The sequence below is a fragment of the Arachis ipaensis genome, chromosome B3, assembly GCF_059453495.1.
Source record: "Arachis ipaensis isolate K30076 ecotype BB chromosome B3, ASM5945349v1, whole genome shotgun sequence".
NCBI lineage: Eukaryota > Viridiplantae > Streptophyta > Magnoliopsida > Fabales > Fabaceae > Arachis > Arachis ipaensis.
The window spans coordinates 9,207,716-9,268,663 of NC_142438.1; the positions used below are offsets into that span (position 1 = coordinate 9,207,716).

General features: G+C 34.4%; 3 protein-coding genes across 3 annotated transcripts; all 3 read right to left on the bottom strand.

Moving 5' to 3' along the window:
- Nucleotides 1-21,434: 21,434 nt before the first annotated feature.
- On the bottom strand, nucleotides 21,435-22,085 carry LOC107632241 (uncharacterized). The gene has a single exon (XM_016335947.2). It carries the CDS (start codon nucleotides 22,083-22,085, stop codon nucleotides 21,435-21,437), a length of 651 nt encoding a protein of 216 aa, XP_016191433.2.
- Nucleotides 22,086-23,123: 1,038 nt separating this feature from the next.
- Nucleotides 23,124-24,206, bottom strand: LOC148569782 (uncharacterized). The gene has a single exon (XM_088506635.1). The coding sequence runs from the start codon at nucleotides 24,204-24,206 to the stop codon at nucleotides 23,124-23,126; it is 1,083 nt and encodes a 360-aa protein (XP_088362761.1).
- Nucleotides 24,207-24,472: 266 nt separating this feature from the next.
- Nucleotides 24,473-60,732, bottom strand: LOC148569783 (alkane hydroxylase MAH1-like). Its single transcript, XM_088506636.1, has 8 exons — nucleotides 60,238-60,732; nucleotides 59,920-60,165; nucleotides 59,356-59,505; nucleotides 59,038-59,256; nucleotides 32,745-32,815; nucleotides 32,210-32,345; nucleotides 30,635-30,638; nucleotides 24,473-25,830 (listed from the first exon to the last, which is right to left on the bottom strand). The coding sequence occupies exons 1-8, from the start codon at nucleotides 60,730-60,732 to the stop codon at nucleotides 24,473-24,475; spliced, it is 2,679 nt and encodes an 892-aa protein (XP_088362762.1).
- Nucleotides 60,733-60,948: the final 216 nt, after the last annotated feature.

Consider the following 60,948-nt stretch of genomic DNA (forward strand, 5'->3'; position numbering starts at 1 on the left):
TTCTTCTTGGGCTCCCTTTCTCTCTCTTTTATCGAGGGAAGGTGCCCAGGTCGCCAGCTCGACTCTCTCAGCCTGGCATTTTTCTCCATGTTGATGTACTTTTCAGCTCTTTCTTGTACATCACTCAGGGAGGTGGGGTGCCTTTTTGATATGGACTGTGAGAAGGAACCTTCCCTAAGTCTATTTACTAGCCCCATAATGACTGCCTCGGTGGGCAGGTCTTGAATCTCTAAGCATGCTTTATTGAACCTTTCCATATAATCTCGTAGAGGTTATCCAACCTCCTGCTTTATTCCCAGGAGGCTCGGTGCATGCTTTACTTTATCTTTCTGAATGGAGAACCTCATCAGAAACTTCCTTGAGAGGTCCTCGGAGCTGGTGACCGACCTTGGAGGGAGACTATCGAACCACTTCATCGCTGCTTTTGATAAGGTGGTCGAGAAAGCTTTGCAGCGCGTTGCATCAAAAGCATCAGCCAGATACATCCGACTTTTAAAGTTGCTTAGATGATGCTTTGGATCGGTGGTTCCGTCATAGAGGTCCATATCGGGGCTTTTAAAGTTTTTTGGAACTTTTGCCCTCATTATGTCCTCGCTGAAAGGGTCCTCCCCTCCCGAGGGCGACTCTTCTCGATTTTCACGGGAGTTCCGACCTCTGAGGGAGGATTCTAACTTTAAGAGTTTTTTCTCTAACTCTTTTCGTCGATCCATCTCCTCTCTTAGGTGCCTTTCTATCTCCCTTTGTCGCTCCCGTTCCTGTTCCAGCTATTCCAAGCGACTTTGGTGGACATGGACTAGCCCCATTAGTTCAGTTGCATGGGGTGGTCCATCCTTTTCTGACTCACGCCCCTCCGAGGAATTTGTCTTCGGATTTTTAAATCCGAAGGTTCCTTCCCTGTGTTGGTCGTTGGTTTCCTGGTGAAGGGTCAGGTCTGCGTCGTGGTTTCCGGTATCCAGATTCTCTTGTTCGGAATCTGATGCCACATGACCGTCTTCCTGTGACATGTCCGCCTTTACTGGTTGATCTCTCGGGTCCCCGGCAATGGCGCCAATGTTACGATGGGTAACCGGAGATTATTGGGTTGGATTCGTTTGGCTGGCCCAATCGTTGGAATGAGGGAGTATCCAAGCGGATTGATGCTCTAAGGCCCCCGTCCGACTTCGGTATGAGAGAATGGGGGGTGGTACCTGCAAAGACACTCCGATGCCAAAGTCAGCAAAGGGAGCAAGACAGGTCTAGAGAGTATTGGGCTTAGTGATACCTGAGAGGTGTCAGTGTATTATTTATAGTGGTGAACTCATAACCACCGTTGGTGTAGTTCCGTTATTCATGGGGAATAATCGTCCCTTTATCTTAGGGAGGTTGAGATATGGCTCCAGGAAGTGGGTAGAGAGATTTTAGGGGCAGTTACTCATTTAAATGGGTGTTTATCTGCCAGTTAATCTTCGTCCCGACTTCTTTAGAGCAAGTCGTGGTAGGAACCGACTTCGTGGGGTGAAGGTCGGTATAGAGCGAAACTTAATCCTTTGGATTGGGCCTTTCGTTTGGATCTGAGCTTTATCATTGGGTCAGGGTATGAACAGAAGTATTAGCAATAGCAATAGCATTGTTGCATTAATTTAAACAGAACAACATGCGATGAATACGTATACGTATGTTACCGGTGTGTATAAAATTATACATAAAAGAGTTTAAGATTAGATAAAAGTATATATGTAAAATTCGTAAATATTAAAATACACTTTAGAGATGGTTTTAGATGAACAAAAAAATATAATACTTGTGTGAATTTTTTTTTTTAAAAAGTATTAATTTAGCCTCTAAAATAAGTGCTAACTGTTAATTTTATTCTCAATATTTAAAATATTTTATTTTTTTTCAAAACATCTTATTTCATCTTATTTTGTAAAAAAAATATTCTTATAAAAATACACTTTTCTATTATGATTTTCTTTTAGATAATATTAAACTTGTAATTGTAGTGATTATTGTGGATATTGTAATGATCTAAGAGTGAAAATTACAAAAAATATGGAAAAAATAATGATAGAAAAAAAATATTTAAAAAAAAAATTAATTTTAACTGGAGGATAAAAATAAAATGAAATAAAATATTTTATACAGAAATAAAATATTTTAAATGTTAAAGATAAAATTAGAATTTAATCAAAGCATTAAGGACTAAAATAAATTTTTTTTTTAATATTGTAACTCATTCTTCTTAATTTTTGTTTTAGTTAATCATTCCCCCCAAATAATAAAAAGTTTATATCTTGGGTTGACAGCATTATCCAAATCTACAGATATCCAACTCGATCCAATCTAGTTGGAATAATTTAGAGTACGGATAGGATTTGAGTTGAAGAGTTTAAAGCTCCGAATACGGTTAGGGCCAACTTTAAACCGTATTTCCTATTCTATATATTACCACTAGGAACGACAATGGATCTCCATAGGAGCGGGACTCTTCTCCCACCCTTCATACCCATTTTGTAAAATGTCCTCTGTCTTTGTTCCATCCCGCCATTGATCCTCGTTTATTTCTCTCTGCACAAGAGGCAGGTATCTGCGAATATTCATAGATATTAAGTTTTATTTAAAAAAATTAATACAACTATTAAAATTTTTTATACAATTTAACCAAATATATCAAGCATAATTCAAACATAAATTTAACATAATAACATAACATAAAACTTTTAAAATATGAATTAAAATAAAATAAATTAAAATTACTTACGCAAGTTATATATATAAAAATATTTAAATAAATTTTTTTTCGTAGAAATTTTGTGAGTCTCTATAAAATGAATACCTTAATCCTCCATCTCCATTTATTCACAGAGATGAATTCTCATCCCCGTAAAAATTTTACGAGTCGTTAATTTTTTGGTCACAAATAATCTCTGCAGATATTTGCAGATGTGGGTTTTTTGCCATCTCTTTACAACCCTTAATTATCTATAGCATTCTCCTCCAAACACTTTGTCGTGCGAAAATGATTTGCAGGAAATGTTTACCGAATCCCTCTCCTAAGGTGTATCCCTAATACTCTTTCTTGTGAAATCCCGTTGAATAGTACATTGTTGTGACCCTCTACTCCTAAAGTGTATTCTTATTACTCTTTCTTGTGAAATCCTGTTGAACAGTGAATTGTTGTGATCCTTTAGGTGCCGTCTATGATACCCATAAATTTTGATGGTTATACCGGCTATAAATAAACAAATTTCATTGTTTGACTTACGTACTTATCACTTTTAAAGTAGTTTTTTGTTATCGTAATTTCTTTAGTTTGAACAATGGTAAATTATTTTTCCCTTTTTGACTAGAATCTTTTTTTTTTTTCAACAAATGGTATCCCACATTAAAAAAAAATTAATAGAGAAAACAAAAAAAGTTACAACAAAAGAATCAATAAGGTCAAGCTAACAACTCAGGGAGACAACAATTCAGTTTCGTACTGTCACTCAATCAAGAAACGGAGATGTGCGAGATGGGGAATACAGAAGTGGTGGGTATTGTTAACAACCTCTCCATGATGGTGGGGTAGTTAGGGATACTGATCGAAAATTGCAGTTCAAAGGCTCAAGGATGAGTATGCGACGCGCGCTTAGGTTGTTGAAGCCAATGTTTTTGCGACCTATGATTGAAGGCGGACTGACATGGCAGCCATGGAGATCGGTTCAAAAGATGCTGCGAAGAAGAATAGGACAGCGTCGCTATTTTAGAGGATACGATGACATTGAAGAGTAAGCCATGTAATTTGAGACAATAACAGCGTTGTCAAGTCAAATGGCCGGAGGCTGCACCAACGGCGAAACCTCAGGCTTCATAAGATTCATTAGCCACCATCCATGGAGCAGCACATAGCATCCTCCGAAGAAGATGGTGGACCGCACCACAGTGCGTGGTGCTCCGGGTCAGGTCTATTTGTTGACCTGGTCCATAACTCCCCCCCCCCCCCAAAAAAAAAAGTCATCTTCAACCTCAAGTATTTTTTTATCAAAGCTAAAAAATAGAATATTTATAAGGGGAGTGCTAGGTAAAACAATGACTATTTTGAACAACATGAACAACTACCAATTACATTAAAATATACTACATCATAATTTAATACTACTAATTAAATTTAAGATTAATTTACTCTTTTAACTCTATTAATATCACATTATTCACACATTATTCAAAAATATTGTTAATTATATTTACTTTTCCTATTTACAAATGTTAGTTCAAAAATCTCCACACTATTATTGAAAAAATCGTTCCCTCTCTCACTAGAAATGGAGTCACCAAGGCCCAAAATTTAAGAAATGGCAGCCTCTAAAAATACTTACGTTGCATTATTCTTTTTCTTCATATTAGTAAATAATCATTTATTCCTTTTATTTTTAATTAGAATGACTATTTTATCCTGTAGTAAAAGTCTAAAATCTAAAGTTACTATCATTAATTAAGCTCTAATACTAGTTAAGTGAAATTCAAAATTGCTAATTATAAAAAGTATCATGTCATGTGTCACTATTGGATTGATCGGTCAATGTATAGGCATCTATAGCCACCACATTAAAGCCACCATAGTCGTAGCCACCATATTTAGAGTTTGCTATTAGCTCCATATATAATATCTTAGATTGCATTCATTTCTGAAAACATGTTGATAGATAAAAAACTGAAAATAAGATATAAAAAATAAAGACACAAAATTTTATATTTTTTTATTTTATTTAGTGATAAATTAAAATAAATTATGAAAATTTAAATTTTTTTTATTTTTTTATTCAAAAAATTTGAAAAAAAAATATGATAATAAAAAATATAATTATAAAAAATTAACGTAAATAATAAAAGAAAAATTGAAAAAGTTGTGTTCATTGTTAGTACATTTATATTCTTTCTGTTAGGATAAATACAAAATACATTAATTTAGTGTCTTTGGACATAATATCTCTATCCATATTTCATGTGTCAATTATAATTTTGTATCTTTGTCCCACCCTATAAACAAACGAAGCCATAAATTATGTTTTGATCATTAATAAATCTAAATATAATTTAATAATTTTATTATGTGGTCACTAATTTTTATTCAATGTATGAAATGTACTATTAAATTTTATCACTTTTGATACTTCAAAAAATGAATTGATTTAGAATTAAAATCTGCATTAGAGTTAATTTATGAAATAAAATTGGTATCATTTTAATAGAAAATCAATAAAATTTTATTATTAGTATAATTATGTTGATGACATAATTTAAAATAATATAAAATTTTAATTAAACTAATACTACGTATTGAAAGAGTAAATTTTATTTTTAATTTTAAATTACTATTTATGATATATAGTTTCACAAATATCTTTGTAAGATTCAAAATGAAATAAAATTAAAACTGATATTGGAGATGTTTAAACTAAGTATTTCTTAAACATAAAAATATTTATACAACCTTGTAAGTTAAGCCTGAATAAACAAACAACATTAGAAGTAGTCAAATTATCTCAAAAACAACAAGCACACCTCAAAAACACGATTTATTTCCGCTTGTGAAACTACTAAAAGTGCGAACTTATTTATCTAAAAAAGGAGTCCACATAAAATGCACGTTTTGACTCTAATGTTTAAATTTAGACTTGTTCAACAAAATAAAATTTAAAAAAACTTCCATCTGTAATAAATACATTAGAAAATTTTAATATATGACAAAAAATACTAGAAATTATTTTTCTTATGAAAAATTTGTTAGTATTTTGGCTGAATATTGGGGAGTAGGATCTTTTGTCGATTAGTGGAGGTCACAGTCAACACACAAAGGACGTAGTAATCCTGTTCGTCAGAAGTGTGTCAACATCCTAGCAACACGTCGGGGTGTGGTGACGCGGCGTGCATGCAACTTCCTGGCAGCACGCAGAAAGTGTGGTGAAACTGACTTTGCAGATTCTCAATATGGTCTGCAACACGAAGTGAGCGTGTTAAAAGTTGCCTGCATGTAGGGGACAACTCTTCCACCCTGATAAATAGCAAGTATTGGTCATGGCTCTATATAAAGAGCCTCCCCACCCCAGTTATATATAATAGTGATAGTGTGTTAGTGAGAGAAGAGTTGCGTTGGTTTTTATTAGAAAGGAGAGGAGGGATTGCAGGAAACAAAGAAGAAGGGTGGAAAAAAATAGAAAAAAAATATTACTTTGTATTTATTTTAAAAAATGGTTTGTAATTATATCGTTTCGAAAAAATATATTATAAATTATTTAGATCATTTAATTTATGTAAATGGATAAATTATATTTTTACTATGTATTTAAATTTCTGTTATTTTTTGTTATTTAACATGTTAGAATATATTTTTTTTGTTATTTTTAGATTTATTTTATGTTATAAAAATACTATAATAAAATATATATTCTATAATTTTTGTTATAAATATACTAATGAATAAATAAATATTCGAAGTTTTTGCAAATAAATATGCATGTTGAACATATTCAAAATTTTAATATATAAATATTAAAATAATAAATAAATAAATAAATATTAAAAAAATATATTGTTATTAAATATTAAAAAAAATATTTTTTGACCTTCGAGAAAAAAAATCGGCTCGGTCATTTATATTTATTTAAAAATAAGTGTATATAATATTTGAAGAAAAAATTGTTAATATATAATTTTTTTATTATTTTTCTTAGAGTAAGGTATTTCTCCGTGAGTTTAATGAATAAACAGTTTGTATATTAATAAATAAATAAATATACTTTTTAAATAATAAATATGCTAACATACGTTAATTATTTTAACAAATAAAATATTAAAATAAATATATAAATATTAATAAATAAATACATACATTTTATAAATAAATATGCTAATACTTGTATATTAATAAATGAATATTTATTGTTTATCTAATCTAATAAATATATTTTTGTTGATGCAGTCTAATAGGAATTTGTTGGTGTGTAAACTGGATCCACCACAGACGTGGAATCCAATGGTCGAAAACTACTTACGCGCCACGGGATTCTACCGCGTATCTAGGATTGGGGTGATTAGAAAATTTCACCCCTTATTAGCTGCTCTAGTTGAAAGGTGGAGGCCGGAGACTCACACTTTTGTATTGCCGGTGGGTAAGGTTACAGTGATATTGGAAGATGTTGCTCATATATTTGGCCTACCCATTAATGGAGAGCATGTGAGTAGATGGACTGATAGTAGTAGCGACTTCCTTCAGAGTCAGAGCATCGCATTATTCGGTCGTGAACCAGTAGTCAGTCAATCTTCGAAATTCTATATAAAGCTGGGTTGGGTTCGACGTATCAGAGACGCGGAGCCGTTGGACACTGAAGAGTCCATAAGGAGATATGTCAGATGTCAGATTTTCTGTATATTAGGGTCGATCCTATTCGCGGATAAATCGACTGCATACGCCGACGCGAAGTATCTACCATTGCTTCGCGATTTCGAGCGGATCCATACTTATAGTTGGGGTCAGCATGTCTCGCATATCTTTACAGAGCACTATGCCGTGCATCACGATATGATACAAAGGAGATGGATGACCCTCTTAATCTGTTGTTTATTTGGGCATGGGAGCGAATGCCGTGTATTGCGCCCGTACCGAGACATACCCTTCCACCTGCTGAGATACCAGTTGCCATGAGGTAATAATTCTTAGTTTAGTCATGAGTTATATTCACTATGCATGTTTCATTTACGGTTACTTATGTAAATTTTTTCAATGTATCATGTTTCAGGTGGAGTCATTTGGAATGGACCATAGCGTGGTTATCAAAGACCGTAGCAATATTTAGGCATGATATAGATTACAGAGACCGTTCTGAAGCTCCATTAACGTCATGGTGCATGGAACCACAAACGAAAATGGATTCTAACACACAAACCTCACTCGCTCATGAGTATTACGTATTATCTCACCGTTGTAATACACCACCAAATTTTCGGTACCCTTCATTACACTACCAACACACTCAAAGAACACTCACACACTCTTACTCAAAATGAAAATGGTACCGAACTCTACCTTATATAGAGGGGAGCATTCACCATGCCCCCCACGTGCTGACTACCTCAGCCAACCACGCTTTGCCACGTGTCAACACGCCCCCACGTGCTGTTTGAGTGAGCCAATCACGCTTTGCCACGTCATCACGCTCCCGACGTGCTGACTCAGCACGCCCCCCACGTGATTCCTGCTCCGATCAACTAGATCGTGCCACGTCTCTTCACGCCCCCTACATGTAGCAGGTAACACGCTCCCTGCGTGTTGACCTTGCATTTGACACGTCCATCTAGAGATAATACACAATATTCTCCCATTTTCAGCCAAAACACCACCATCTATTCCATATTCAAATTCTTGAGCCAAAAAATACTGACACAAACAAAAAAAAATACATCGTTCTTCACTCATCTTTAAAAAACTAAAAGGCAAGTCACCAAAAAAAGAAAAAAGGCAATAACTAAAAAGGCTTTTCAATGACTATCAATCACTTCAATACTATTTAAACAAAAAAAAAAAAAAAAAACAAGGCCTTGCCATTTAATAATCTCACCTATGTCATGAAGTTCAAACTGTTACCTAATCATATCTATGAATCTATATATCTAACTAATCAATAACAACGCCATCTAAATAACAATTAGTATAAGGTCAATTATAGAGTACAGATGCCCTTATACAGATATTCTCATTTGATGAAGGTTATGCAGACATTTGGCAATTTACTGTTTGGTAGACAGTAGCTTATCAGAGCCTGTCGCAACATGTGTTATCCAGCCGAGCTACATCCGAACTGATGTGAGCAGCTGCAACCCTGTAAGAGTTTACTGTTGGGCTTCGTTTCATATATAGCCCAATGGCTATGTTTTGAAGACACCAAGAAAGAACTTCTTTTTTTATTTTATGGGACAACAAAAATAAAAAGGACTAATATAATCCTAAACTAATTACTTTAAAAAAATTATATTTGTGCAAAAAATCACATTACCTTTTACATATTAAAAAAATTATTATTTAAACATCAACTCTTATTCTCTCTTATTTTAATCAAATTAAATTATGAATCTCATTAATTTTGTTCACATTACATTTGTCACCTCTAAAATTATATTCAAAAGGTATAAAAAAAACTAATTTTATGCAGATTTTTTTTTGTAATTTTAATTTAGATGACATTATATGATATTTGCCTCCCAAAATATTTTTTCAAGATTTTCGCTAGAAATTAGTAGTTACATGGAACATAGGTTTAAGATTAGCAAATAAGAACAAGTCTTGAAGCAGAATATGTTTAATATAAGTTTTATAAATATTGATAAATAATAATCATCAGTTTTTACCTTTTATAATTAAATTTTATCAACAATAATATATAGTTATAGATAAATTTAGATTAATATTGTGGCTAAGTTATTACTAATATATCTATTTCACTTATTAATGATAGAAGATTGTTTTTAACAAAGACTCATAATTAAATTTTATCAATGATAATATATAGTTATAGATAAATTTAGATTAATATTGTGGCTAATTTATTACCAATATATCTATTTCATTTATTAATGGTAGAAGATTGTTTTTAACAAAGACTCATTTTTTACAAAAACACTATACGTTCATGGTCAAGTTGACATAAAATTAGAGTTCTTTAGGTTAAAACATTTAATGCTAATTGAATGTGCAAGAGTATTAGAGTTTGTTTAGAATATTTGGAATTATAATTCACTCAAGAGTTGAATTCTTTTTTTTTTTAGAATAACTAAAAATGAATGATTTGAATTCTTTTGAGATTTCTAATTCTATTTTTTCTTCCTTTGTAAATCAGACAAAAAATGATTTAATTTTCAAATACATTCTTCCACTCTTCAAATTTAATTCTATTTTATTAATATATCATAGTAATTTTAAATCATGAAATTAAGTTTTAAATAGAAATAATTTTTTTAAAAAAAATAAAATTCTTTTTTCATGTTAAATAATTTTTAAATAAGCTCTTAGAATTTGATTGATAGTTAAAATACTAATCAATTATCTATAAATAATACAATATGTCTTTGAGTGGAGGAATTGTTGACTTTGGTAGAGAGTTGCAGGAAGATTCGAATCCTCATTAAAATTAGAAAATGGACAATATGTGTGAGTGTGAGTGTGTGTATGTATATAGCCTCTAAAATATATCATTATAATAAATTATATATATATTGTCAGAAATTAAACTAGATTTATCCACATTACACAACTCAAAATACATAATGTTTGCTATTCAATTATGCATTTATGCATGAAAAATAATCATGCAATTTTTTAGTGTTATTTAATTTAACAAAAATATTATTTGTACATTAAAATTAGATATCAAAATTAGTTATTATATATTTTTATATAAATATATGTATAGATTAATTTATTTTTAATATGTATTTTATATTTTAATATATATTTTGTACTAATAATTAATTTTAATGATTAATTTTAGTATACAGCTAAAATAGTTATTTAATTAGTTATGTAATGCTTGGTTTTGTTATGTAATTTATTAAAGATATTTAATTAGTTTATGCAATTTAATTAACCAATAATTTTGAATTATCTTCATTTTAGTTGTTTATATAAATATAGGTGAGTTAGCTTGTCTTATTTCAATATAAATTAAAAATAATATAGAATAATAAAAATTATAATGGTTTAATCTCTAGTAATGTTATATTCTTATTTATTTGATATAATTATTTACGTACCTTTATTTATTAAACTTATTTAAATTTTCATTTTCTAATACAATTAAATAACTTTATCCTAAAAAGAGTTTTATAGTCATTTGAAATAAACTATAATGTTATTAGTTTTTTGTAATTAAATTTAAATTTTTTAATTTCTGGTACAAGTAAACAAAAATTAATTTTAAAAAAATATTTTAGACTTTTTAAAATTACTTCCAATTATTTAACATTTTAAATAAGAATTTTTATTTTCTTTTATTATTGTTACTACTACTACTACCAGTTTGTATATTATTATTATTATTATTATTATTATTATTATTATTATTATTATTATTATTATTATTATTATTATTCCATATACTTTGATATATTTTCAATTGATAGTTAATACTAATAATATACTTTCAATTGGTCACATTCATGTAATGGTAGGTGTTTGCCTAGTAATTGAACATTTTCTATATGTGTGATTTTAAACATACATATTTTCTTCCATTTCCTTTTTGTTTTGAGTCAAATTTTTTCAGCACATGATGCAAATTTTTTTTTTTTGACCTTATATTTACTTGACTTATAATACATAATAAATGAATTAAAAAGATTAAGATCCAATATCCTCCAATAAAGCCCAAAATACCAAGATCCTATTAACGAAACTCAACTGTGCCAATTTTTATTATTCTTTGTAAGAGCAGGCTAAGCCACAACTAAGCCATAATTCTACTCCCTTTGTTCTCAAACTCTGCACCCAGCTACAACACGTGTCAAACAAAGAATAATCTCTATAAATCTATATCAATTAACAGCTGTACCATGGAGTGACCCTTAGTATAAATGTTGCATAACAATTAACATCTATTTAATTCTATCTTTACTTTTAAATTTCATTATTTTATTATTGATATCCTGAATTATATACGTTAATTAAAATATAAATCTTTTATTATATTTGTTGGGAATAAGTAGTATGACCATAATCCAATCAATTACGTGTCAAATAATTTGTTATTGTTATTATATTAAAATGTTAATATAATAACGTCCTTGATTAAATTTAGAGATTTATCATTGTGATAGTGATCACAATATTGAGAGATAAATCTTTTTATAATTTAATCTAAATTGTTCTTGGTCATAGGATTATTAAAAAGGATATTAATAATCCGAAAAGATCAATATATATATATATATATATATATATATAATGGTCTTCATTGGATGAAGATTAATAGTTCTCATTTATTAAATTATATATATAGATGGTGCATATAGAGATATGACCATTGAACTGACTCACTCTGAAAATTTCTAATGGTTATAATTACCGTATATTTGTCAATAGGATATTCTCAAGATGAACATAGTAATAGAGTTTCCTTTGACCTGCGACTGTCATAGTAATTAACAATGTATTTATTATACTTTGATTCCGGACACCTAATACCCTAGGGTGCTAGTTGAATGGATATTGGGTATGATTTAAATACTTGTAGAATTAATTATTAGTCAATAAGGAATCCGTCAACTCTCGGTAAAAAGTTTTAGCTCTATGATTATAATGACTGAGATGAATAAAACCTTGGCCAAGGGGATTGAATGAATGAAGAAATGAGTTTCTTAGGCCATTCACAGTTCATTATAATAATGGTAACAAGTTAGAGTTTGACAATTAAACCATACTCTAAGGGTTAACCAAGAGCTGGAAAGATGGAAGGAATTATATTTTGTTCTTCTGAGGTTCTTAGTAAAAATAGATTACTTCAAACTATCGGGTCGTTGAGGAGTGTTGCTAGACGCCAACCTTGATTAGTAAATTTAGTATGACTAATTTACTACCCGCTTAGTATTGAACCTATGGGGTCACACACTAACGAGTGTTCTAATCTTTGCTATAGAATTATTTAATTATTATTTTGATTTGATCAAATAAATAATTATATTAATTCAAATGGAATATTATTATATTCTTTGCTAGCACCAAGAATATAATAATAGTATGATAATTGAGAATATTAAATGAGATTTGAGAATAATTAGTTATTCTATTTTTGAATTTGAATTATAAATTTGGATGAGATCCAAATCGATTATGTTTTAAATTGTTATGATATGATTCATAAAATTTAAAGGATGATTTGGAATTTAAAGATATGATTTAAATTTGAATTGAGAATCAAATTTAAAATCAGTAATAAATCTCATACTATATATATGTATGCCAAGAGTAGAGGAACATGGTGAAAAAAAACGAGAGAATAAAACACAAGGATTTTATTCCTTTACCTCTACACACATAAGTGTATGTGAGCCTCATTCTTGGAGAAGAATTTTATGGTGTGCAAAGAGTTGCAAGAGGTTTCTCAATTTAGATCAGATGTCCATTGGTCAAGGAGTTGACAGCAAAGGTTGGTCTCGGTGTGGATACGCATAGCGCCTTCGTACCATCGAAGGAGAAAGTGATTTTTACTAGCGTACTCAGGTATTTTAGATCTGATCTACTATCTATATATTATTGGAATAAAGTTTAAGTACAAAATAGATCTTTAAGGATTACTTTATTTTCTTCCGCTGCGTGTGTTATGAACACATGGTAATCCTTCAGTGGTATCAGAGCTTTGGCTTTTTGTGTTTAAATTTTATTCCTATTTTCTTAAATTTGTGAATTAATATGATTAATTCAAAATTTTTTTTAAACATGCGATATAGTTATTTCCATTGAGATGGTTTTCTAATAAATTAATAGTTAATTTATTTCAACATTAATTATTTAATTGTGATTAAATTATTATTTTTTTAATATAAAAGTTATATTTATAATCAAATATTTTGTTTGATTTTATTTATATATTAAATTTTATTGTGATTTTGATTACAATAAAAGGAATAATATGCAAAATATCTTTTATTTGTTTCTTATATATATAAGTGTATATATAAAGGTCAAATTTGATTTGATAATTTTTTAAGGCTAAACGTTAGTACATGAAAAATCAAATTTTGATTTGATTATGTGTTTTGAACACTATAATTTTAGAAATTAGTTTTTCTAATGTTCTTGATTATAAAGAGCGGCCTGACAACCAGGAGTTTTATTTTCAAGATAATAATCGGTGTATACATTTGATGTATTAAGGATTAAATTTTATATTTTTTCCTAGACAACCTGGGAGTATAAAAATTTAATCCAAGAATACTGGTAGAAATTCTCTAACAATAGAGATAAGTCCTAAAAGTTAGGATATTGTCAAAAATAAATTTATCTCTTGTTTACAAGGAACAACCTGACAACCAGGAGACTTGTACTCAAAGATAGAATTTATTCATGCATATGATGATGTATAAGGAGAATTAATTTTATACTTGAACCTAGACAACCTAGGAGTATAAAATATAATTCAGTTAAATAATTGTCTGACAACCAGATAATTATTTGGGATTATAATTGTATGATATAATTTAATCATATTTATTTGGAATAGGTATGAGTAACAACTTGACAACCAAGGTACTCATTCACGATTCTAAATAATTTTGTCATAAATATAGATTTCTTATTTACTTTCATATTTTAAATTTTTAAATATGTCCACCTTTTGTGTGGCATACTTGAAAGTAATATATTAAATACAATTTGAGAATTGTATTTTCAAAGGGTTATCATTGAGATGATAATATTCTCCAATAAAATTGACTTTGGAATGGTCAGAACTTTTGATGTATTTATAATATTATTTTACATGGGTTGTTTTGACAACCATAAGTTCTAATTTCAAAGGCACCTCCCCACTATTTATTACTGAATATCTTGAGAAGATGTATGGTGCCCAAAATAAGATAGTATGACTATCAAAGTTTTATTTAAACTAGTGGGAGTATTGGACAATATATTTTGAATTAAACAACTTTAGAAGTTGGAATGCCATTAGGCAAATGGTTTTAGCGAGAATTGTTCTTGCAAGCATTTTTGGATATTTATTTTGTTACAAACAAAATTTTTCTTAATATGATTAAGGTTTGTGATCTTTTTTAGAAAAATTCAACATGAGTATTGAGGATGCGAATCAAAATTGTTCTTAAGGGTTGGTTTGACCAATAATAAAAATATTGAGTATTTTTATTATAAGAGTTTAAAGTAAAATCTCTAATATCTAATTGATATTCTATTGAATAGAGAATGAAATTCTCTTCATGCATAAATACTAGTACTCTATGTACTCCATCGTGTTTAAGAAACATGAAATTTGATTTAGTTGAATATCACTATTTGTTAAATATTTAGACTACGTTTTAGAAATATTGCTAAATTAATAAATTTTTTACCAAATCAATTTTTTATCCATATGAAATATGGAAAAGGCATAAGCTGAAACTCAAGAACATTAGAGTTTGGAGATGTCTTATATGTGTTAAGAGATTGCACAACAATAGAATTGACACTAGGTCCGATAAATGAGATTTATTGGATACCCTAAAGAAATAATGAGATTATTTTTATCACCCTTCTTATGACAAAATATCTATGATAAGAGGTTAAACTCCTTTTTAGAAAAGGAATTCCATTTTAAAGAAAGAGTGGAAGTACAATTACTTTTATTAGAATTGTATACCACTCAATAGAGGATATACTTTCTCTTGAAAGTATAAAAGGTTTGATCGTCAAACTAACTTTTCAAAAAAGTAGCCTATTTGTATAATGATACAATTCTATAAAGATAAATCTAATGGTTACTTAGATTTTTTTCATAATCATGTTCAATAAGGATTGTCTTTAAAATAAAATTATGCACTATTGTAGTGGGAGATTTCATGTTTTGAGAAAACGTGATATTTATTATGCACTAGGTGTATTTTACAAAAGGTCAAGCAAACATGCTCAAGAGCAAAGATGTTTAAGGTCAAAAGAGTTTTGATAAACACAGATGTGCATTGAAAAATTATACACATGATTGATTGGCTCTAGTGCAAGTGGGAGATTATTGTGATAATAGTATGCCCAAGATCCAATCCATCATGATTGGCTCTCGTGCAAGTGGGAGATTGTTGGGAATAAGTAGTATGACCATAATCCAATCAATCACGTGTCAAATAATTTGTTATTGTTATTATATTAAAATGTTAATATAATAACGTCCTTGATTAAATTTAGAGATTTATCATTGTGATAGTGATCACAATATTGAGAGATAAATCTTTTTATAATTTAATCTAAATTGTTCTTGGTCATAGGATTATTAAAAAGGACATTAATAATCCGAAAAGATCAATATATATATATATATAATGGTCTTCATTGGATGAAGATTAATAGTTCTCATTTATTAAATTATATATATAGATGGTGCATATAGAGATATGACCATTGAACTGACTCACTCTGAAAATTTCTAATGGTTATAATTACCGTATATTTGTCAATAGGATATTCTCAAGATGAACATAGTAATAGGGTTTCCTTTGACCTGCGACTGTCATAGTAATTAACAATGTATTTATTATACTTTGATTCCGGACACCTAATACCCTAGGGTGCTAGTTGAATGGATATTGGGTATGATTTAAATACTTGTAGAATTAATTATTAGTCAATAAGGAATCCGTCAACTCTCGGTAAAGAGTTTTAGCTCTATGATTATAATGACTGAGATGAATAAAACCTTGGCCAAGGGGATTGAATGAATGAAGAAATGAGTTTCTTAGGCCATTCACAGTTCATTATAATAATGGTAACAAGTTAGAGTTTGACAATTAAACCATACTCTAAGGGTTAACCAAGAGCTGGAAAGATGGAAGGAATTATACTTTGTTCTTCTGAGGTTCTTAGTAAAAATAGATTACTTCAAACTATCGGGTCGTTGAGGAGTGTTGCTAGACGCCAACCTTGATTAGTAAATTTAGTATGACTAATTTACTACCCGCTTAGTATTGAACCTATGGGGTCACACACTAACGAGTGTTCTAATCTTTGCTATAGAATTATTTAATTATTATTTTGATTTGATCAAATAAATAATTATATTAATTCAAATGGAATATTATTATATTCTTTGCTAGCACCAAGAATATAATAATAGTATGATAATTGAGAATATTAAATGAGATTTGAGAATAATTAGTTATTCTATTTTTGAATTTGAATTATAAATTTGGATGAGATCCAAATCGATTATGTTTTAAATTGTTATGATATGATTCATAAAATTTAAAGGATGATTTGGAATTTAAAGATATGATTTAAATTTGAATTGAGAATCAAATTTAAAATCAGTAATAAATCTCATACTATATATATGTATGCCAAGAGTAGAGGAACATGGTGAAAAAAAACGAGAGAATAAAACACAAGGGTTTTATTCCTTTACCTCTACACACATAAGTGTATGTGAGCCTCATTCTTGGAGAAGAATTTTATGGTGTGCAAAGAGTTGCAAGAGGTTTCTCAATTTAGATCAGATGTCCATTGGTCAAGGAGTTGACAGCAAAGGTTGGTCTCGGTGTAGATACGCATAGCGCCTTCGTACCATCGAAGGAGAAAGTGATTTTTACTAGCGTACTCAGGTATTTTAGATCTGATCTACTATCTATATATTATTGGAATAAAATTTAAGCACAAAATAGATCTTTAAGGATTACTTTATTTTCTTCCGCTGCGTGTGTTATGAACACATGGTAATTCTTCAATATTTTTATTTTAAAAAGTAGAAATTAGCTTTAAAAACCTTTCTGTGAAAGCTTCCGAAAGCTCTTCTTGCTGAAAGTTGGGAGCAAAAGTATCTCTTCTTTTTTGATTATTTTTTAAGGGGAAAAAATCAGCATATGTTAGTGCCACCTTCTACATTGATATGTTGGCAGGTTCAAACTCATGGAAGTAAATTTTCACTCGTATTTTGCATATTAAAATCAACAAAAATATTATGTACGAACGAAATCAATCAACATATATTTGAGTATAAATATGTATATAATATAATTATATTTTAATATATTTTTTATACTAATAATTAATTATAATAATTATTTTTAGTATACATTTAACATGATTGTAAAATTAATACATGTTCTTCTATCATTAATAACCATATTAGATACTAAAATCAGCTACTAGTATATAATAATATTAAAATATAAAATATACATTAAAAATAAATTAAACTACATATATAGATATAGTGGCTAATTTTAGTATATAGCTGATTTTGATATATAAATATTATTTTTTTAAATTATTAATTAGGTATGTATTTAGATTCTAATATAAAAAAAAGCAAAATAAGTGCAATTTTTTTACCTAGAATTAATTAGGGAATAGATTCAAGCTATTCAAGTTAATATAACTTATTTCTTTTTTTTTTTGGTGGAAAAGGGGTCAAAGACCCCAAAAAACAGAAAAGAAACAGAAACTAACAAGAGCCTCTCGGCCTTAGAGAACCATAACTATCTAACCAAAGAGAATTTCTAACGTTAGGAGGCGGAGTATCAAACAGATGAAGACCAAGAGGAAGATACTGTCCTTTCTTGACAAGAGTGTCAGCTACAGTATTCGCTTCTCTCAGGGTTTGCTTCCATTCAACCTTATGAATGCGGCTACTTAACAAGCTTATATCATCAAGGAGAGGTTTGCAAGGATGAGAATTACTACAACCTTCTCTTATAAAATTAATAGCCATGGCTGAATCAGACTCAATGAGAACATGGGAGAATTCATTTGCTACCGCAATGTGCAGACCCTTTACAATGCCCCAGAGCTCAGCTTGTGTGATGGAGCAGCTACCTAAATTGCAAGAGAAGCCAACAACAAATCTGCCAAGATGGTTACGAAACACTCCTCCACAAGCTGCATTGTTTTCTCGCTTGAAAAATGATCCATCCACGTTTAACTTCATGCAATTCTCTACAAGGGGATACCATTTTATCATGCTTCTAGCTAAAGTATGACTCCTTTTCAATTGGGAGCTTTTCCTCAAGATGCTCAACATCTCTTTTCCACGGGATTTAATAACTTCAAAAGCTGCTGTTGGGTGCATCCTTTTACCTTCAAAAATATATTTATTACGGAAGAACCAGAGACATGAGCTTGCCACTCCAAAAATACATGACCAATCAGTTTCATTAGATAAATTGGCAAAGAGCCAATCTCTAATAGTCATGTTGAAGAAATCTGTAATAATGTCGTGAGCCTTGAGGAAGATCCAAACCGCTTTGGCAAACGGACAATCTCTAAGCACGTGGAGAATATCTTCATCCGTTGCATTGCAAATCGAACATTGAGCAGAATTGGACATATGTCGTCTTCTCCGTTCTACATTTGTTAGAAGCACGTTGTGGGCCGCTAACCAAAGGAATGATTTGATTCTTTCAGTTCCTTTCCATTTCCAAACCAATTTAAAGAGTTCATCCGAGGGTGTTGCATCATCAATAATTGATTTATATGCTGATTTGAGGGAGAAAGAACCATCTGATGTACCAGACCAAGCAATGCTATCCATTCCTTTCCATGGCGATAGAGGTGCCATTGCACTAATCCTCTTGATTACTGAGTCCGGGAGCCATTCGCTGAGCTTCGTTAAGTCCCAGGACCCTGAAACAGTAAGGAAGTCCGTCAAATTACAACAAGTATCTAAAGGACTGATTACCTGAGTTGCATGATGCTCAAGTTTCCCAAGTTCTGGCACCCAATTGTGCTTCCAAAAATTTATGTTTGTTCCCTCTCCAATACGCCAAATAGTATTTCTTTCCACCCCATTCGAGGTTTTGCATATGCCTTTCCACAAGTTGAAAGCCTTATTTTTCCTAGAGAACCTTGGGAGCAGATCTTCTCCACAGTTATATTTAGATCTCAGCACTCTGGCCCATAAAGAGTCCTTCTTTTCTATTTGACCTCATCCCATTTTCATCATGAACGCATGATTAAGATCCTTTGCATGTCTAATACCAAGGCCTCCTGATTCTTTGGGACTATTTATCTTCTTCCAACTAACAAGATGAACCCTTTTTGATTGATCAGTTTCACCCCAAAGGAAGGACCTGCATTTACGATCAATTATGTCACAAGTAGCAACTGGTAAAATAGCAGTTTGCATTGTATAACTAGGTAAAGAAGATAAAACAGATTTCACCAGTGTTGTCCTTCCGGCCAATGACAAAGATGAAGCCTTCCAATTATTGAGCCTAGTATTCAACTTATCAATAATCCCACTATAGGTATTCTTCGACACTCTAGAGTGAAGGATAGGGACCCCCAAATATTTACCAAGATCATCAGTTCTTGAAAATTGGAGGGAGTTGCTGATTTCACTTCTGACAGTATTACCCACATTAGCGAAAAAAAAGATACGAGTTTTCTCATTGCTGACTTTCTGTCCTGAGCTCGAGCAAAAAGCATCTAAGACTTTATTAATAACCTCGGCCTGTTCCATGCTAGCTTCGGCAAAAAGAATGAGATCATCCGCAAAACATAGATGGGATAGCTTAGGGCCATTTTTCTTGAGACAAATAGGCTTCCAAAACCCCAAATCCACTGCAGAGGTAATAAGTTGAGAAAGTCTTTCCATGCAAAGGACAAAAATATAGGGTGAGATGGGATCTCCTTGACGGATTCCTCTTATGGGAGAGAATTCTTCTAAGACTTCTCCATTCCATAGAATTCGCATCTTTAGAGTAGAAATACAGCAAACAACCAGATCAATGAAATTCTGAGGGAGACCAGCATCCTGAAGAGTATCCTTGATAAAGCTCCATTTGAGTCTATCGTAAGCTTTTTCTAAATCAATCTTTATTGCCATCCAACCTTTAGAGCCCTTCTTGAGTCTCATGGAATGTATCACTTCTTGAGTAATGACAATGTTATCTGTGCTATGTCTTCCTGGGACAAAACTACACTGATTGGGTTGAACAAGTTTTTCCATCACTTTTTTCAATCTGTTGGCAATGATCTTTGTAACAGCTTTGTATGAGACATTACACAGACTAATTGGACGCATTTGCTTTAAGTGAGTAACCGGCTCCACCTTGGGAATAAGGGTAATAAGAGTTTCGTTAATCTCCTCAATCTTGTGAGGATTAGAGAAGATACTCTGCACCAGCCGACATAAATCAGTTCCCACCACTTCCCATTGATGTTGGTAGAAGATGGCCTGAATGCCATCCTTACCTGGTGCTTTCAGGCTGCCCATTTGAAAGATGGAATCTTTAATTTCTTGATTAGTAACATTGCTGCCAAGAAGATTGATCTCATAATTATTCAGGGATGGAAAAGCATGATTCAAAATAAAAGGACTTTCTGGAGTGTCATCCTGGTAAAGATTCACATAGAAGGTAGTAGCCATGACTTCAAGAGTGGAGTTGTCCGACACCCAATTCCCATTATCATCCATAAGGGAATTAATTTTATTTCTGCGCCTTCTAGCCATAGTCGTGCCATGGAAATACTTAGTATTATGGTCTCCAAATTCTATCCAATTGCATCTTGACTTTTGAAACCATAACAACTCTTTTTGAGAGAGGATCTGCTCATATTCTTTCCACAAATTTGCTTGCAAGTCTTCTAAAAAAGAGTTGCTATTCAAATTAAGACTGGTGGCAATACCATTTAATCTACGAAGGATCCTATTCTTTTTGAAGAAGATATTTCCAAACACAGAAGAGTTCCAAATTCTAACAGCATCTTGGAAATTTGAAATACAATTAGACTAAGAGTTCTGCCAACTCCAATTATTTTTAACAACATCACCGAAATCTGAATGAGTAAGCCATGCTGCAGTAAAACGAAAGGGTTTCCTTCTTCTGTTAAGGGGTTGAGAAGAAGCAAGCTGAAATAAGAGAGGAGTATGATCTGACTTCATCATAGCCAAGTGTTTGACTTTAACATCAGGGAAGGCAATCTGCCAGTCCAAGTTGCACAAGCCTCGGTCAAGTCTCTCAAATAAATTCCCTTGCTTCCAAGTAAATGGCCAGCCAAAAAAACCCAAATCCATCAACCCGCATTCAGACACGCAAGCTTGGAAATCAGTACAAGCTTCTTGGATTTGATTCAATGATCCTCCCTTCCTTTCATGAGCGTGGAGCATAGCATTAAAATCACCAGCAATACACCATGGGGAAGAGATATTCTGACTAATAGAATTAAGGCAACTCCATAACTCCTTTCTCTGACCTCTTTGAGGACTGCCATAGACAGCTGTAAAGAGCCAGGGAACAGAATTTTTACCAACAACCTGCATATGAACAAATTGAACATGGTGGTGGAGAACAATAACTTGCCAGAAATTAGTGTCCCAAAGACACCAAATACCTCCCGAGTGCCCTCTAGATTCCTCCACAAAGACGCCATCAAAACCCATCTTTTCTCGAATCTTATTGCCACGGTCCCCACTAACATGGGTTTCAAGAAGAATTATGAAATTAGCTTCAAACTCTCTCTTCAAATCTCTAATCAGAGTATGAAAACCCTTTCCACCAACTCCACGACAATTCCATATAATAAAATTCATAAATAACATAAATGGAAGAAAAAAAAAACAGTCACCAGAGACCTAAGCTTAGGACAAGGCAATGCCCTTCCCTCTGTCATTAATCTGACCATATATGCCATGGTCGTCCTTGTTAGAGCTACCACTTGCAATCTCCACAGCTTCATCTGGAGGTTTTTTCAGTTGGTCACCTTCTTTTCGAAACATCACCGAATCTCCAACTACGAAGTTTGGTTGTTGTTGCTTTTGGATTTGGACCATGAATTCATTCTTGACCACATGCTTCTCAAGGATGTCCTGCACTTGTTTTGTAGCTTCATACGCCCCTCTCTCCTCTTGTTGGAGTTTTCGCATGCTTTCAAGTATGGCAAGTTCCATCGCTTCTTTCTCTAGATTCTTCGATGATGAAGGTTCACTGGAGGAGTGGCATTGAGTAACCTTGCTTGTTTTGGGAGAATTTTGGTTAGTCTTGGTTTTGGGCTTTGAATTCTTCTCACCATTGTTAGGTCCATACTTAAAAGAGGTATTCTTCTTAGATGATTGAGGATTTTTACCAGCTCCAGCTTTGAGAATCTTTTTTGCAATAGAATTATAAGGTGTAATAACCTTTTGGGCTTTTGCTTTTGTTTTTGCAAGCCCAACATGCTTAGCCTTCTCTTGGATCAATCCTTGTTCTGGACCCACATGCATAGCCTCTTCTTCATGAGCATTTCCATGCAAGCTTTCCTCACGTGGCTTTTCACTAAAATCATCACTCAACACATTAAAACGTGACCCCTCCTTATTACTAGTCTCTTGCTCAATATTTGAATCTTCCTTATTAGTGCGTATCTCTCTTCCAGATTCGGCTCCCTTGTATTTCGGCGTGGATTTATCAAACTTCCTTCTTATAGGTCTTCTTACCATCATTCAGGGTCCAAAATTAGGGGGATCTTGATTACTTACTCGATTATTATGGGAATTAGAATCTCCTTGAGTAGCACTATTAACATTAATATCCTGATTCTGATTAGCTTCTTCTTCCTTTGGGCTGCTGGTACCGATATCTACTTCCTGGTCCTCTTCGTGGCTTACTGCTTCGCTACATTGCTCCGCCTTATGTCCATACTTGCCACAATTAAAGCATATGAGATGGAGACCTTCATATTCGATATTTAGAGTGGTTCCAAGGACCGAAATTTTGGGTACCAATTTTTTAGACAAATCAATTTCTACACAAATTCTTGCAAATTTTCCTCGAGAGTGTATGGACGTAGCAGGATCAATTTTTAACATAGTACCAATGGTTGAACCAACCCTCCACAAGAACCTATGGTTGTATAGTTCAATAGGTAAATTTGGGATGCGAATCCAAGCAGCGATCTTCTTAACTGCATTTTCTGTTGATAGAAAAAAAGGTCTCCACCTTTGAACAATAAGATAATGCCCTGCTATCATCCAAGGACCTCCAAGGAGTGCATGAGAGTAATCTTCCTCATCTGAAAAATGCACCAAAAAATAATCACGATCCATATCAATAACACTAATTTTACCTTTTTTCACCCAATCTCGATTCAGTCGTTGTTCCATGAATCCCAAGTGCACTCTTTTTCCTAATACTTTGACAATCAAAGCCGCATGCCAGGGTTTACACCACTCGTCAAACTCTTCTCTCGACACTGGTATGACTGGGCATGGATCGAAGGGCTTATCCGTCTTCTCTATCACCTCTTCATCTTTATACCACCTGTCCTCTGGATCAGATTCATCTTCATCAATAGCCCCTTCCGGAATTATATTATCGTCCATCTTCGGACCTGGCGGTGATAGCAAAGAGTCTTTATAGGACATATAAGCTATTTTTGGAGAGTTAAGGTTTTTCCCGACCTGAATATCCATGCCGTTTCCATGCTTGTTGAGATCAGCAACCTCCCTTGTTTTAACTTTCTTTGTGCTCCTTTGCACGAGATCTAACTCTTGTCGTGATGCTCTAGGAGAGCGTTCACCAGACATATCACTTTTTTTCTCACTTATTTCTTTACTTATTGGTAGTTAACACAATCATTAACTTTATTTATTTTTGTATCATATTTTAACTTTATATTCATATATTGTAACACTAATCCATATTTTAATAGTAGAAGAACTGCTATTATGAGGTACATCACTGATTATTAAATATACTAGCTAGTTACATGTGAAGTAGCAATTACGAATAACTAAAAACACAATAACCAATATAATTAAGAAAAACAATGATGAAGAGCCATATATTTCCATCACCTGCTTCTTTTAGTAACATGAACTTTCAAGCCATGCTTCATGTGAAGTATAACAGAAACATTTGGACACACAGAATGCCCTTCCACTACTTTGAAGTAAAAGTTCCATAGCAAAGCAATGGCAACAATCTTCATTTGGATAAAGCTAAGATTTTTACCCAAACAACTTCTTGGGCATGCATTGAAAGCTATAAACTTATATGATGGTATCTGTATATTGCTCCTTTTTTCCGAAATCCACCTTTCTGGCTTAAATTCCAAGCAATCTTTATCCCATATTTGTTCCATCCTTCGCATTGAATATAGAGAGTAATAGATCATAGTATTTGGACCAATATAATCTCCACTAGGAAGTATATCAGATTTGATGGCACATTTATGCTCAAATGGCACTAGAGGGAAAAGCCTCAAAGCTTCACATATAGCTCCATGCAAGTAAACTAGCTTATTAAGGTTTTTCACCTCTGAAATGAGCCAGTTTTCTTCATTAGCATTGAAGTTTGCTCTGATTTCTTCAAGGATCTTGATTTCAACTTTAGGGTGAGTCGAAACAAGCCAGAAAAACCAACTGAGACCTGCACTGATTGTGTCCCTTCCTGCCGTCAAGAGATTAATTGCAGTGTCTCTTAGAAACTTGTAATCTATTTGTTCCATTCCACTTTTTTCCACAAGAGCTTTAAGCATGTTAAAATTTGGTTCATCTTCTTGAGTGCAATTGATGACTCTACTCTGCTCTTCATCAAATTTGGTTGATATACATTCATGCAAGAACTTATCAATAATTTGTTGGGATACGATGGAGTGCTTCTCGGATCCGATTCGGAGCCATTTTTGCAGTTTCCACAAGGATCTTGGGACAAAGTGCCTATAGAGAATTGCATCCTCCATTTTGTTGAAAGCTTTTTCAAAAGCAACCTCTTGGAATTCAGTGAACTTGTTGGGAAGACATTTGGGATCAAATGCCAACATTATGGTGCAAATGTTGTCAAAAGTGAACCTCTGAAAGATGTCTTCCAAGTCCACAATAGTTTTTGATTCCGAAACATCATTCAAAAGTGGAAGTAGGGAACCCTCCAACTTCTTATGAATGGATTTTGTAACGAAATTCTCAAGAATGTTTTGCTTGAACAATGATTGTAATATGTCCCTCTGGCGCTTCCAGATGTCGTAATCAGAATTGAGGATCCCATTTCCAAGAACTTCAAAAATCTCATGGAACTCAGAACCTTTGTCATAGTTGACAAAGTTCTTACTTGTAATGTGGTGAACGTTCATAGGATCACTAATGAGGAAAAAGTTGATGTTTGTAAACAAGGGTCCTGTAAACTTAAAAGTACCACCATAGTGTTTCAAAGCTATGGTAAAGTTTTTTTTTTTTTTTTTGAAAGAAGGAGCTCAACACAAGTAGTGGAGCAAGGACAAGAACAAACAACAAGCAAAAATAAAAAACCTAACTAAAACGAACTAGCCATAAAACCCATTTGTCATCTCCGGCATTGCCATCAACAACTAAAAGGGTCAGCACCTAACCACTCAGTGTAGCTCTGAACAGACAAGTTTATAATCTCCTCTACTCTTTTTTCTTTATTCTGGAAAATTCTCCTATTCCGTTCCAACCAAATGTTCCACATAATGGCACAAAAGCACACCATCCATCTCTTGCACTCCTCCTTGTTAATTGCTACCTCAGTCCAACTGTAAAAATGTTCCTTGACTGTACCCGGGCATATCCATTGTAGACCAACATGAGATATCCAAGTACACCAGACCTGCCATGAAAAATTACAGCCCAGAAACAAGTGGTAATCATTTTCATCACCTACTTTACATAAGACACATAGAGCATCTTCTTGGTTAATAACCCCGAAACGACGTAGTCTCTCCTTCGTATTAACCCTGCCAATCAATCCAAACCAAACAAATAACTCCACCCTAGGAGGGACAAGCCCTTTCCAGATTGATCTAGTAAAGCTATAACTTGATATATCCTCCGGAGCCATTTCTACCTGCAACACCTGCACAAATGAGTTAGTAGAAAAAACACCTTGTTTATCATATTTCCACACAACTCTATCCTCTCTCCCACGTGCAAGTTTAACTATGCTCAAAGTATTGTGAAGCTGGTTTACTAGATCCAACTCCCATTGGAACAGTTCTCGCCTCCATTGGAAGTTCCATATCCAAATTAACCCATCCCAAAACCCACAATCCCCTATCATTGATCCTGTTTGGATTGAAACAGAGAAGAGCTTTGGGAACTGATCTTTCAATGAACCTCCAATAATCCAGACATCCTCCCAAAACCGAGTACGTCTCCCATCATCCACCTCTATAGTCAATCCAGTAATCATCTTTTGCCTAACTTCTTGATTCTTAAACTGCAGCTGACAAATGTCCTTCCACAGACCTCCCGATCAGGCAATTTCTGAGAGGATAATAGCTCATTTGGATTCAAGTTATTACAAGAGCAAATAACCTTCTTCCACAACAGACAATCTTCTTTAGAGAACCGCCATCACCACTTAAACAGAAGGGCTGTATTGCGTACCACAGCATCTCCAACTCCCAATCCGCCCAACCTCTTAGGAGCCTGCACCACTTCCCACTTTACTAAGGCCATACCAGAGCTCCCATCATCCTTACACCATAAAAATCTTCTTTGCAAAGAAATCAGTTTCTCTGCAACAGCCTTTGGCATCTTATAAAGGCTCAAATAATAAACCGAAAGGCTATTCAACATAGATTTGATAAGCACCAACTTACCAGATTTATTAAGCGCCTTGGCTTTCCAAAGGCTAAGCTTCTGCTCCACCTTGTCTATTATTGGCTTCCACGTCTTGACCAACCTTGGGTTGGCGCCTAGTGAGATGCCCAGATATTTGACTGGAAGGGAGTCTTGCTTGCATCCTAGAACACAACACATACGTTGCACCCACTGCTCATCACAGTTGATAGGAATTAAACTCGACTTCTCAAAATTGATACATAAGCCTGACATCAACTCAAAGCACCGAAGCAACCTCTTGTAGTTCTTAATGGTCTCATCTTTAGGAGGGCAAAACAAAATAGTATCATCTGCGAACTGTAGATGCGACAACTCAATATGATCTCTTCCAACCAACAATGGAGATAAGCGACTGTTCCTTACTGCTTCTTCAAGCATTCTATGTAAGACATCCACTACAAGTACAAAAAGGAACAAAGACAATGGATCACCCTGTCGCAGGCCCCTTTCCATCTTGAACGGTTTAGAAGGCGAGCCGTTTATCAACACTGACATTGAGCACGACGTCACACACTCTATAACTCACGCCCTCCATCTCTGCCTGAAACCCATCTTCTGCAACACGAGGTCGACGAATTTCTACTTTACTCTGTCATATGCTTTCTGGAAGTCTAGTTTTATTATTGCCGCTTCCAACTTCCTCAGTTTGATCCACTGAACCGTTTCACATGCGATAAGTGCCCCATCATGAATCTTCCGACCCTTGACAAATGCACTCTGCGTCTCACCTACTAATCCAGGCATAACGGCTCTCATCCTCCTCACTAGCATCTTTGAGATAACCTTATATACACACCCCACTATGCTGATCGGCCGCAAATCTTTGATTTCCTTAGCACCAGTAAACTTCGGGGCCAGTGCCACCCAAGTTACGTTAGCATCTGTCGGTAGCCTTGATGAATGAAAGAAATCCAGTACAGCTGTCGTGAATTCAGAGCCAATGTCACCCCAACACTTCTTTATAAAGTTCATGTTGTATCCGTCACTTCCTGGAGCTTTGGACAATTCACAATCCCACACTGCCTCTCTAACCTCCTCAGGTGTTGGTAACATCTCTAGAGCTATAACATTCTCATTGTTGATCCTTTCCACTAGTCCGTCTCTGAATCCCACCATCGGAGAATCCTCTTGACGATATAACTCCTTGTAGAACTCCCTTATGGCAATCTTAATCCTAGCTTGATTCCTTATCAACCTCCCATTAATGACCAGAGCATCAATTCTATTATTCCTCCTTCTTGCTGAAGCTAAGTTATAGAAATATCTCGTGTTTTTATCCATTTGTCTCGCATGCCTAGACCTCGACATCTGCTTCCAGTGAATTTCTTTTCAAACATACCACTTTTCACAGCAAGTAACTAAGTCCCTCATTCTAGCTTCCACTTTTCCATCATATGCCCCATTACCAACCATGTCATCAATTTTCTTAATTTTTTCTTTAAACATAGTGATTTTCTTGTCCATGTCACCAAAGTTGTCTCTGTGCCATCTTCTCAAAGGACTCGTCAAAGCCTTCAATTTGTCAGTGAATTGTATAGCTTCCAACCCTCTCCATTCCTCCTTGACCATCCTTAGAAATTCTTCATGAGTAAACCACGAATCAAGGCTGCGGAATAGTCTCAAACAATCCCTTATCCTCTTATCTTCCACTATAATAGGACAGTGATCTGACAAACCCCGTGGTCCACCCCTCAAATGGGTTCCTGGAAACACCTCAAGCTATTCTAGGCTAACCAGGGCTCTGTCAAGGCGGCTACAAGAACGTTCTCGAAACCACGTAAACTTCCGATCAGTAATCGGCAAGTCCACCAATCCCATACCATTTATCCAATCCTTAAACTCTTGTGCTGACAAAGACAAGTTATCAGTGCCTCGCCTCTCCTCTACATGTGTAATTTCATTAAAATCTCCTAAAAAACAAAAGGGCCCCTGGCATAACCCAGCCACATAGTATAACTCCTCCCACACAACTAGTTTCTCATCTCTAGTATGTGCACCATACACCAAGAAGAAAGCACAATTAATAGAGTTTTCTGACAGGATACCTTCAACATACAATCATCTCTCACCTTTATAGCTATTTCTTTTTTTAAAGAATTCATCATCCCACATTAACAACAACCCCCAGAAGCACCATCAGATTCTACATACTCCCATCCTGCACAATCTTTACCCCAAATTTTCAAAACATCAAATCTTGTCACTATCTGCCTTTTGGTTTCTACCAGACCTAACATATTGAATCTATATTTGTTCTTAAGATCTTTCACCATTCTCAATTTTTCGTCCCCCCTTAGCCCCCTAACATTCCATGAACTAACAATCATTTTAAATTAATGTTACATACCTTATTGTGACATTTAGGTCTGCTCCGCCTTACTTTAGCCTTCTGTTTTGCAAGCCTTCTTTTTCGGGTAATATCTTCATTTTGTTCTTGAAGGATAGCCATTATGTCGTCCTCTTCATTGCATAGCATTGCTCCTGACTCCTTTGCTAAATCCCAAGTCTTTTGGTTCCAACATTTGCTCATACAAGCTTGCACCCTCGTTTCCTTTGTCCTCATCATTATTGCCCTGCCCTTCGTTTTCCACATGGTCTTCAATGTCTTCATAGCCCTCTCTCTTATTCTGCCCCATCAGGTTGTTATTATCAAGTGAGACGTGACCCAGGCCTTCGTTAGCTTCCTCTGCATTAGTAATTACCTCCTCTGGTATAAGCCTTCCATTCGCATCTTCCCCTAGTTGAGCCCCTTCAGATACCGCCCCTACCCCTGCATCCTACTTAACCTTATTAGCATCACTACCCTCTTGACAATTTTGCTTCGCTCCGGGACCAAGGTGTCGTTCAAGACCTTTAGAAATTTCAATATCTTTCAACACGGTACTTCTACCTATTCCTTGCTCTGTCCTCAACCCCTGTACAACCTCTGGTTCCAACCGGTTATCCCTTCCCATCCCCCCGTTGGCCCCTCCGCCCGCCTTCATCTCACCATCAACTAAGTTTAGCTCCCTCGCTCCACCAGCAAACCTAGGAGCAGCTTCTATTTCGGCCAGCAGCCCCTTCGACTTTCCATCGCGCACCCTACCCTCGTGATTGGCACAGCCATACTGCACCGGAACGAAACCCTCCTCACGGTCCAGGCGGCGCCGCAGAACAACGTCTTCAGTGGGTCCAGTGTCCGTCCCTTCCTGGTTGCTACGGAGCCCCCTGAGTCTATGAGGTCGCACTTTCAACGCTGGATCAGCGCTAGACCTGGGACTGGTGATCGGTCCACTTACAGCCCGCCCCATAGCTCCTTGACCCAGCCCAGAATAACCCACCACTTTACGCTCCTTTCCATACGGTAATGTTCTTTGAATCACTTGGCCAAATACCCTCCTGTTGAGGTGATAGTTATTGTTGGCCCAATAGTTGTCTCTCATGCCATGATTAATTTTTATTCCCCTTGCAAGCCCAACAAGATCACCGTACCGTTATAATTCCACGGGATGGTAAGCTCTGAGTCTACTTCAAAACTCTCCTCATATCCCCCAAGTTCAGCCAGGCATTCAGTATCTCCATTAATATGTTGATACGTTAATAAATTGGTTTGATTGGGTCTTAAGTTGTCATAACTCCATTCATTCAAAATTGATTCAGAATTTACCAATCTGTCCTCATCTTCAACCCATGTCGTTCGAACCTCCATAACTACTATTGCTGCTTGATCTCCAGTATCTATCAACTCTGATGCTCTAGACAGCGTTATATCTACACCATCCGAGTCCTTTATGATTTCGTTACTTTGGAGAATATTACCATTAAAGTCTTGCATCTTATTTTCGAAGTTACATTGCGAACTATATACTTCCTGTCCCATCTCCTTTACCAGAACATCAAATCTACTGGTACCTAATGTGATATGAATCCATTTATTGATCACATCCATAACACAAGTATCAATTAGTACACGTCCAACACTAAAAGAGGATTGGGATTCCGTCGCTTTATCGCACCTAACTACCTCTCTCCATTGACCTCCTATCGTCTTGAACGTATCCACTGACCAAACATGCAACGGAACTCCAAAACACTCTAGCCAAACTTTTCGAGATTCACTTCTCTCCGATTCGTTCCACCTCCAAACACTATGAAAAATCTAAAGTAGGCTATTCATCTTGAATGTGTACGTCTCTTCAGCATTCAACAGGCTATCAAAAGTCAATAACGCTTTATATGCTCCCATTTTGCATACTTGGACAACTTGTGGGAAGTTCTTCGCCACCGTATCCTTCAAGGAGCCAAAGTCAATAGCCTTCGTCGTTCCACCTATCAGGCTTTTCTGCAACCAGTCCAAATTTTCTTTCGCCACAACCACTTTCAACTTTTTCGTCCACCCCTTCCCACTTGAATCTTGGGTCTCTTTATCCTTTCTCTCATCTTTAGAGCCACTAGCAGGGGGTAGCGGCGCATTTTGATGTTCTCGAAGCGGATGGTGAACAATTCCATTTCGCATGTCAACTCCTACCTATACCCTTCGCGGGTCCTTAGCATCCGACGACGCTCTTCTGTATTTTGCCTCACCAACAAACACGACCTTGCCTCTCAATCTCATACGATTCATTTCTGTTATAGCCTTCAACGCCCCTCCCTTCGTAGTGTAGCGTATGAACGCAAAAATGTACATTCTATCTCTCTTTTGCTTTTGTGATAGATATATGTCATTTATGCGTCCAGTCCATCGAAAAAGTTGAAACAGTTCTCGCTTCGAAATGTCCTCCGGGAGATTGTCTAAAAAGATCGAAAACGACTCATTCTCCAGTCAACGATACTCTTCTCGGTTCTAAACTCTAGGATCCTTGATTTGATTCCTAAAACTACCTCTCTCTCACCCCTCTCTCTCATTCTCTCTCTCATTCTCGCCAGTGTTTTTATTACGAGTTTAATCGGTCATACTAATCCTGTAAAGCTATGGTAAAGTATTCATGAATATTGGACATATTCCACAGCATAGCACGTAGCATACCAAACAAGGGTAAATTTGGGATAGGTGAATTTCTTTTGATCCTCCAAATTAAATGTGGATGCAAACGAATGTGATAATGGCTACAAATAAAGCAAAGGACTCTAGTGAGAGCATCATGGTGGCCTTAAGTGCTTGTTTCTAAGATGTATCTGTGCATGAATGGTTATTTTTCTCATAAATTTATAGGCACAAATGGAAAAGAAAATAATAAAAAAAATACTAGAATTGGAAAAAATATAATGTGTCTATGTATATAATTGTCATTTTTTTCCTAAAAATTAGGAGTGAGACGCAAATTTGAGACCTCTAAATAAAAACGAAGAGATTATATCATTTGAATTATAACTCGTTAATGCGTATAATTGTCATTTAGCTAAGAGGAGTGTTAGGTAGCCAAAGAATAATTACAATATAGAAATATCACGTAAAAATTCTCATTCTCTTGATAAACAAGTGATATACACCTCCTTATCACTTACCATTTTGCTGCATGTTTGAAGTCATTACTATTCTTTCCAAAATCAATTTCAGTTTCTCCCAAATCAAATCCCTAACATCTTTCAATCACATTATTATTCATTAAAATGCAATAATTTTCTGCAAAAATTATAGAAGTTAAATTAAAAATTTTTAACAACTTCTACTATATAATTTATATTTTACATATAGACTATTAAGAAATAAAAAATAAAATATAAAATATAAACAAAAATTAAAAAATAAAATTTTAAAAATAATTATGAACCCGTCATATTAAAATCAATAAATAAGCATACATACGAATATTAAATAAAAATATTAAAATAATTAAAACCATGACCTATTAGTACACATATGAGATAATTTGAAAAATACAATAAGACGTATAGTTTAAAATTTGATTATATTGATTATAAAAATTTATTAATTATAAGCATCATATGTATGAAATTATGAAAATTATGAGTACAAAATTATGGATGTTATTAATATGAAATTATGAATGTTATGTGTATGAATTTATGGATGTTATGAGTAAATTTATCAATTGAATAAATTAATTTAAGAATTTGACATTTTTTAAATTTAATTATGATAAAATTTAAAAACATCTGTGTTAATTTTATAGTTACTTAAGTAATAACTAAAAAATGATATGTGTATGGATGTAATATCTAATAAACATAAATTTAATTTTTAGATGTTAGTTGTATATAATTATGAATGTTATGTGTATGAACTTAGTTAGTACAATATAATTATAAATGCACATAAAAATACACAAAAAAATTAATCAGTTTATTACCATACCTCATCAAAACTAGTGGAGTTTTTCATATTCTCGAAAATTGATTAACTGACAACAACCTCATCGAGTGAGTCCATCTGTTGTATGTTCAAATTCTTCAGCACTTTCTACCATAGGTACCGTATTAAGGTAGAATTCAAATGACATACTATTTGTAATGACAAATTAAAGATGATTTCTTGTAAAATTCCTTAACCTATTCTAATTGTGCTTGCAATGGTATTAGAGTTGTGAATTTTGAATGAGAATAATTGAATTAACGAAAACAAAATCATATTAGGATAGCTTTCAGATTTTGTATCTCTCCATTGAATAATGATAAATGACTTAACAAAAATAGAAAATTAATTACAATAAAAAACGATGATGATAATAATAATAATAATAATAATAATAATAATAATAATAATAATAATAATAATAATAATAATAATAAAAAGCGTTTATGATAATAACCAATTACAATTATTAAATTTATTTGATATTATCGTATCTCCATTAGGCAAAAGAGCAGAGCAAGAATCAATTACAATGATAAATAATCATAACCGTTATTAATTATTATTATTAATTTTTATTATATTTTTAAATATAAAAATTAAATTATAAAAGAAAATATTAAGTATTGATTACAAGAATGTCTAATAGTAAAAAATATGATATTATAATTAATATCATTAATAAATGGAGTTGATAAAAATATGATAAGTGAAATGATAAGAGAGTGGACTAAAAAATAAAACTATTATTAAATGATATAAATAAAATATATTATAAAAAATTTTGGCTAATTATGACTGAAACCTTTTTTTTGTTACCAAACTTTTTCCTTTAGGTAATTGGTATTTAAGCAAAGACATTTTTCCGTACCACAAGCACATACATAAAAAGAAGAAGCTTTATCGATTAGTAGGGGCTAACCTATGGGCTGAAGAGGCCAACCTCTTAACTTTTGGAGCCATTAGGGGCCGGGACCAACAAAAACCCATAGACAGGGTTGAAATTTGGTGAGGCTAGATAGTTGAGGTTGGAGGCCAGCTCTAATGGCTTGGGCTGAAATTTGCCCCTTTCTGCCAATGAAATTGTTTCTTTTCTTCAGAGCCTCATGAATAATATTATACATCTAAATTTTTCTATCAACTAAATTTAATCAAGTTGATCTAATATTAATAAAAGTTATTTTTATCATTTTCATTCACCCAAATTTTATTATTTAATTTGATTCCAAAAAAAAAAATATATGTGTAGCATTTCTCTAAAAAATCATATGAGATGGCTGATTCTTATCTCTGAGGCATTATGTTTGTCCTGCCCTCCTGGAAAAAAATTGTTTGGATGTGTTTTAAATATTCAAAAATAAGATGGATGTGTTTTAAATATTCGAAAATTAAAAGTGGTTTTTATATGTGTTTTTAACTAAAATGCATTCACATTATAGAAACAAATGTTATTTAAGGATCGCCGAAAAATGTGCTTAGAATTAATTTGATAAAACAGTAATGTCGGGGAAAAATTAATTAAAGGTTATTTTATTTATGAATTAATTTCTACATATAAGTGTTTTGCATTTATAAGCTTTACAAGTATGAACGAAATCTACTCATTAAACGCTGTTTATGTTACGTGTCTTTTTAACAGAATTTTAAATCAATTCAAATCAATTAACCCACAAATATATAACTTTCATTTTTCAAAAGATTTCGTTTCTTTTTTTTGAGTTTCTTGCCAAATTTGTTGGATCTCCTTCGTGCATTCTCTCTTTGCTTCGTTTTTTTCGATTTTCATAGTTTCTGAAATCAAGCTTTGAAATCGTTTTGAATATAATAGAACTTTCGAAATACACCTAAACGATTACATAAATACACCCAAACGATTACAGAAATACACCCAAACGGTTACAGAAATACATCTAAACAGTTACAGAAAAGATTACAGAAATACACCCAAACGGTTACAGAAATACACCCAAAGGATTATAGAAATACACCCAAAGGATTTAAGAAATACACACAAAATAGGGTGAGACAGTATATTTCTTCTTGAAATATTTTAATGTTTTGCTGGTTAAGGATGAGGCACATGGCAGAGACAATCTAGAAGAAAAACCTAGAAGAACAGTAAAACAGTACCTTAAATAATGTTTCTTCCTTTTTTCTGGTGATTTTTTATGGAGATTTGTATCTTTTCTTCTTGATTTCTTCTACTCTTCGCGAGGAGTTGGAACATTTCTGCAGAATCGTAGTAGTTTGTTTCGAATGTCCCTTGAATCTTGATGGTTTGCGTTTTGATTAAGGAAGAAGAATAAGAGTGAACGTGTTGTGGAAGCAGCGCGTGTTTTTTTTTTTTTTCATGGTTTGCGTTTTGACTGAGGAAGAAGAGGAAGAGTGAATGTGTTGTGGAAGGGGCGCGTGTTTTTTTCTTGAACTTGGAGCAACTTGTATAGCTTGTAAGGCAAAAAAATTTGTTTGTGTAGCAGACCTCTTTATTTAAATTAATATTTATAATTTTATGTATATACTATTTATACTTATTACATATAATATTATCAAATCATTCTAATAGTAATCTAAAACTTCAAAATAAAATAATTTTGGAATACTTTTGCCTAATGTTTTATTGTATCTCACTTTTTTTTGGGATAAAAATATACTAGTTTATGTATCTAAAAGCTTAACAACATAAATACAAGAGTAAACTATTAAAATAATGGTACCTAAAAATTCACATTGCTGACAAAAATTACTTTTAAAGATGTTAACAATAAATAAATTTTTAAAAAATTTAAAAATGTAACAAAAAGAACTAGATATTAATAAATATATATTTTAAAAAATGACTTTAGAGATCAGAGTTTTAATGTAATTTTTGAAAAGCATATAGAAAAATAAGATATTTTCATCTTTAAAATTTGATAATTTTATGTCAATTAAATTTTTTTAATTTTTTTTATTGTGAATGACTAAATTTAAAAAAATTCTAAAGATAAAAATTTTGCTCTGAATTTTTGTGTGCATATTTTAAATATTTATTCAAATCTTATTATAAAAATTTTAGATTAAATAGATAAGTTATTTACTAAATACGAAATTTTTTTGTTATTTAAAAAATATAATATTTAATTTATTGGTTATCTTTTATTATATTTTCAAATCATTCAAAAGACTATTTTATCAATAATATCTTTTAAAGATATTTTTTGTCAATGCCCAAATCTTTTGGACGTCAAATTAATTAGTTGTTAACTCTAAATACAATTATATAGAAATAAACTATGGATTAAATTTTTTGAAAACTAGCTGATTTATAAATTTCTTTTATATATATATATATATATATATATATATATATATATAAAGAGAGAGATAGATGTGTGAGTAGGAGAGGTGAATTCTATGTGGTAGTTATGATTATAGTAGTTATAGTGGTTATGAAATTTTGAAAATACTTAAAAAATATTGTCAAATAGTAAAATACATCATTTTAATTTTAGTTTTTTTTAATATTTGCATCACTTTTTGAACAAATACTAGTGTATTCTAGAAAAAGGAAGAAATACATTATTCTTTTAATTTTAAAGTCTAAATCTTAGATTCTTAATTTTAAATTTTATATTTTAAATTCTAATTCTTAAATTTTAAATTCTAAATTTGAATTATTGATCTAAAATTTAATAAATTGATATTTAAAATTTATTAATTGATAAGAAATATTCTATTTTTTATTTAATAACGAGTGTTTAAGAAAGAATCTATTTTGTCTATTATTTTTTTATATTTTATATTGTAATATATATATATATATATAAATAATAGCTTGGACACACATATACACTTACTAAGATAGCCTGATGTAAGACCTATAATTTTTTTTTAAAAAAATATTATTATGGGTTAATTTTAATTTAATTATTCATAAGGAGTTTATTTTCAGAAATTATTTTAATAATCAAATTTTGATAATTAAATAATATTTTTAAAATAATTTTTGAGGAATTAAATTAGATTTCAAATTAATACAATATAACCTAATTTGATTTAGAATTTACTAAACTCCAATTAAATAAAATATCCCTAATTTCAAATTGCCCCAAACCAAATCCTAATCTTAAAAATTAAACACAACACCCTAATCCCTTTTACCCTATCAGTCGCCATCTCTAACACACAATATCCCAGGTGTTAGAGAGGACCGCCGCCGTTGAAGGAACCATCGCCACCAGAGCCCTAGCCGTCGTCGCCGTCGGAGCTCGCTACCACTGTGAAGATGAACCGAGGCAAGCATTCTTGCTTTTGGTTTCCGTTATGTTTTTACTTTTGGTTTTTGTTCTGTTCTTGCTTCTAGCTTTTGTTCTGATTATTAGGGTTTGCGGTTCCATCCCCTTTAAAGCTACTATCGGTTGTTTTGAAGATTTTGCCGTAAATCTCACCGTCAAGCCCAGAAGGAGTCACCGTTGTTGTTGTCTCGGATAGCACTATTCTTCCTATTTTGATTTCAACTTCTTTAATTCTGAAATTTATAATGTTTCTGCCTTTGTCCTACTGCTATTTGGTTTCCTTGTGCTACCCTTACTCTAATTACAGAAATATATTTCTATTCTAGCCACTGTCGATTTATCTATTATAAAGTCATAATTGATAATGGAACTGCTAAGATCATTGCTGCTGCCATGAATTGGGGATACAGGAAATTATTGAGTTAAATTCTGCTATTGAAACATCGAGGTAGGGGCGCCTTTCTTAAACTTGTTTTACTTTCTAGAGTTGTTATAAATCGATATTAACGCGTGGAATATATTTTTGTGATTTCGTAAGTCTTATGAATTGAATTGAGTTGTTTTGGATAAATGAGATTATTAGTTTGATTGATAGATTGATCGATTGAGAAAGTTAGATATTTTGATTAATTGATTGATGTTGTTAAAGTGGTTTTTCTTGAATTATTATTGGAGGAGATTTATTATTGGCATTTAGTTTAATTTTGGAAACGGTTTGATTTTAGAAAAGATTTAATATTTAAATTTGATTTGATATCGAACCCAATTTGATATCGGAAACTGATTTTAAAACAAATTTGGAAAGGACTTGATATTTGAAAACGTATTTGTTTATTAAGAATAATTTACTATTTTGGGAAATGGTTCGAGCAGAGTTTCAGGAATGTTTTGGTTTGAAACTATTTGAGAAGGTCAAGAGTTCTTAATTATTGATTGATGTTGTTGAATGAAGTTGCTTTAGATTGCGGTTTATAGGATTGGTTGATTGGATTCTGGATTTTGTAATTTCATTGGGTTGAGTGTGGTTGTTGTGAAAATGGTTATTGGAAGTGATTTGAATGATTAACAGGCATTTGATTTGGTTTGGTTGGGACCCGAAAAGGGTGGCAGAGTCCGAATTTTAGAGGAGATGCTGCCGAAATTTTATAAAATTAGAAGTTTCATTTGAAATAATTATTTAAAAAGATTTATTTTTAAACATTATATGTTTTAAGATTGATTTATAATGAACGGAATGGAAAGAATGATGATGAGGATTTTCTTTGAAATATGGATTTTGAATGAATTTGGAAATGAGATATGGATTGATGAACGATGATGATGTTGAGAATGTTGAGAATGTTGAGATATGATCTTTGAATTATTCATATGGCTTATGAATTTGAATTATTTGAGATACGAAGTTCCCTGGATAAAGTACCATGGCTGGCCACCACGTGTACCAGGTTGAAAATTTGATACTCTGTTGACCCTATGACGTAAGTGTGACCGAGCACTATATATATTCCCGGGAATGTAACCCCCATTGAGCAATATTGATTATTTGAGAAAAAGCTATGCATAGACTCTTGGGGATGCACGTCGGGGGACAGTATAAGTATTTTCAGGCTTGTCGGGTTGGCTGGATAACCGACAGATGAGCCTCATCAGCCATAGGACAGACATGCGTCATATGTATTTGTATGCTTTGTTTGGGTTGAACTTGTTTTGGTTTGCCTAATTGCTAAACTGTTCTTAACTGCTACTTGAACTATTTGTTGTAATTGCTACCTAAACCTGTGCTTTCCTTGTTTGTCTTGCTTGTGTTTGTCCTGGCGTGCTACATTTAAGAATGAACTTTGGTGCTGGATTAATGATTGTGTTGTTTGATTGCGTGGTTGGTTTCTGATTGAGATTTTCCTATAAGAAAGGAAAGGTTTTGGATTTCTAAAAGATTAAACATTGTTTCTTTGAAAAGGTTTTGAACGATTACCTATTAATTTTTAAAAGATTCATAAGGCAATGATAATCACTGAGCTTGAAAACAGTTTTCTTATTAAATATCTTCTTATGACAACTTTGAAACTCCGTGGTGAGACCATGTGGTTAGGTTCTCACCCCCATACAGCTTTACCTTTTCAGGAACCGGATGAAGCATTATGAAGAGTTATATTGTGTTTGGTTTATATGTTGTTGTATTAATTAGATTATTTTCCTCCCTCGTCTTTGTTATTACGAGTTTGTAAGAGGGATAGGAGTTGTATGTTTTATATGTATATAATATTATGAGATATTATATAAGGAGTACTGTAAATGAATCTATGCTTGCTTGTATTTTTCTTAAGATTAGTATTTATTTCCAGTTTTCAAAGAAATCAGCGATACGGTGTCGAGTCATAGCTCACAGGCTCCTATTTTAATATTTAGTATATAAAGTAGTCGTAATACTTCTTGCTATCAGAGTGGCTGATGAGCGAATAATTTATACCCTTTTTGGCATTGTTTTTACATAGTTTTTAGTATGATTTAGCTACTTTTTATTATATTTTTATTAGTTTTTATTCAAAAATTACATTTCTGTACTTTACTATGAGTTTTTGTGTTTTTCTATGATTTCAAGTATTTTTTGGCTGAAATTGAAGGACCTGAGCAAAAATCTAATTCAGAGGCTGAAAAAGGATTGCAGATGCTGTTAGATTCTGACCTCCCTGCACTCGAAGTAGATTTTTTGGAGCTACAGAAGCCCAATTGGCGCGCTCTTAATTACGTTGGAAAGTAGACATCCTGGGCTTTCCAGCAATATATAATAGTTCATGCTTTTCCTGAGATTTGATAGCCCAAACTGGCGTTCAAAGTCAGCCTAAAACTTCTGGCGTAAAACGCCCAAACTGGCACCCAAGCTGGCGTTTAACTCCAGAAACAGCCTAAGCACGAAAAAGCTTCAATGCTCAGCCCAAGAACACACCAAGTGGGCCCCGGAAGTAGATTTCTGTATTATCTGCACTTAGTTACTCAATTTCTGTAAACCCTAGTTACTAGTTTAGTATAAAAACTACTTTTAGTGATTTATTTTAGATAATCTTTGGCAGTCTTATTTGAATTATCATAGACCATTATACACGTTTGGAGGCTGGCCTCACGGCCATGCCTAGACCTTCTTTCACTTATGTATTTTCTACGGTGGAGTTTCTACACCCCATAGATTAAGGTGTGGAGCTCTGCTGTTCTTCATGAATTAATGCAATTACTACTGTTTTTTTCTTTCAATTCATGCCTACTTCTTCTCTAAGATATACTCTTGTTCTTAATTCAGTTAAGTCAGAATGAAGGGGTGACCCGTGACAATCACCCAATCTTCGTTACTCGCTTAGCCAAGATCCGCGTGCCTGACAACCACAAGCGGTCTACATGATGTTCAACGTAGTCATTAGACGACAGCCGGAGTATATTCTCTTGGATATCTAATACATGGACCGAGTCCATGAGATTAGTATCTTCGTGGTATAGGCTAGAATCATTGGCAGCATTCCTGGGATCTGAAAAGTCTAAACCTTGTCTGTGGTATTCCGAGTAGGATCCGGGAAGGGATAAATATAAAGAGCTTCAAACCTGCGAATGTTGAGCGCAAGTGACAGTGTGCAAAAGGATCAATGGATCCTATTCCGACGCTAGCGGGAACCGACAGATGATTAGCCATGCGGTAGCTGTACCTGGTATTTTTCATCCGAGACGAGAAATTCGACAGTTGATTAGCCATGCAGAAACCGTAGAGGACCATTTTCACTGAGAGGATCTTACAACTTGCCACGGAAGGAAGTAACGCATGGTTGGAAGAAGGCAATAGGAAAGCAGAGGTTCAGAAGCAACAAAGCATCTCTATACGCTTATCTGAAATTTCCACCAGTGAATTACATAAGTAACTTTATTTTATTTTATGTTTTATTATATTTTAATTATCAAAACCTCATAACCACTTGAATCTGCCTGACTGAGATTTACAAGGATGACCATAGCTTGCTTCAAGCCGACAATCTCCGTGGGATCGACCCTTACTCACGTAAGGTTTATTACTTGGACGACCCAGTGCACTTACTGGTTTGTTGCACCGGAGTTGTGAAAAGTATGAATCGCAATTTTGTGCACCAAGTTTTTGGCGCCATTGACGGGGATTGTTCGAGTTTGGACAACTGACGGTTCATCTTGTTGCTTAGATTAGGTAATTTTATTTTATGTTTAAGCTTTTTATTTTTAATTTTTGAAAAATTCAAAAAAATAAAAATAAAAATGTGTTCTTCAGAGTTTTTAAGAATGAATTCTAGAGTTTCATAAGATATGTTGAAGCCTGGCTGGCTGTTTAGCCATGTCTAATCTTTTGGACCGAGGTTTCTACTTATCTTTGCAAGAGCCTTTTTGGTTCCCATCAATTTGGCTGTTGTATGTAATGCTCTGCTAAAGCTTGGCTGGCCATTTGGCCATGTCTAATTCTTTTGGACCGAAGCTTTAGCCTAACATTACATGATTCCTGGATTTCTTATTAAAAATTTTGTATCCCTTTACTTCTTTCTCCAAAATAATTTTCGAAAAATCCAAAAAAAAATTAATAAAACCATAAAAACAAAAAAATTTATGTTTCTTGTTTGAGTCTAGTGTCAAACTTTAAGTTTGGTGTCCATTGCATTCTTTTAATTTTCTAAAAAATTTCGAAAATTCATGCATTGTGTTCTTCATTGATCTTCAAGTTGTTCTTGATGATTTTCCTTATTTGATCTTTAAATTTTCTTGTTTTGTGTCTTTTCTTATTTTTCATATACATTTTCGAATTCATAGTGCCTAAAGTTTAAAAATTTTTAAGTTTGGTGTCTTGCATGTTTTTCTTTTCCTAAAAATTTTCAAAAATATGTTCTTGGTGTTCATCATGATCTTCAAAGTGTTCTTGGTGTTCATCTTGACATTCAAAGTGTTCTTGCATGCATTATTAGTTTTGATCTTAAATTTTTATGTTTTGTGTCATTTTATTATTTTTCTCTCTCCTTATTAAAAATTAAAAAATAAAAAAATAATATCTTTCCCTTATTTACCAATAAATTTCGAAATTTTGGTTGGATTTGGTCAAAAATTTTTAAAATTTAGTTGTTTCTTGTTAGTCAAGTCAAAATTTCAAATTAAAAATTCTATCTTTTTCAAATCTTTTTCAAAATCAAATCTTTTCTCATTTTTCTTTCATGTTTTTCGAACATTTTAAAATTAATTTTCAAAATCTTTTTCTTATTTTTATTTCATGATTTTCGAATTTATCACTAACATTTAATGTTTTGAGTCAAAAATTTTCAAGTTGTTACTTGCCTATTAAGAAAGGTTAAATCTTTAAATTCTAGAATCATATCTTTTAATTTCTTGTTAGTCAAGTAATCAACTTTAATTTTCAAAATCAAATCTTTTTAATTTCCTTTTTAAATCTTTTTCAAAACAAATTTCAATCATATCTTTTTCAAAACTTAATTTCAAAATCTTTTTCTAACCTCTTATCTTTTTAAAATTTATTTTCAAATCTTTTTAAATTAACTACTTGACCTTTTGTTTGATTTTAAAAAGCTTTCTATTTCAATCATATCTTTTTCAAAACCACCTAACTACCTTTCTCTCTCTCTAATTTTCGAAAACTACTAACCCCTTTTTCAAAATTCTTTTTAATTAACTAATTGTTTTAAATTATAATTTTATTTTATTTCTCTTAATTTTCGAATTCTAACTTAATTAGTTAAATAAAAATAAAAATATTTTCCTTCTCCCTCTTTTTAAAATTCGAAATTCTTCTCTCTCTCTCTCTCTCATCTCTTTTTGTTTATTTTATTTATTTACTAACACTTCTCTTCTTATAATTCGAACCCTCTCCCTCTCTCTATGTTCGAATTCTTCTTCTTCTCCCTACCTCATTCTTCTATTCTTCTCTTCTTCTACTCACATAAAGGAATCTCTATACTGTGACATAGAGGATTCCTCTTCTTTTCTGTTCTCTTCTTTTTTATATGAGCAGGAACAAGGATAAGAACATTCTTATTGAAGCTAATCCTGAACCTGAAAGGACTCTAAAGAGGAAGCTAAAGCACAACACTCTGAAGAGGACCTAACAGAAATTTTTGAAAAAGAAGAAGTCATGGCAGCCGAAAATAACAATAATGGTGGAGATGCAAGAAAGATGCTTGGTGACTTTATTGCACCCTCTTCTGATTTCTGTGGAAGGAGCATCTCAATTCCTGCAATTGGAGCAAACAACTTTGAGCTTAAGCCTCAATTAGTTTCTCTAATACAGCAGAATTGCAAGTTTTATAGACTTCTATTGGAAGATTCTCATCAATTTTTAGCTGAATTCTTGCAAATCTGTGACACTGTCAAGACCAATGAGGTTAATCACGAGGTCTACAGACTTATGCTTTTCCCTTTTGCTATAAGAGACAGAGCTAGGATATGGTTGGACTCACAACCTAAAGATAGCCTGAACTCTTGGGTAAAGTTGGTCAATGCTTTCTTGGCCAAATTCTTTTCACCTCAAAAATTGAGCAAGCTTAGAGTGGAAGTTCAAACCTTCAGACAGAAGGAAGGTGAATCCCTATATGAAGCTTGGGAAAGATACAAGTAAGTATATTCTATGATAGTCTGTCTGAATTGTCCAAGATGTCATTGGACCACTCTGCTGGAGGATCTCTTCATCTGAAGAAGACGCATGCAGAAGCCCAGGAACTCATTGAAATGGTTGTAAATAACTAATTCATGTACACTTCTGAAAGAAATCCTCTGAATAATGGGACAACTCAGAAGAAAGGAGTTCTTGATATTGATACTCTGAATGCCATATTAGCTCAGAATAAAATATTGACTCAGCAAGTCAATATGATTTCTCAGAGTCTGAATGAAATACAAGCTGCATTAGGCAGTACTAAAGAAGCCTCCCCTAAAGGAGAAGCTTATGACCCTGAGAATCCTGGAATGGAAGAGGTGAACTACATGGGAGAATCCTATGGAAACACCTATAATCCTTCATGGAGGAATCATCTTAATTTCTCATGGAAAGATCAGCAGAAGCCTAATCAAGGCTTCAATAATAATAATGGTGGAAGAAACAGGTTTGGCAATGGCAAACCTTTTCCATTATCTTCTGAGCAACAGACAAAGAATTCTAAGCAGAGCCTCTCTGAATTAGCAACCATAGTCTCTGATCTATCTAAGACCACTCTCAGTTTCATAACTGAAACAAGGTCCTCTATAAGAAATTTGGAGGCACAAGTGGGTCAACTGACAAAAAGAGTGACTGAAACTTCTCCTAGTACTCTCCCAAGCAATACAGAAGAGAATCCAAAGAGAGAGTGCAAGGCCATTAATATACCCCACACGGCCGAACCTGGAGAGAGTCAAAAGGCAGTGATTTCCAATGAGGAAGACCTCAATGGACGTCCACTTACCACTAAGGAGTTTCCTAATGAGGAACCAAAGGAATCTAAGGCTCACATAGAGACCATAGAGATTCCACTGAACTTACTGTTGCCATTCATGAGCTCTGATGAGTATTCTTCCTCTGAAGAGGATGAAGATATTATTGAAGAGCAAGTTGCTCAGTATCTAGGAGCAATCATGAAGCTAAATGCCAAGTTATTTGGTGATGAGACTTGTAAGGATGAACCTCCATTGCTCATCATTGAACTGAATGCTTTGGGGCAACTAAAGTTACCTCAAAAGAAACTGGATCCCGGAAAGTTCTTAATCCCTTGTACCATAGGCACCATGACCTTTAAGAAGGTTCTGTGTGATCTAGGATCAGGAATAAACCTCATGCCACTCTCTATAATGGAGAAACTAGGGATCTTTGAGGTACAAGCTGCTAAATTCTCACTGGAATTGGCAGACAAATCAAGAAAACAGGCTTATGGACTTGTAGAGGATGTCTTAGTGAAGGTTGAAGGCTTTTACATCCTTGCTGATTTCATAATCCTAGACACTGGAAGGGATGAGGATGAATCCGTTATCCTTGGAAGACCCTTCCTAGCTACAGCAAAAGCTGTGATTGATATGGACAGAGGAGAGTTGGTCCTTCAATTGAATGAGGACTACCTTGTATTTAAAGCTCAAGGATCTTCTTCTGTAACTATGGAAAGGAAGCATGAAAAGCTTCTCTCAATACAGAGTCAAACAGAGCTCCCACACTCAACTTCTAAGTTTGGTGTTGGGAGGCCACCATTAAGCTCTGAGTCTCTGTGAAGCTCTCTAAGAGCTCACTGTCAAGCTATTGACATTAAAGAAGCGCTTATTGGGAGGCAACCCAATGTTATTTAATTATATTTATTTGTTTTCCATTGCTATTTTATGTTTTCTTTAGGTTGATAATCATGTGAAGTCACAAAAATAACTACAAAAATAAAAAATAGAATGAAAAACAGCATAAAAAATAGCACACCCTGGAGGACAGGCTTACTGGCGTTTAAACGCCAGTAAGGATAGGAAAATGGACGTTTAACGCCCAGTCTGGCATCATTCTGTGCGTTAAAAACCAGAATGGGCAGCACTCTGGGCGTTTAACATCGGAAAAGGGTGTCTGGCGTCTAGCTGGCGTTAAACGCCAGAAAGGGGCAGCAGACTGGCATTTAACGCCAGGAAAGGTAGCAGAGCTGGCGTTAAATGCCAGGATTGGCACACAGTGGGCGTTTGAATGCCAGAATGGTGCAGGGAGCAGAATTCCTTGACACCTCAGGATCTGTGGACTCCACAGGATCCCCACCTACCCCACCTCTTCTTCTCTCCTCTTCACACCTTTCCATAACACTCTTCCCCAAATACCCTTGACTAATCCCATCAATAAATCTTCCCCAAATACCCTTCACCTATCAAATCTTACCCTCTTCTCCATAATCTATTCACCACTCACATCCATCCATCATAAAACCCCACCTACCCCACCATTCAAATTCAAACCATTTCCCTCCCAAACCCAGCCCCTATTACAAGAATTCCCTCTCCACTCTACTCCTATATAAGCCCATCATCACTCCTTCATTTTACACATCATAACCACCTAATACCCCCTTGGCCGAATCCATCACACCCCTCCATTTCCTCCATTTCTTCTTCCTCTAATCCTTTCTTTCTTCTTTTGCTCGAGAACGAGCAAACCTTTTAAGTTTGGTGTGAAAAAAGATCTACTTTTTATTTTTTCATAACCATTAATGGCACCTAAGGTCGGAGAAACCTCTAGAAAGAGGAAAGGGAAGGCAATTGCTTCCACCTCCGAGTCATGGGAGATGGAGAGATTTATCTCAAAAGCCCATCATTAAGAAAAGGATGGAGCAAACAAGAGAGCCCACTCATGGACCTCAACAAGAGCATGAGGAAATTCCTCATCAAGAAATCCATGAGATGCCTCAAGGGATGCACTTTCCTCCACAAAACTATTGGAAGCAAATCAACACCTCCTTAGGAGAATTGAGTTCCAACATGGGGCAACTAAGGATGGAGCACCAAGAGCATTCCATCATCCTCCATGAAATTAGAGAGGACCAAAGAGCCATGAGAGAGGATCAACAAAGGCAAGAAAGAGACATAGAGGAGCTCAAGCTCTCCATAATATCTTCAAGAGGAAGAACTAGCCGCCATTACTAAGGTGGACCCGTTCTTTAATTTTCTTGTTCTTATTTTTCTATTTTTCGAAAATTATACTTTATGTTTTATCTATGTTTGTGTCTTTATTACATGATCATTAGTGTCTAGTGTCTAGTGTCTATGTCTTAAAGCTATGAATGTCCTATGAATCCTTCACCTTTCTTAAATGAAAAATGTTTTCTGAAAAAGAAAAAGAAGTACATGAATTTCGAATTACATCTTGAAAATAATCTAATTATTTTGATGTGGTGGTAATACTTTTTGTTTTCTGAATGAATGCTTGAACAGTGCATATTTTTTATATTGTTGTTTATGAATGTTAAAATTGTTGGCTCTTGAAAGAATGATGAAAAAGGAGAAATGTTATTGATAATCTAAAAAATCATAAAATTGATTCTTGAAGCAAGAGAAAGCAGTGAAAAGCTTGCAGAAAAAAAATTTGGCAAAAAAAAAAAAGAAAAAAAAAGAGAAAGAAAGAAAAAGAAAAAGCAAGCAGAAAAAGCCAATAACCCTTTAAACCAAAAGGCAAGGGTAAAAAGGATCCAAGGCTTTGAGCATTAATGGATAGGAGGGCCCAAAGGAATAAAATCCTGGCCTAAGCGGCTAAATCAAGCTATCCCTAACCATGAGCTTGTGGCGTGAAGGTGTCAAGTGAAAAGCTTGAGACTGAGCGGTTAAAGTCGTGGTCCAAAGAAAAAAGAGTGTGCTTAAGAGCTCTGGACACCTCTAACTGGGGACTTTAGCAAAGCTGAGTCACAATCTGAAAAGGTTCACCCAGTTATGTGTCTGTGGCATTTATGTATCCGGTGGTAATACTGGAAAACAAAATGCTTAGGGTCACGGCCAAGACTCATAAAGTAGTTGTGTTCAAGAATCAATATACTAAACTAGGAGAATCAATAACACTATCTGAATTCTAAGTTCCTATAGATGCCAATCATTCTGAACTTCAAAGGATAAAGTGAGATGCCAAAACTGTTCAGAAGCAAAAAGCCACTAGCTCCGCTCATCTAATTAGAACTGAGCTTCATTGATATTTGGAATTCATTGTATTTTCTATTCTTTTTATCCTATTTTGAGTTTAGTTGCTTGGGGACAAGAAACAATTTAAGTTTGGTATTGTGATGAGCGGATAATTTATATCCTTTTTGGCATTATTTTTACATAGTTTTTAGTATGATTTAGCTACTTTTTATTATATTTTTATTAGTTTTTATTCAAAAATCATATTTCTGGACTTTACTATGAGTTTGTATATTTTTATATGATTTCAAGTATTTTCTGGCTGAAATTGAGAGACCTGAGCAAAAATCTGATTCAGAGGCTGAAAAAGGACTGCAGATGCTGTTGGATTCTGACCTCCCTTCACTCGAAGTGGATTTTCTGGAGCTACAAAAACCTAATTGGCGCTCTCTCAATTGCGTTGGAAATTAGACATTCTAGGCTTTCTCGCAATATATAATAGTCCATACTTTGGCCGAGATTTGATGGCCCAAACTGGCGTTCAAATTCAGCCTAAAATTTCTGGCGTAAAACGCCCAAACTGGCACCAGAATTGGAGTTAAACGCCCAAACTGACACCCAAGCTGGCGTTTAACTCTAGGAATAGCCTAAGCACGAAAAAGCTTTAATGCTCAGCTCAAGCACACACCAAGTGGGCCCCAAAAGTAGATTTCTGCATTATCTGCACTTAATTACTCAATTTCTGTAAACCTTAGTTACTGGTTTAGTATAAAAACTACTTTTAGTGATTTATTTTAGATAATCTTTGGCAGTCTTATTTGAATTATCATAGACCATTGTACACATTTGGAGGCTGGCCTCACGACCATGCCTAGACCTTCTTTCACTTATGTATTTTCTACGGTGAAATTTCTACACCCCATAGATTAAGGTGTGGAGCTCTGCTGTTCTTCATGAATTAATGCAATTACTACTGTTTTTTCTTTCAATTCATGCCTACTTCTTCTCCAAGATATACTCTTGTTCTTAATTCAGTTAAGTCAAAATGAAGGGGTGACCCGTGACAATCTCCCAATCTTTGTTACTCGCTTAGCCAAGATCCGCGTCCCTAACAACCACAAGCGGTCTACATGATGTTCAACGTAGTCATTGGACGATAGCCGAAGTATATTCTCTTGAATATCTGATACACGGACCGAGTCCGTGAGATTAGTATCTTCGTGGTATAGTCTAGAATCATTGGCAGCATTCTTGGGATCCGGAAAGTCTAAACCTTATCTGTGGTATTCCGAGTAGGATCCGGGAAGGGATGACTGTAAAGAGCTTCAAACCTGCAAATGTTAGGCGCAAGTGACAGTGTGCAAAAGGATCAATGGATCCTATTTCGATGCTAGCGGAAACCGACAGATGATTAGCCATGCGGTAGCTGTACCTGGTATTTTTCATCCGAGACGAGAAATCCGACAGTTGATTAGCCGTGCAGAAACCGTAGAGGACCATTTTCACTGAGATGATCTTACAGCTTGCCATGGAAGGAAGTAACGCATGGTTGGAAGAAGACAATAGGAAAGCAGAGGTTCAGAAGCAACAAAGCATCTCTATACGCTTATCTGAAATTTCCACCAGTGAATTACATAAGTAACTTTATTTTATTTTATGTTATTTATATTTTAATTATCAAAACCTCATAACCACTTGAATCTGCCTGACTGAGATTTACAAGGATGACCATAGCTTGCTTCAAGCTGACAATCTCCATGGGATCGATCCTTACTCACGTAAGGTTTATTACTTGGACGACCCAGTACACTTGCTGGTTAGTTGCACCAGAGTTGTGAAAAGTGTGAATCACAATTTCGTGCACCAGTGGCGCAGCCAGAAGCGTAACATTCTGGTAGTGAGGGTGTTACATTATGGTATCAGAGCAGTTCATCCTGATTACAGCCTTAGGGATGGACTGACTATGCTTTATTGCATTCTCTGAGTGTCTATCATGTTGTAGGTCTTGTCTAAGTGACAAGAATTAGAATCTTATGCACATGACTGCCTATTAATTAATACTGTTAGCTTACCATTGCATATCTGTTGATGTTAAGTCTAGCCAACTTAATGTTGATGACTTATGTGAACAGGAAGTTAATAGGTTATTATAGGCGAATTGGAATTGATAAGAAATAGATAACGCTTACCGCCCGGCTTGGAAACGTTAGCAGTTAATTCTCGAGGATATTCTTTTATGTGTTTTGAAAATTCTATTGATGATTTGTAACATGTTCTTTCATAGTGTGCCTTGAAAATCCTTACTTGAGATTTCTTTTTGAAAATTAGTTGATTATTTTTCAACCTTATCTCTTGTTGAAATGTATTCTCATTTAATCCTAACTGTCTATGTTTACTTAAATTTTTTGGAGGATTTGTTTTTGTCATGTCTTGTGAATTCTGTTCAAGTTCTTTGATTTAAATTTTTTTCTCAAAATGTGAGTGAGTTTTCTTCCTTACATCTCTCAATCTTCTTAAATATCTTTATGACATTGTGATTTCAAAAAAAAATAAATAAATAAAAATACACTTGGAATTTTAGTTTTAAACTTTTTAAAAGAGATTTTCGATTTTCTTAAAAAAAATTTCAACTTAATCCTTTCTGACCTGATTGTACCTATAACCATTCTTTAAATTTTGATAAAGGTATTTTGAATTTGGCATGTCTTTATTCATATGTATTTTTGAAACCATACCTCAAATTTTCTTTTTCAAACAGAATTTGAAATTCCTTTCAATTTTACTGTAATTTCTCTATATATTTCTAATTGACTAAATGCTTGAGTATCTTTTGAGATTTTTAAAGAATTACTTGTGGTTCTTAGTCCAATTAGATTCCATCTTTCAAATTTCACATATTTTGTCTTTACCTTAGAAATAGTTTTGGCAAAAAAAAAAAAACTTGATTTCCTAACAACCTCGCTTTGTTTTTATGCAAATTCTTAATTGATTATGTAAAGTACCTTTCAAGGTTGTCGAGAAAATATTTCATCCTTAGCCTAGTTAATTTTCATTTTCACAAATTTTGCATAATTTAGTTCGACTTGAATTTGTTTTAACATGACACAATATTCACATTTTTTATGATTCTCTTGAATCTTGTAAAGCGATTGCCCTGTTCTCCTCTATAGTTCCTATTAGAGTTCTTTAAAATCAAAATTCTTTTCTATTTGTATTTTGATTCTTCCTCCCGGCATACTTTATGACCATTCCTCCATATTTTTGTGAACCTTGTGCTCCTCTGATTTGGTTTTAGTTTATTTTGATCTAATTTACTACTACCCTTCTCTTGTACCTTTTAGAGTTTCTAAATTAAATATTTATTGTTATGATGCGAAATGACTCTTTCCGAAATGTTTTCTCGTGCCTGTACATCATTGCTTAGTTACAATCTTGCACCTCCTTCCGAATTCATGAGAAACATAATTTTATCGCTTATTTTTCTCTTCCTGCAAATTGTATCTCTTTGAATGTACTTGTACATATCTCAGTGTCACACGTGATCCTTAGAGGTAAAACCGATGTGTTAGCTCTTTAGGGAATGACTGGTAGAAGAGAAGGTTTAAGTTTTCAGTAGTTCGATTGAAAACATGTTCGATGTCTTATGCCTAGTTGATCTTGTTTGAACTCCCTTGATTTAAGATCCTTTTTCATATGGCCTGATTCCTTTTTAAGTACATCTTAATATATTTGAATGTTCTTATGTGATGGCATTTTTATTTTGATATGAACTCTTAAAATAAGTTTTGGATTCTCTTCTTAAGAAATTTAAATCAATTTTTCTCGCTTAAATTGCATCCATAACTATTCTTTAAATTGACAAAGTTATTTTGAAGTTGACATGCACTGTTTTAGATAAAATTTTGAAAACCAACTTATAAGCAAATTTTTATTTCGAAGTTCTTTTCTAAATAAAGTTTAACTTTTTCCTCTTCTATATTTGCTATAATTTTTATACACGCTTGATTGAATATAAACTTTGAGAATTTTTAAACAAACGTTTGATTTTCTTACAACCTTGCCACGATATCACTGTATACCTTCATTTGATTGAATACCTGAATGTCTTTTAGGATTTTCGAAAAATTGTTTTAGCCTTAACCCAATTGACTTTCCCTTTTCAAACCTCACCTATTTTGTCTTTAACTTGTAAATTATTTTGACAAGAGGCAATTTAATTTTCTTCTGAGTTTTATGCCTACTTTTGGTTAAGAGGTGCACCTAACTATTTTTCTCAAATATTTGAGGGAATATTTTTGTTCTTAGCCACATCGGTATTCATTTTTTTTTTAAATTCTACATAATCTATTTCAACATGGAATTATATTAACATAATGCCACAAATATACTTTTGTTATTTCTTTTACAAAGTGTTTGATGCGCACTTTTCCTTTAAAAATGTAAAATAATTTTTGAAATATTTTTCATTCTCTATGAGCATTCGTTCAGAAGTATCCTTAATTCTACTCGAGACTTATGAGCCTTGTCTTTGATCTTAGACATTCTTTTTCTGTAAACCTCATACTCCTTGACTCGACTTAATTTTGCTTCAAACTACTGCACTACTTTTTCTTTTGTAATTTCTATCGGGTTTTGTTGATTCGGCATTCTTGAGATTGCCAAACTAATTTTCTATCTGACACTCTTCATTTCTTATGCATTCCTGATTATTTGTGATTTCAACAATCCTTTCAAACCCTGGCGGATTTTGTCGCTTGTCTTTTTTCAAGGTCTTGTATTCTTTTGAATAGACTCGAGGATTATCTTAGAATCACATATGACTTTTAAGGGTAGCAAACGAAACTTAAAAAAAATGCTGTTTGTAAACATGAAAGATGGATTGGTAAGTGTGCAACGTTATGAGGAGTATTGCAGTTTATTCCTCGTAAAAGTTTGCAGATGTTAGGATTGTGACGGGTTATGGAGTTGAGAAATGATTGATGGAATTGGAGAGTTAAGGTTCTAAAATGGGTAAAAGATCTGTGAGCGAGCGTTATATCTGTTGTTTTATACCAGCCTGTTTGCAGCCCTTTTTCCCACACTAGCTACTGTTTTATTTTGTGAACGCCTATCTTGATTTGTACCCTATTTTGTTCCTCCAAGCTTTTGTAAAGTTTTGAACATTTATATATGCATACTAAGATTTCATGCTTTTCTATGAAGTGTATAAAAAGTAGAGTGCAAAGACTATGTATTGCCTTATATATATATTAATTTAATTTTCGATGACGAAAATTTTTATAAGATGGGTAGGATGTAAGACCCATAATTTTTTTTTAAAAAATATTATTATGGATTAATTTTAATTTAATTATTCATAAGGAGTTTATTTTCAGAAAATATTTTATTAAAAGTAATTAAATCAAGTTTTGATAATTAAATAATATTTTTAAAGTAATTTTTGAGGGATTAAATTAGATTTCAAATTAATATAATATAACCTACTTTGATTTAGAATTTGCCAAACTCCAATTAAGCAAAATATCCCTAATTTCAAATTGCCCTAAACCAAACCCTAATCTTAAAAATTAAACACAATACCCTAATCCCTTTTACCCTATTAGCCGCCATCCCTAACACACAATATCTCTAACACTTGCAGCTTCAGCCAACCAAAGAAAGAAAGAAAGAAAAAAAGAAAGAAAGAAAAGAAGAGAGGGTTGCGTCGGGGAGGAAGGAGTCACGCGGCACTGCTGGGTTTGCCGCCGCCGTCGAGTTGCAGTCAATGGAGAGAGAGAGCCGCCAGGAGCTGCTGTGTCGCCATCATCGTCGAAGGACCAGCTGAGGGAGAGCGGCGCCGAAGAGAGAAGAAGACGCGAGCAAGGGCAGAGAGAGATGAGGACCACATCAGCTCGCAGTCTAGCTCAAGCCTTGTCGTCGATTATGTTAGGGAGAGGGAGAATCGTGAGCGACCAGAGGAGGAGAAGAACGCGTGGTGGTGGGTGTTCTCTTAACCATCGCCGTCGAAGGATGCTCCACCGCCGCTGCTGGAATCACGAACCGGGGAGAAGAGGGAGGCTGTTTCCATCGCCATCCCAGGTGTTAGAGAGGACCGCCACCGTTGAAGGAACCATCGCCACCAGAGCACTAGCCGTCGTCGCCGTGGGAGCTCGCCACCACTGTGAAGATGAACCGAGGCAAGCATTCTTGCTTTTGGTTTTCGTTATATTTTTACTTTTGGTTTTTGTTCTGTTCTTGCTTCTAGCTTTTGTTCTGATTATTAGGGTTTGCGGTTCCGTCCCCTTTAAAGCTACTACCGGTTGTTTTGAAGATTTTGCCGTAAATCTCACCGTCAAGCCCAGAAGGAGTCACCGCTATTGTTGTCTCGGGTAGCACTATTCTTCCTATTTTGATTTCAACTTCTTTAATTCTGAAATTTATAATGTTTATGCCTTTGTCCTACTGCTATTTGGTTTTCTTGTACTACCCTTACTCTAATTACAGAAATATGTTTCCATTCTAGCCACTGTCGATTTATCTATTACAAAGTCATAATTGATAATGGAACTGCTAAGATCGTTGCTGCTGCCATGAATTGGGGGATAAAGGAGATTATTGAGTTAAATTCTGCGATTGAAATATCGAGGTAGATGCGCGTTTCTTAAACTTGTTTTACTTTCTATAGTTGTTATAAATCGATATTAACGCGTGGAATGCATTTTTGTGATTTCATAAGTCTTATGAATTGAATTGAGTTGTTTTGGATAAATGAGATTATTAGTTTGATTGATAGATTGATCGATTGAGAAAGTTGGATATTTTGATTAGTTGATTGATGTTGTTAAAGTGGTTTTTTTTTTAATTATTATTGGAGGAGATTTATTATTGGCATTTAGTTTAATTTTGGAAACGGTTTGATTTTAGAAAAGATTTAATATTTAAATTTGATTTGATATCGAACTCGATTTAATATCGGAAACTGATTTTAAAACAAATTTAGAAAGGACTTGATATTTGAAAACGTGTTTGTTTATTAAGAATAATTTACTATTTTGGGAAATGGTTCGAGCAGAGTTTCAGGAATGTTTTGGTTTGAAACTGTTTAAGAAGATCAAGAGTTCTTAATTATTGATTGATGTTGTTGAATGAAGTTGCTTTAGATTGCGATTTATAGGATTGGTTGATTGGATTCTGGATTTTGTAATTTCTTTGGGTTGAGTGTAGTTGTTGTGAAAATGGTTATTGGAAGTGATTTGAATGATTAACAGGCGTTTGGTTTGGTTTGGTTGGGATCCGAAAAGGGTGACAGAGTCTGATTTTTAGAGGAGATGCTGCCAAAATTTTATAAAATTATAAGTTTCATTTGAAATAATTATTTAAAAAAATTTATTTTTAAACATTATATGTTTTAAGATTGATTTATAATGAACGGAATGAAAAGAAGGATGATGAGAATTTTCTTTGAAATATGGTTTTTGAATGAATTTGGAAATGAGATATGGATTGATGAATGATGATGATGTTGAGAATGTTGAGAATGTTGAGATATGGATTGAGAATGTTGAGATATGATCTTTGAATTATTCATATGGCTTATGAATTTGAATTATCTGAGATACGAGGTTCCCTGAATAAAGTACCATGGCTTGCCACCACGTGTACCAGGTTGAAAACTCGATACTCTGTTGACCCTACAACGTAAGTGTGACCGGGCACTATATAAATTCCCGGGAATGTAACCCCCATTGAGCAATATTGATTATTTGAGAAAAAGTTATGCATAGACTATTGGGGATGCACGTCGGGGGACAGTCTAAGTATTTTCAGACTTGTCAGGTTGGCTGGATAACCGACAGATGAGCCTCATCAGCCATAGGACAGGCATGCGTCATATGCATTTGTATGCTTTGTTTGGGTTTGAACTTGTTTTGGTTTGCCTAATTGCTAAACTGTTCTTAACTGCTACTTGAACTATTTGTTGTAATTGCTACCTAAACCTGTGCTTTCCTTGTTTGTCTTGCTTGTGTTTGTCCTGGCGTGCTACATTTGAGAATGAACTTTGGTGCTGGATTAATGATTGTGTTGTTTGATTGCGTGGTTAGTTTCTGATTGAGATTTTCCTATAAGAAAGGAAAGGTTTCGGATTTCTGAAAGATTAAACATTGTTTCTTTGAAAAGGTTTTGAACGATTACCTATTGGTTTTTAAAAGATTCATAAGGCAATGATAATCACTGAGCTTGAAAACAGTTTTCTTATTAAATATCTTCTTATGACAACTTTGAAACTCCGTGGTGAGACCATGTGGTTAGGTTCTCACCCCCTACAGCTTTACCTTTTCAGGAACCAGATGAAGCATTATGAAGAGTTATATTGTGTTTGGTTTATATGTTGTTGTATTAATTAGATTATTTTCTTCCCTCGTCTTTGTTATTACGAGTTTGTAAGAGGGATAGGAGTTGTATGTTTTTTATATGTATATAATATTATAAGATATTATGTAAGGAGTATTGTATATGAATCTATGTCTGCTTGTATTTTTCTTAAAATTAGTATTTATTTCTGGTTTTCAAAAAAATCAGCGATACGGTGTCGAGTCACATGCTCCTATTTTAATATTTAGTATATAAAGTAGTCGTAATACTTTTTGTTATCAAAGTGGCGCAGCCAGAAGCGTGACATTCTGATAGTGAGGGTGTTACATAAGTTAAGGAGTCTTATCAGTTAGGCTTAGTTTGGTAAATCTTTTATTTTTTAAAAATAGTTTATAAAAGTTAATTTTTATAAGTTGTAGTATTTAACTTTGAAAAATCAAATTAAAAATAGCTTTCAATAAACACAAGCAATAACAATTACCTTTGGTAAAATAGCTTTTAAAATTTAAATACTATAATAGACATAAATGTGAGCGTTAAATTTAAAAATTAATTCACATATAAGATTATATTAGACTTTTAAATTTTAAAAAACACAAACCAATTTTAAAAAGTTTTACCTTAAAGTGTTTTTAAAAGTATCTCAATCTTTTAAAAATTACAAGTACAAGCACATAATCTTTTTTATTTACCAAATACAAAAGGAGGAACTTAAACTTTTAAAAAATACAAAGACCTCTTCAAAAAATTTTACCAAACCAAATCTCAACCTAACCAAGTTAAATTAGCGTCTTTAATTCATAGTTTTTAGGGCAAAAAACTAGAATAAGCCAAGGCAAGAAATGTGTAACCTAAATACGCCAAAGTGAAAATCGTTTCAGCAATAAGCCAAACGTGAATTTTATGTAATTCGAACCAGGGTGGTTCGAATTACAAATCTTAATAATTCGAACCAAGGTGGTTCGAATTAGGTGAAGAGGAGCTTTGTGTGTAATTCGAACCAATGTGGTTCGAACTACTAACCCAAGTAATTCGAACTCCTCTAGTTCGAACTATAGCCATTTGTGCAAACTATGTAATTCGAACCAGGCTGGTTCGAATTACCCTTTTCATGGTCCTTCATAAATCGAACCAAGCTGGTTCGAATTAGGGGTGATTCGGCTATATAAGGAGTTCGAATCACCCTCATTTGAACTATTATTCCTTCCCCCTACCCCACCAAATCTCAGAGAAAACGACCCAGATTCTCTCCGAGGAAGACCTGAACGGAATACTCTGCTGATGGGGGACGATCCGGCACGGTTATATCGCTTGGACGGAGTCGCTCATATAGCCGGGGTCATCAACGACGAGGTTAGTACGGAAATATTTTTGATTATAGCGGTATTTGTGACTTAGTAGTTTTGCATGTGGGTTAGATGGTGGTATATGTTAGTGGTTTATGTAGGTGGTTTATGTTAGTGGTTTAAGTTAGCGGTTTAAGTTAGTAGTTTATGTTAGTGGTTTAGGTTGGTGGTTTAGGGTAGTGGTTTATGTTAGTGATTTAAGTTAGTGGTTTAAGTTAGTGGTTTTTGTTAGTGGTTTATTTTGGTGGTTTATGTTACCGGTTTTTGTGAGTGGTTTATGCAAGCGGTTTATTTGAGTGGTTTAGGGTAGGTGGTTTTCGTTAGTGGTTTTATGTTGGTGATTTGTTTGACGTGTTTCATTGTAGTTGTTTTACGCTAGATGTTTTATGTAAACCGGTTTAGTTAAGGTTTTTCTTGTTAGTGGATCTCGTTAAGCCGGTTTATGTTAACGGCTTAGTTGTGCGGTATATGGGTTTGTTTTCCAGTTGCTTATTTTTCATGTAATGTTATGCGGTTTTATTTAGCAGAATGGTTTGTTGATGATTTATCGCGTTGCTTACGGTTGTGGTTGGTTTTTAAGCTGGTTTTAACTATGCGGTTCATTACTACTCGCAGCCCCAGCGATGCATTAGGATGTACCCGCAGTCACATGTCCGCGATGCAAGCGATACTCTGTAGGTACCCAAGGAGAAAGAACCAGTCGGAGTGGTCTCTGCTACAGTGAACTCGGAGTTATCCCGGTCATACAACGTCACCGTGAAGCACCTGGCCGTCTTCAAGTTGGCCTCAATACACTTCACCAAATGCTGACTGAATTGTTGTCCGGTTCCCATCTGCGCCTCAGCCTCTCTCCCCTTGCGAACAAAGAGTTCCGCAAGCCTACAATATGTTGCCTTGACCAGGGATGCTACAGGGAGATTTCTGACCCCCTTGAGGATTGAATTCACACACTCGGAGATGTTCGTCGTCATGTGACCAAATCTCCGACCCTCATCACGATGCTGAGTCCACAAGGAGTAGTCAATCCGGTTCGCCCAGTCACACATCGCCGGGTCTTTAGACCGAAGAATATCAAACCAGTAATCAAATTCAACCTCGGTCTTCGCATACGCCGCGTTGACTAGTAGCCTCCTAGCATCTTTGCCCTTGAAGGTAAGGGCAAAATTAGCCGCTACGTGTCGTATGCAGAATGCACGGTACGCAGATGGCGGCAGCCAACCTCCGTCAGGGGCCTCAAGCGCAACCTTGATGCCGTTATGCCTGTCCGATATAACCAGCAGACCGGGCTGCGGGGTCACGTGCTCTCGAAGGTGCGAGAGAAAGAATGTCCACGACTTTGCATTCTCACCCTCCACCAGGGCGAATGCGACTGGTAGAATGTTGGAGTTCCCGTCCTGTGCAATCGCGATGAGCAACGTTCCCCCATACTTCCCATACAGATGTGTGCCGTCAATGCTGACTAGCGGCTTGCAATGACGGAATGCCTCGATGCACAGAGGGAAAATCTAGAAAAGTTTGTGGAAATACGCTTGAGACTCGTCCACCTGTCCTCCAACTCGAACCGGGCTCGTTCTGAGGACCGCAACACTTCCAGGCATCGTCAGCTGGACACCCAACACCCACCTAGGGATGTCGTTGTATGACTCATCCCAGTCACCGTAGATGAGGGCAATAGCCTTCTGCTTTGCCATCCATACCCTCCTGTAAGTCGGCCTAAAACCAAAGTGCGCTGCCGTGGCGTTTAGGAGCACCTTTATGCTCACGGATGCGTCAGCCCTAACCATTGGCATAATGAACGCCGAAATCACATGATAATCCAAACTCCTGTGGTCGCTAGAGATGGATGTGGCCAGGCAAGTGTGAGGTCCGTTGTACCGTTTGACTTCCCAAAGACCCTTGCGCTTCCGGAGACTCAGTCGAATCAACCATGTGCACCCATTCCCAAACTCGAAACACTTGCCCACGTACCTCCGGTGATCGGACTCCAGCACCTTGTACTGTACCCCTCGCCGGATGCTGTAACTCTTCACACTTAGCAGGGCCTCGTCTTTATCCTGGAATTGCTGACCAACCTGGAACTCTGTCAGACCAGCAGTCTCTTCCGCATCTCTAGCTCCGAATCCAACAGCGTGCCCTAAAATCCCCTCATGCCTCATGGCGTCCAAGTCCAATGAGGAAAAATGTGGTGGATATTGCTGTGTGCCAGAGCTAGAACCACCGCCCGCCAATGCAGGACCAGTCGCTCCAACCTCGTCGCCGCTGTCATCCTCAATCGTATCCGGCTCGACGTCGTCCTCATCTGCATCACCCAAGACTCCGTCTCCGACGCCAACCGGTGGAACGCCCTCTAAAGCGTTCGGCATAATATCAAAGGATCCTGCCTCGTCGCCTACGCCGTCATTCAGATCAACCGCAAAAGACGGGGAGGCGACAAGTTGGACCGCTGGCTCGTACACTGGGACGGACGAAGAAGTCACGGCAGCCCTGGAACTGGAGCCAGCTGCCGTGGCTACATTGGTGGTATTCCGGTTCGAACCCCCTGAGCTGGATACCACATCAATCAGCTTTGTGAGCAACTCTGGTGTCCTCACCTCCGGAAACTGCCTCCGACAAAGAAACATGACTTGCAGGTCCTCATCACTACCAATCGTGAGACAATCATACTTCACCGTATCGTGCAGGATCGTGACTGGAATGCGATAGAAAAACTTCTTAACCCGCTTCGCACCTTCCAGGCCAAGTTTCATCAGCACAGATCTAACAAGGTCATCATAGCTTGTCGTCGGATTCACGACAATACAGAGAGGATCCTTATCTGTGAACTTCACTCCGGAACG

What these genes read in the sequence shown, in the direction of transcription:
- LOC107632241 (XM_016335947.2), bottom strand. Translation starts at nt 22,085, where the DNA reads ATGGGTTTTGATGGCGTCTTTGTGGAGGAATCTAGAGGGCACTCGGGA.
- LOC148569783 (XM_088506636.1), bottom strand. Translation starts at nt 60,732, where the DNA reads ATGTTTCTTTGTCGGAGGCAGTTTCCGGAGGTGAGGACACCAGAGTTG. An exon ending in ACAGGAGTTTGGATTATCAT is followed by an intron (nt 59,506 to 59,919) that starts GTGATTTCGGCG and finishes GCGATTGCACAG; the next exon opens with GACGGGAACTCCAACATTCT. An exon ending in ACAGGCATAACGGCATCAAG is followed by an intron (nt 59,257 to 59,355) that starts GTTGCGCTTGAG and finishes CTTACCTTCAAG; the next exon opens with GGCAAAGATGCTAGGAGGCT.
- LOC148569782 (XM_088506635.1), bottom strand. Translation starts at nt 24,206, where the DNA reads ATGTCTGGTGAACGCTCTCCTAGAGCATCACGACAAGAGTTAGATCTC.